The 72,089-nt window shown below is 42.7% G+C and overlaps 3 protein-coding genes across 6 annotated transcripts; all 3 read left to right on the top strand.

The window, feature by feature from the left end:
* Positions 1 to 12,616: 12,616 nt before the first annotated feature.
* Positions 12,617 to 27,955, top strand: LOC147864474 (uncharacterized). Its single transcript, XM_087320329.1, has 8 exons — positions 12,617 to 12,748; positions 14,055 to 14,287; positions 15,057 to 15,102; positions 23,357 to 23,559; positions 23,645 to 23,870; positions 23,955 to 24,095; positions 25,352 to 25,428; positions 27,013 to 27,955. The coding sequence occupies exons 1-8, from the start codon at positions 12,691 to 12,693 to the stop codon at positions 27,622 to 27,624; spliced, it is 1,596 nt and encodes a 531-aa protein (XP_087176455.1). The 5' UTR covers positions 12,617 to 12,690; the 3' UTR covers positions 27,625 to 27,955.
* Positions 27,956 to 36,464: 8,509 nt separating this feature from the next.
* Positions 36,465 to 40,276, top strand: LOC147864475 (putative protein phosphatase 2C 46). The gene is made up of 5 exons (XM_087320330.1): positions 36,465 to 36,629; positions 38,154 to 38,682; positions 38,779 to 39,140; positions 39,306 to 39,542; positions 39,634 to 40,276. Exons 2-5 carry the CDS (start codon positions 38,403 to 38,405, stop codon positions 39,928 to 39,930), a joined length of 1,176 nt encoding a protein of 391 aa, XP_087176456.1. The 5' UTR covers positions 36,465 to 36,629; positions 38,154 to 38,402; the 3' UTR covers positions 39,931 to 40,276.
* Positions 40,277 to 43,872: 3,596 nt separating this feature from the next.
* Positions 43,873 to 49,503, top strand: LOC147864476 (Haloacid dehalogenase-like hydrolase (HAD) superfamily protein). Of its 4 annotated transcripts, none has more exons than XM_087320331.1 (11): positions 43,873 to 43,999; positions 44,213 to 44,356; positions 45,858 to 45,926; positions 46,038 to 46,142; positions 46,225 to 46,279; positions 46,966 to 47,039; positions 47,958 to 48,041; positions 48,126 to 48,266; positions 48,371 to 48,436; positions 48,630 to 48,739; positions 48,823 to 49,503. In XM_087320331.1, exons 1-11 carry the CDS (start codon positions 43,949 to 43,951, stop codon positions 48,989 to 48,991), a joined length of 1,068 nt encoding a protein of 355 aa, XP_087176457.1. In that variant the 5' UTR covers positions 43,873 to 43,948; the 3' UTR covers positions 48,992 to 49,503. The 4 variants fall into 4 exon arrangements, with proteins under 4 accessions (XP_087176457.1, XP_087176458.1, XP_087176460.1 ...); XM_087320332.1 differs by having other exon boundaries at positions 45,858 to 45,917; XM_087320334.1 differs by lacking the exon at positions 44,213 to 44,356.
* Positions 49,504 to 72,089: the final 22,586 nt, after the last annotated feature.

Below are 72,089 nucleotides of genomic sequence, written 5' to 3' on the forward strand. Positions count from 1 at the left end.
TTCTCCACGGTCTTGTATTTCGTACTTACCATTGCTTCTTCTTTGCGGAGCGCATCCGGCCCCATTTTCACAATGATCTCGTACATCTCGATCGATTCCACCGGGACTACCCGGTCTCCCTGGCTTGTATCTTTCGCGAGCTCTTCAAGCCATTCTAGCGTGCTTCCATAGAACATTTCTTCAACTATTCCCACAATTTCTTCATCTTCTTTTATTATTGATGCCGACCGTAACTTATCCTCCACTTTTCGGTATTCTTTCTTCATTCCTTCAGTTACGACCGTGTATGTAGATGCCCCATCCAGACCGATTCGTACTTGTTTTGCTCCGAGAGTTTTCTTCCTGTGTGGGGTATCAGGGCTTCTCGGACTATCACTTCCCCACTCCGCAACAGTCCGCTCTAAAATTCCATCCTTGTTTGGGACAAGAGCTCTCTCTTGTTCCTTTCAGGATTTGCCGGCACCGTTAGGAATTGGACGGATTTCCCTCCGTTTTGGCTCCGAATTCGTGCAAAAGCCGCATCGCTATCGAGCACCTTCGTCTCCATTCGTGATGCCATGATAAAAGGTTGCCCGAGGATCACGGAGTGTGAGATATCGTCTTGTACGAAGAAATTTTGGTCGATCTCGACATCCCCGATCTTCACCGTCACATCCAGACAAGCCACAAATAGATCTTCCGTTGCTTTAGTGGCCGCTCGGATCTTCCATCCATGATTGGTGTTAATAGGCCACTTCCCCTTCCGGTAGAACTCTTTGGAAATCAAATTGGTCTCCGATCCGTGATCAATCAATGCTAGCATGGGCTCTTTGATGTTGCCGATTCGGACCAGAGTCTCCGTAGTTGCACGCGCCCAGTGTGGCTTTGTATAGTGGGAATTCGTAATCTCATCCTCCACTTCGGTGTCGTTCATCAGAACGATATTTGCATTCACCATCGGCGCATTTTCCTCCGTAGTTTGTCTTTTTCTTTTTACGAGATCCACAAGAAGATCATGGAACTCTTGTTTTGCTATTCTGAGTAGTTCCCGAAGCGAAAAATCTACCCGGTTGTCAAGAATTCTCTCCTCGAACACCTTTTTCAAGTCCGTTTGTTGTTCGATGTCCGAGGCGAGCTTGAATGCCGGAATCGTTTTTCCTTTCCCTCTTCTGTCGGAGTTCCAGCTCTCCGGTGTCTTCGATGGTCCAACCGCATCATCCGTGTGTCATCGCTTCTCGTCCACATACACCTCATGTAATTGACATAGGGCGTATACGCTATTCTTATTGACGGGGCACACCCATCCCGTAGCTTCCCGAATGCCTTCCGCAGTGCTTCGGATCTCGTTAGAGTCAGTTTTCTCGGTGTTTTCTAGCACTTCCGGCCAAAAAGACACCTTTGCTCCCAATGACTCCCTGACACGTATTCCCACGGTTGTCGCGTAATTGCTCTTCGCTGCTATTTCCTCCTCTAGGACCTTCTTCATGCCGCCTTTTCGGAAGTTCGGTCGGAGCGGCTTCCGAGAGTTCATCGAATGAATTAGATTTCCCTCTTAGTAGATAAGATCCTGTCGTAGCGCTTCCTTGTGCTCATCGCAATCCCTCCGATCATGTTCGGTGCTATCGCACCATATGCACCAACGGTCCATATACTTGGAACTTGTGGGATGGTCATCCAACTTCTTCACCATCACGATTTTTAGATTCTCCATCTCCTTTAGCAACTACTCCACCGTAGTTGCGTCGATTCCCTTCTCGGTCGTAGCTTCCCGAGCCCGCGGTTGATGGTCTTCCGATCCGGATCTCGGTTTCGGAATCGGTTCTGAAACCCTCTTTTCTTTGTTGGCAAACCATTGCCCCCTCTTTGTGTATCGCGCAATGATATCCCGCATGCTTTCCCATGTTTCGATGAGGCCACTCTTGGTAGTCGTGTCCTCTAGAAGCACTCCAAGATCCTTCCGGTCCTGGACATCTACGGCTCGTAAGAACATGATAACTTTGTCCGGTGCGAGGATAGCTTGATCTCTCGCAGACAACCTCCCAAACCGACTTTCGAATGCCAAAAACACATTGAGGACCTTCATCCCCTTGTTTGGCGTTTCTACCCAATCCTCGAATCCTCTCTACGTTGCCTTGGAGGAGTCCTCGATAGCGAACGTGGTCTTTAACACCTCTTCAAATGCTTCCCATGTTGGATTTTGTTGTCGTAGCCCGTGGATACTTGCTTGAAGCCTGTCGGTAGCGACCCGGTTGAAGGATGTCACTTGCAGTCCTTCCGAAATCTTGCATCGTATCATTTCCGCCTTGTAGTCCCAAAGATAGCGTGATACGTCCTTCCCGTTGAATTGCCCGATCCGTTGCACGAGCCGCTCTACTGCCGCCGTTATCTCCGACATCGCACGTTGTTCTTGAAGCATCAACTCGAACATCATCATCATGTTGTTAGCCTCCGGTTGATTTTCCATCTCCTTGCCACCCGTGTTCACGTCGGGTTCACCACTTGTGTCGTGCCTTTCGGCTCCGGATCGTTGCATGAGTCGGGTGGGAACCATTGAGGTTTTGGACTAGGAGAAAAGAAGATTCTAAGGCAATGAAGAATATGAAATATGTTGTAAGAAAGAAAGATATGAAAAACTCGTGAATCCCACGAGTATAGTGTATTAGTGAGTACTCAAATTAAGAGAGAAAAATAATTAGCAAATTCGTGAATCCTACGATTATATTATATTAATCCACCCTTGTAAAATAAGCAACAACCCCCATACATCATTCTCTCCTCCTTATATAAGGATGGAAGAGGCTAAGCATAGCTTCATGCTTTTTTCTAAAGTGTTCATGCACACTAAATGTGCATGAGTTGCCTTTTTACACTATGCTTTTATTTCCTAAATATAGTGCTCATGCTCACTAGATGTGCACAAGTCATTTTTTTATTGGTGTACATTTTTCTTATAAATAAAGTATTCACGCACTCTAAAAAATGCATGACTTTCCTTTTAATAAAGGTCTTATATGTATTAAATCTATATTTAGAACACTTAGGATAAGTTAGTACAATGGTAAGGTTGGGGTTTGTTTATGTGGAGGTATAGGGTTCAAATATTGCCCTATGCATGTAATAAATATTTTTAATATTTTATTTTATTTATTATACGTACTTTAAATCGGATATAGTATTTTACATATTTCACGTAGTGTGTGATTCACACTACGACAACGTTCATAAGCTTTCCCTTTTATTCGACATGGCTCAAAGGGACTTCTCCGACATGTAGAATTGGGTGAGGGGTGTCGTCTCTGGTTTGGACAATCCCCTGTTGTTCCGGCTTCTCCAAAAATGAGAACCACTCTTCATGGCTCGTCATGTGGTTGGACACTCTGGAATCAACGTACCATACTTCCTCTGATCCAGAAGTGGCCTTCTTCATTGAGTTCGCCTTATGCTTCATCTCAAAGGCTGGCCCTTTACCGGTTTTCCCGGTTCTGGATCCTTCCAGCCCTTCCGTGTAGTGCAAGCTTTGTCAGTTCTCCCGATCGGTTTTGCCGGATCCGGATTTGTCCGAATCGACGTGCTTCTTCCAGCACTCGCTTTCCCTGTGGCCCTTTTTGCCACAGTACCAACATTCTGTGTTGGCTTTTCCTTGCCGGCTTCCGACGCCACTTTGACTCCCCCTGCTTGTGGAGGGTCCGGAACTACTGTCGGCACCATCTCTGTGCCTTTGGTTCTGCTTTTGTCAGCCGCCTCCATTGTGTGCCAACCCAACTCGTCCACCACATCCATGGGGCCGATCTTTCTCCATTTACAACATTCGGTTGTCCGATTGAGTGGTCCTTGACCCACTTGCATGGTTTTTTTCGATCATTTGCATCGATTGCAAGTTGAAGAAAGAAAATGGTTTCTCCCGGGTGCAGTTCATTGTTCGAATTGGCCCGTACCTTTGCACTAGACCACCGAGGCATATTTGTACCATCTCATCTTCGTCCACCGTCACGTTGATGAACTCGAGTGCGTCGCAAATCTCCTTTATCTTGGTGGTGTAATCCGTAACCGACATGTCTCTTTGCCATATGTTGTTCAGCTCTTGCTGGAGCTGCAACTTACGGGTTGTGGTACTCGCGTCGAAAATGTTCCTTAGATTTCCCCAGGCTTCCTTCGACGTCTTTGCATCATTGCTGTAGTCAAGCATCTAATCGTGCACCCAGGACGCGAGGTAGTACAATACTTGACTCGCTCCCTGCTCCCATACTGGGAAGTCATTGTGTGTCGGCTCCGGCGCTACCTCGTTCGTTCGTTCCACCAAGCTCCAATATCCATGCCCCAACATTCTAGTTTTCGTCTACGAAAGCAAGTGTCGGATGCAGAGGTTCTCAACCCTTGCGCTCTAATACCATGTAGATGTTAACGTGCGGAAGTGTTAGATAGAACCGGCTCAACCGGATAGCAACGAAGAATAAGATGAAGGTTTAATGGAGAAGCTTAATACATAGAGAATACGCGTGGGAGAGATAGAGACAAAAAGAGAGTAGAACATAAACTCTATTCAAAATAACACTCTGAAACTCTGTACATACAACGTGCTAAAGATCACTATTTATACAAGTCCATAAAGAATTGACAGAAGTACTAACAAGTACTTCAATATTCCTATGTGCGACTAACACTAACTACGAGACAATGATTACCTAGTTGTAAAGAATCGGATATGATTCTTGTGAAGCGGAAGAGATGTGAGTTATGTGTGTGTATGAGAGAGAGAGAGAGAAGGACTAACACAGAGAATACGCAAGGTAGATTGTATTAACAAAGGAGAAAGACTCAACTAAATACAAGGTGGGAGGAGGGTGCTTTATATAGTCACCCTCTCTCTTCATTAACTACAAGACTCATGGAGCATGGGGAATATGAAAGCTCATAAGTTATGTGTCATAGAATATGATTCTATGACTCATACTAAATGCTAGAATACAAAGAGGTGACATAATGGTGACTCTTGACTGTTGGAGTGTCTATTCACTCTCAAGGTGAGTTCACACACTAGACCAAGTTGAGCTTGATTCTCAACACGACCCCTCAAGCTCAAGTCGGGTCGGTTTCAAACGGTATCCGAAATCCGCTTCGACTCGCTTTCCGGAGTCCGCATCGACTCGCATTTATGCGGAGTTGCGGAATCCGTGCTCCAGCTTGCGTTGTGCGTAGTTGCGAAGTTTGTGTTTCGGCTTGCGTCTTTCTTCGCGGCTTTGCATGGTAGATCGGCTCTTCGCGGCTTCGTTGCGTGGTTGCGTAATCCACACGTTCTTGCGTAGTGTGCGCGGCTTGCAGAATCCACACGTTATTGCGTAATGTCTTCAGTAATCCCCCGCAAGCTTGGCAAGTCAGGGATTGTCAATCCGAGATCGGTCATGAATTGCCACAGCTTGTCGGATCCTAAGGCTTTAGTGAAGATGTCGGCCGTTTGAAGATTTGTGCTAATGTGTTGTAGGTCGACATCGCCAACTAGAACGCGCTCTCAGATGAAGTGATAGTGCACTTTGATGTGCTTTGTCCGCGCGTGGAACACCGGGTTCCGAGCCAGATAGATATTGCTCATGTTGTCGCATTAAAGGAAGTCGGATCCTTGATGGGTACGCCCAGATCCTTCAAAATCCTCTTGAGCCATACGGCTTCACACGCAGCTACGGTTGTGCCCCTGTATTCCGCCTCCGTACTCGAAAGAGCAACGGTAGGCTGCTTCTTGGTACTCTAGGATATTGCTCCGTTGCCGAGGGAGAAAACAAATCCAGAGGTTGATCTTCTATCGGCTTTGTAGTCGGCCCAATCGGCATTTGTGTACCCCTCGAGGCGTATTGGCATCGCGGTCTTGTAGAGGATGCCGCAATCTATTGTGTCGCTCACGTACCGTAGAACTCGCTTAACGCAATCCAAGTGAGTATCACGCGGTGTTTGCATGAATTGACTAAGGAGACCGATTGGATAACTGAGATCGGGTCGAGTGATCGTGAGGTAGATGAGACTCCCGATGAGTTGCCGATACTGAGTCGACTCACACGCTTTGGTGCCGGAGTTCGCATCTAGTTTGAGATTACGATCGAGCGGGGTTGCCACGGATTTGCACTTAGCCATGCCGAACTTGTATAACAAGTTGAGGATGTAGTGCCGTTTAGAAATCATGATTCCGGCCAGAGTCCGAATTACCTCGATGCCGAGGAATTAGTGGAGTTCCTTCATGTCCATCATCTCGAACTTGTTGAAAAGGAGGGATTTGACCTTATTGATTTCGACGAGATGCTCACCTCCAATGACTAGGTCATTCACATATAAGATGATGACGATCGGACTTGCGGAATCGCTTTGTATGTAGAGGGAGTTGTCTGATTTTGACATACGGAAGCCGATTTGATGAAGATATTGCGTTATCTTTGAATGCCAAGCACGCGGTGCTTGCTTGAGGCCGTAAAGTGGCTTCTTGAGTCGGCATACAGCTTTCGGATGGGTGCTCGAGTTGAAGCCGAGTGGTTGTATCATGTACACCTCCTCTTCTAATTCGCCTTGTAGAAAGGCATTCTTGACGTCCATTTGATGGAGGTGCCACCCTTTCGCCGCAACAAACGCAATTACGGTCCGCACCGTTGTCATCTTTGCCACCGGGGCAAAGGTCTCCTCGTAGTCAACTTCGTGCGTTTGGGTGTAGCCTTTCGCTACGAGTCGCGCTTTGTAGCGGTTGACGGAACCGTCGGCGTTGTACTTCACTTTGTAAATCCATCTGCATCCGATTGCCTTTTTTTGTGGTGAGGTGGGAACGAGATCCCACATCTCGTTCTTGCGTAGTGCCTGCATCTCCTCGTTCATGGGTTCGATCCATCGCGGATCCTTGGCTGCTTCAGAAAAGGTTTTCGGCTCTCATACTATTGCTACCTTCATCATAAAGGCGTAATGGTACGCCATATAATCATTGTAGCCGAATCGGCTTACGGGGTTCTTTTCACGAATGGATCGGTGGAGCTTTTCATTTGCAAAGATGAGGGCTTTCTTAGCTCCGATTGGTACATCGAAGCCGCTGAATTCACTGTTGAGTGAGTGAGTCGATTCATCGTCGTCGAAGCGATTGTCTTCATATTCCGCCATTTTCGCCTTGCCTTTGTCCATCTTCGAGCTAGGCCGTGATGTGCTTTGATCGCTCAAAGGCTCTTGTGGTCCGCTCAGTCGGGTCGTGATCGGACTTTCTTCGATCATGCGCGTAGGGCGATCTTCATCCTCGATCTCTTGTTTGGCAGATTCCGGGTCGAGCGGAGTCAGAGGCGAAGTTGTCTCTGGTGCGTACCAAGATGCGGACTCGTCAAAAACGACGTCTCGACTTACTCGAGATTTTCGAGTTGAGGGGTTGTAGCATTTGTACCCCTTTTGTTCGAGTGAGTATCCTACGAGCATACATTTCTCCGACTTCGGGTCAAGCTTTTGACGCTTCTCGTCAGGGATGTGCACGTACGCTATCCCGCCGAATATCCGGATGTGCAATAAGTTCGACTTCTTTCCGAAGTATTTTTCGTGCGGAGTGACCTCGTGCACACCGAATGTTGTGCACTAGTTCATGAGGTAGACGACCGTATTTGCAGCTTCGGCCCAATATGACTTGGGCATATGCTTCTCGTTCATCATGGCCCGCGCTACTTCGAGGATGTGCCAATTTTTGCGCTCGGCTACTCCGTTTTGTTGCGGAGTGTGTCGGCAAGTGAATTCTCGCTGAATTCCTTCCTTTCGGAGATACACCGTGAAATCGTCCGAGAAGTACTCATTGCCACCATCCGATCGAAGACATCGTACATGTCGGCCCGTGGCTTTCTCGACTTCATTCTTGAAATTTTGGAAGTGTCCGAACACTTCGCTCTTTTGCCACATCGGGTAGATCCAAGTGTGCCTAGAAAATTCGTCGATGAAGAGCACGTAATATCGGCATCCGCCGAATGTAGCCGTCTGCGCCAGTCCCCATACGTCAGAATGGACTACATCAAGTAGACCTTTGCTCACGTTCTGCTCTTTCAGGAAGGGGTGTCGGTGTTGCTTGCCGAATTGGCACGCTTTGCGTACACCTTCAATCTCCTTCTCTTTGAATGTCGGGAGTCCGATGACGACTCCTTTTGATTTCATTGCTTTGAGTTTGTTGAGATTGATGTGGCCGATTCGCTTGTGCCACAACTCTATGTAAGAGTCGTCTTTCATGCCCTTTGCAAACATGGCCGATTTCATCTCGTATGAGTCGAGAATGAACATTCGGCCCTCGATTCGTCAGCGTGCGATGAGTTGGCCCTCTTTTTCGATGAAGCAACCGCCTTGATTAAATCGAACTTGTATTCCTTGCTCTACAATTTGGCCGACGGAGACCAAATTCTTCGTAATGGTCGGTACATGCAAGACATTTTTAATGTAATTTTGTTTACCTTCTTTTAGGAACGAAACATTGCCAATGTGCCGAATCGGGTGCGTAGTGTCATCTCCGGTTTCGACATAACCGGGTCGCTCCGGCTCTCGAAATTCGAGAAACCATTCTTTATGAGATGTCATATGGTTTGAGGCTCCGGAGTCAACAAACCATACGTCCTCCGGATTGAGGGCACTAGTTGAGGTAGAGGCCGACATAGAGTTTGCTCTATGTTTCATCATGAACATTCTGCCACGGTCGGAGTTGTATGCGTACATTCCGCCACGATCCTCGTAGTCGGAGTTGTGCCCGTACATTCCGCTATTCTCTTCGTAGTCGGAATTGTGCGCATAATTCGTGAGTTGTCGGCTTGTGGAAGCCGATTCACGCATCTTCTTTCGGCACTCTTCTTTGTGGTGGCCGAGCTTTCCGCAATATCCGCATTCGGTTGCGTTTTGATGGCTCGGGCCGGAGTGGAAGTTCCCCCTTCTTGCGAAGGTTCCTCATTGGCTTCCGTTTTGCAGCCGAAATTGGGAGTTGATATCATAGGTCGGACCTCGTCTGCCTTGTCCTTGGCCGAGCCTCTCGACCGTCTGCGTCCTCTTCCTCCGTTCGAGTGCGTGTAGAGCGTGTGGCCTTCCGACTCATTGCTCCTTGTACACACGTGGTTTTCTTCGACCAATAGCATTGATTGGAGCTCGACGAAGGAGGGAGATTTCTCTTGTGCTAGAACGGCGGTTTGCATCGCGCCGAACCATGGTGTGAGGCCACCGAGGCATATTTGAACCATCTCATCATCATCGATATTTACGCTTATTGAGCCGAGCGAATCGCAAATCTCCTTGATCTTCGAGGTGTATGTCGTGATGGACATGTCCCTTTGTTGAATGTTGTTCAACTCTTGGCGGAGTTGAAGCCTTCTTGCGGTTGTGTTCGCCGTGAAAATCTTTCGTAGATTTTCCCATGCCTCCTTCGGCGTCTTGGCTTCGTGAATGTAGCCGAGTATGTGATCGTGAACACATGTCGCCAAGCAATACATCACGCGGCTTGTGGCTTGCTCCCATGTCGCGTATCCGGGAGCCACTTCGGCGGGTCGGTCTTCATGCGCTCCTTTGATGTAGCTCCAATAGCCTTGTCCGACAAGGTATTGGTGCATCTTGTACTCCCAAGATGCGAAGTTGTTTCGATCCAACTTCTCGGTAGGGAGAGCGCTCCCCATTTGAGTATTCATTATGTCGATTTTTCTTCTTTTTCTTCTCTCTTTGTATGCGAGCTATGTAGCAAAGCTACGATAGCGATGAGCCAGTTCTTGGTCTTCGGCGTGGAGCACAACACACGATCACGATGAGGCGAATGGGCTTGATCGAGCTACCAAATCGCTCTGATACCATGTAAAGAATCAGATATGATTCCTGTGAAGCGGAAGAGATGTGAGTTATGTGTGTGTATGAGAGAGAGAGAGAAAGAGAGTGAGAGAGAGAGACAAGGAATAACACAGAGAATACGCAAGGTAGATTGTATTAACAAAGGAGAAAGACTCAACTAAATACAAGGTGGGAGGAGGGTGCTTTATATAGTCACCTTCTCTCTTCATTAACTACAAGACTCATGGAGCATGGGGAATGTGAAAGCTCATAAGTTATGTGTCATAGAATATGATTCTATGACTCATACTAAATGCTAGAATACAAAGAGGTGACATAATGGTGACTCTTGACCATTGGAGTGTCTATTCACTCTCAAGGTGAGTTCACACACTAGACCAAGTTGAGCTTGATTCTCAACACTAGTATTCTAGGCTACTACTAGGCTTCTAGTTCCCGCTCGAATCCGGCTCTCCAATCTGTCTCCCTGATCCAGCTGGTTGTTTTCGGATACCGATCCGGCTCAAGCTTCTTCAGTCGATCCAGATCCGGTTGAGCTTGCTCGCTCAACAATGTGGCCGATTCTCTTGTGCCACAACTCGATGTTTGTCTCAGTTTTGAGACCTTTGGCATACATGGCCGATTTCATCATGTTCGAATCGGGTCTTTACCATTCGGCTCTTGCCGGGTACTCGTCATCCGGTTCTCCGTAGACGAGTACTCCACATCCGGTTCTCCGTAGCCGGGTACTCCACATTCGGTTTCGGCCTCGGCTGAGTTTGCTCATTAGTACTGATCTTCTCACTTCCCATCCGGAGGGATCTGTTTCCTAACATTCTCTTCGACCAATATCATTGATTGGAGGTCGAAGAACGAAGGAGGGTTTTCTCTCTCCAAGATTGCCGTCCATAATGGATCAAATCGTTGTGCGAGGCCGCCCAAGCATATACCATCTCGTCTTTATCGACATTTATGTTCATGGAGCCAAGCGAGTCGCAAATGCTCTTGATTTTGGTGGTGTAGTTTGGCACAAACATATCTTTTTGCTGAATGTTGTTCAACTCTTGTCGGAGTTGAAGCTTTTGGGCGGTCATGTTGGCGTGAACATCTTCTTCAAGTTCCCCCATGCCTTTGTAGGCGTCTTGGCGTCTCGAATGTGGCTATGTGATCGTCAACACATGTTGCCAAGCAATACATAACTCGATTTGCCGCTTTCTCCCATGTTGCGTACTCGGCATTCTTCGAGTTAGGTCGATGTTCTTGTGTGCCGTTGATGTAGCTCCAATACCCTTGGCCGATGAGGTATTGGGTCATCTTGTACTCCCAAGATGAATAATTGCTCTGGTCTAGCTTTTCACTAGGAAGCGAGCTACCCATTTGTGTGTTCATTTTGATGTAGTGTCTTCCTTTTTCGATTTCCTTCCTTGAATCACCTACTTGTGCTACGTAGCGGCACTATGGCATCACATAACTAGAATTTGTCGTCAGCGTTTCGAACACACAAGTACGAAGAGTCGGGTGGACTTAGTGGATGTGCTAAAGCACACACTCTGATACCATGTTAAAAATTAGGTAATTAAGCAAGGGTTAATTATTACCTAATTATGTGATTAAGTTAAGCAGAAGATTAAGTGATATGTGTGTGAGAGGAAGAGCGAGAGACAAGTACACTTATGAGCAACCCAAGATGGGGGATGATTAACTCTATATTACATTAACATCATCAAAATCCAAAAATACCCACAATGAGGTGTATATATACAACTCATGTGCAACGGTGCATATGTGTGAGTAGAATATAGGTACAAGGATGTAAGTCCTATATTCAATATACTTGGTAGTGGAGGATCTTAAATGTATCCCCACTTACGTACAAGTACAAAATCCTATTTAAGGGTTTATAGTCAACAATCCTAACTAGATTCTATCTAGGTAACTACGAAGTTACATGGTTGACTAAATAACTAAACTAATTGATCTCTCAACAGTTTCTATGTCACAATTGCAAATTCTTTCCAATTTTGTTTCATAGGGTCCATTTGCATCAAGCTTGTTGTTCTATATGTGTTGGAATGTATGATCGTCTAGCTGTAGAAAAGATTATGCAAATCCTGAGAACTAAAGGATATAAATGTAAAGATGCAAAAGGGGTTTTTTTGGTAGTAGTAGAACTAGTGTTGTGCGAAAACATCATGGGCCAATGTTAGAATATGTGCATGTGTTTGTGAGGCTCATTCATGAGTCATTTACGAAGTAAAGCAAATGAAGGTACATATAGGACAATGGAGGCATGATCTCCATCTCCTCCATCATCCTTGGATGTAAAAACCCCATGTAATATGATATCCAAGAGAAGGAGAATGGTATGATCTGGCCATTTGCATAACTACTACATTGTGACGAGCAAACGATTGGTATTGCACCTAGGACAATGATCCGAACCCAGCCTCAGGTCTGGGCGTGGAGCTGCAAGGATATGGACGAGAGGCTGCCCACCCGAAGTCATCTTGTTCGTGTTTATGTGGAGAGAGAACCATATCCAGATATTCTCGGTTGGGTCGATAGGTTTGGCCGAGAGGCCGCTCGACGATATCTCTTTGTTTGTGTTTATCCGGAGAGAATCACTCACATCCACAAAGAGGCTTCCAAAAATACAAACAAACAAAAACCAAGGCTAGAATTTTGCTTTCAAATTAAGGAAACGAAAGAAGAAGAAGAAGAAGAATAAGAATGAGAAGAAGAAGGCAACAGTAAAGAACAAGGAGAGATCGATCGATCCTTCGCTTCATCCCTCCTGAGAATTTATTTGGTTCGGGTTTGCTTCCTGATGAAGGAAAAGGCTCCTCACCAAACGTAGCAAGCTACGCCATTTGATCCATTTCCAGCCAGCACAGAAGAAAGACCCTTCGTGTTTCCCCCTTTCTCCTTTCAGCTATGGCTTCTGCAGCCTCCCCTCCTCCTCCTCCCCCCGAGGAAGCTTCTCCTTTACCAGGTATTTATTTCTGTTCTCATTCTTTTTGATATATGTCTCCAGACTCCGTTCTTTCATAATGCGTTTCTCACAGAAAACCCTCGAAATGGTTCCCATAGTTTCTGTCAGATTTTTCCTGTGCGCCGCGCAAATAATCTTTATTCATTTTATTACGCGTGCTAAATGCTTAGACATGAACTTGTCACTGAACTCCGTAATGGTTTAAGAAATTGTTTGCATATGGTCGGGCTCTTCCAAAAATAGCTACTCTTCAAGGTTTTTGGAAACTTGTTAAACTGCTTGCATTTGGTTATAAGCATTGGTTTCTTGTCTTAGTACAAATAGGGGATAATATTTTCAGCAAATTGGCTATTTCTTAAAGGTTTTTGAAATTTAATAATCTCTTGTATATTTGGTTCTTCTCTCTGTAAATTAAAGAAAATATAAGGCCTCATATATGCCAAATATCTATTTTTTAAGGTTCATAAGAACTTAATAAATTGCTTAAATATGACCAGAAACATTTAATTCTCTGACTGGTAGTAAATTGATGAACAACTAATATTTGACAAGTAGCTATTTAACAATGTTTTCTAAATTTTTTGTGATTTTGTATGATAGTGGTCATTGTAAATTTTGTCAGAAGCTACAAATATTACCAGCAATATTTGAGATGTTACTGAGCTTCATGAGACGACGGATCAGATCTGTTATGGAAGTTTTTACTTCCCTCTATCCGTTGGCAGAAAAAGATAAAGAATGTGTATATGAGTACAGTAAATAAATTTTTTGCATACGGTTAGAACTATTCTTCTTTCAACTTGCTAAATGAAGGGAGAGTGTAGGAGCTGACACTTGCCAAATGGCTGTTTTCAAGTTTTTTGGAAATTTTTGTGTACTGTTTATGATCAAAGTTTCTGTGAGATTTGTGAAACACACAAAGCTTTAAGAATTTACCAGTGACATTTGCCAAAAACGAGCTAAATGCTAAGAAAGGCCAGCCCAATATTTCTATGATTTAGAATTTCATAACCTAAAAAAGTAGTTTTTTTGCAAGATTTTCTGAATTCTACAAAACATTTAGGATTTACTAGTATCATCATAGATAAGCAAAGTTACAGAAATCTGAACAATATTTCAAAATTCTATGCTGCATCAGAATTGTTTTTTTGCTCAATCATTTATATTTGCTAGAAAGTACCTGGGATTCCTTATCTTTGCCTTGCAGTAAATGTACTTCAATGATGTATGCAACTAATACTTCTGTTCTTCTACTCATTTCCTTGTGTGCTATCCATTTGTTGACAAGTAATGGCTAAACTTGCAGGTTCTCCACCAGAAGAGGTTAAAAACACACAAGAAGTAAAGGAAGATTCTTCGAAATCAGAGAAATGGGCATTTATTGAACCACAACCGATTCGAGAAGACCAAGTGAGAAATGCAGTAAGCTTTCTGTCACATCCAAAAGTGCGAGGTTCACCTATAGTTCATCGACGCTCTTTTTTGGAGAGGAAGGGACTCACTCGGGAAGAAATTGATGAAGCATTTCGACGCGTTCCAGTAAGCGTCATCACATCTATATTGTTAATTATATACACATTTGTGTAGCATACATTATGGGTGGTCACTGGATTCTGGACCTCGCATAGGTTTAGCCTGCTAGCATTTCTAGATGTCCTAATCACTAAATGACCTCTAGATTTATGGGAGTCGCATATTACAAATGTCTCTTGAGTGAAGTGTTCTCTGTTTGGAAATTTGTGTGGTGATTGTTGGTTGTAAAAGATACATTTTTTAAGTGCTATTGGGTTTGTCATATGGTTGATCTTAACATACGTCTTATCCCAAATCCTCATGCAATCTTCCATAAGTATGGTGTTTGTAATATACCTATCCTTAATATTTTGAGAAGGATTCTTACATGATATCTATTCGTGGACATTGCTGAAGATACTTATCTTTCCAAGTTGGGGATGCATATTTTACATGGTTTTAATCCTTCTTTCTCTTTTTCTGTTCTATTTTGTCAGTTTGCCAGGTGTTTTTGAAACTTTTATTTTCTTATGCAGATATATTTACTGCAAAGTTATTGTACATGTTTCTAGGTTTGTCTTTACATTGTTTATTTCCTTAATCATCTATTATTTTACACTCCCATTTGGACTTCCGCAGGTATGTGTCATGGAGACATACTTGGCCTATAAATAAGAATTTGTATAAAATGTTTCATTTATGTTGTGTGCATACTTATTTCACAAGTCACATGAATCTATTGATTTGTAGATGCAGTTTCATACCACCCACTAAATGCCCTCTTTTGTTGATTCAGGATCCTCCAACCAATGAGGGGGCAAGAAATGCAATTCTTCCTGAAGGTATATAGGTAGTGCTGAAGAAATTCACACTTTACATTTCTATGTTGTACCTATCTCGTTTTGTATTATTCTACAAACGTTTAAAAAAAAAACTTTTAAAACATGCACTATAGTCCAGTGGTTAGATTCTCTTATTGCTTAGACACATCTTCATGAACCAGTTAAGTAAAGTATCATTTACTCATCAGGTAATGGTTTCCTCGCAAAACAGAGCAGATTTCTATTGATGTTAATGTCAACCCGGGAGGAAAGTTTTTAAAAGAATACTCTTCTCAAGGAGATCTAGTATGGGGCTTATTCTCTAAACGATTTTCTTTTTATGGAGGTGCTGAGCCTGACTTGTGAGTCTAATAAAAAACCTTAAGATTACCCAACCATTTCAAGCTGTGGCAAGAATGTTGATGCCCATAAAATGGTAGGCATTGCACAATGTTTTGAGGGAAATGAAGGGAGCTGAGAGTAGGTCAGGGTAACACGTCGGCCACACACACACAGAGAAGTACAGATTGACGACTACAGAGGCAGAAGTAGAGGCAGAGAGAGAGATGCACAATCTTTTGTTTTTGGTGTCCTCCCTCTAGGTTTATATATATATATATATATATATATATATATATATAGATATATATATATATATATATATAGATATATATATATATATATATATATGATAGATAGATAGATAGATAGATAGACGAAGGTTAAAGTGTGCTAAGGGTGTGCTCACACCCGTGCACTAATAAAAGCCACGATGACCCGTTATTCCCAACAACCTCCCACCTAAAGGCAACTTGCCTTGAGAGGAGAAAGGATCAACTAAGTTTAATTATGTACAAAGCTGAAATACAGATATCGATCCAACTCCCATCATTTGTGGGATCAATGCTCTTGTTTTCAAGTACATCTCTAATGAAATGATGCTTTACCTGTATGTGCTTCTATTTGCACGAAAGACAGGATTCCGTGCTAGCATGATACCACTTTGACTGTCACAATGAAGAACAAGTAACTCTGTAATGCCGAGATCTCCCACCAGACGCAAAATCCATAAAGCATCTTTATATGCCTCAGTGGCAGCCACATGCCACTTTTTCATGAGATTTCATCTCTGACAACATGGCTTTATACCATTTCTTGCTGTCCTGTCTGTCCATTGCTTCATTGAAGGAAGGTGGTATTCCAGTTTGTCACCATGACATAATCGGCTACATTATTTGCACCAGGAACAAATCTGTCAGGCTGTCTAGTAGCCCTAGATGATCTCCTAACCCAATGATCATTGTTTGCTGGCTGTTGAGCTTGCATATTATCATTGTCAACTTGCTGTCCTAGCATATCAGCAAACAAATCAGCATTAAAAGTTTGCTGCCCTGGCTATTCCTGCACATTTGGTGGCTCATCATTATGGTCGCTGGTTGTGTGATCATTTCCAGCATCATTTTCTGCACTTGCAGGTACATTTGCAGCAGGTATTTGCTGCTGTACAGTGGGCATATTTTGTTGTCCAAAAGGTATTTCTTGTTGGAATACAACCATGAGACCTTCCTCAGTCTTTACATGTTGCTATACATGCAATTTTCCTGGAAGATAATATCATGGCTGCGTACTATTTTCCTTTCTACAGGATCCCACAATCTAGACCCCATTCACCCTTGTCACCATATCCTAGGAAAATACATTTACAAGACTTTGGCTCAAGTTTGCCGTTGTCGCGAAGATTTGCGTGTGCGTCTTTTCCGGGTGGGACCATGGGGGGTCTTGAACTAGGGGGCCCGAGAGGAAGGGGTTGGCACTCGATGAGGATTGGCTCTCGACGAGTATTGGGACTCAACGAGTATTGGCACCAAGATGTTTCCGAGGACAGGAAGAGGCCAACACCGTAGTAGACTGAATGAACCGAGAAAGTTCAAGGAGTTGGAACACCAAAGGAAACAATCTTTATAGGAGGGAAAATAAAACAATGCCACAGAGGGCTTTACAACGGCGACTGTTTAGGCCGAACACTAGCTCAAGCTAGGCGAGATATCAGTGGATATCGGGAAGAATGCATTTGAATGACTAATCATACCTGATTAAGGAATCCACTAAACTGTGATCGCTACAAAGGGGGAGAAGTAGTGATCCGTGACGACCACAACCGCCAAACACGAGCACTCCAAGCGTAACCTCAATCACCACGAGAACACAAGCACACCACTGCGCACCACACAAACTGAGAACCACATGAACCGCGAGCTCACGAACTCGCAACAATGAACACGGGCACCAAAACTACAAACGAACCACCCGAACGACGAGCACAGGGACTCGCAATGGTGAAAGGGGGAAAGCATGAACCCTAGGTTCATAAACACCGGTCTTTGTCACTTCACCACGAACCCGAACCTACGATCCCAAACACACAGATCTTGAACATAGAGAGAGAGAGAGAGAGAGAGAGAGAGAGAGAGAGAGAGAGAGAGAGAGAGAGAAAGATTTGACATTACTGAATGGAAATATTCCTCTAAAGATCCGACATTCTGTATGTGGACAACATTTGGTAAGATCGTGGCAAGATGCATTATCTCTTTTTGAATGGGGACCATCAAGTTATCAAGAATATTGTAATTCATTTTGAATTACAAAATGAATTGCTTGTTTTTTCTCGAGTGTTGTTTTGGCATGGGAAAGAGAAGTTGAGATCTCAATTCAATCGTTTATTTCGATTGGGGATTGTACATTTAGAAGATGTGGTTGATAATGAATCTCAAAGGTTGTCGGATTTTGAAGATGTCAAGCAATGGTTATGTATTCCCCCAAATTCTGGATTTATTTGGGAGAAATTACAAGATATACCATTGTTGCAAGGATCTTTGTCATTGAAAACAAATTTTGCACCTTGGGTGGATTGGCGGTTACAAGATTGTACACGTTTGTTATAGGTCACTACAAATATATTGTATTATCATGCAATGACATCATGATCTTAGCTATCTCCTTAAGCAACGAAGTTGTGGAATGTATATAAGTTAGATGCAAGGTGTGGAAAATATTACAATGTGGTTGGCATTCCCATCTACCATTTCATGCAAAGGTATTCATATGGAGAGTCATGATTGGTGGGCTCCTATTAGGTTCGGCCTTAAAGAGACGAGGACTATGGTCCAACACTTGTTTCTTTTGTATCGTTCCATTGGAGGATAGTACACATAGGTTCATTAAATGTCCTATAGTGTGTACCATTTGGAAGTACTTAACGGACATTTGGCAAGTTTTAACCCGTTGTTGTTTGAAACCACAACAATATGTTCAAAATGGTTCAAATGATGAGATGGAGATATTGTTCCAATTTTTACATTATTGGGGTCTACAACACAATTGGAATATATGTAATGCTTCATGTTTGATAATAGTCATGGGGTGAAAGCCTATGTAAAGAAGCTAAAAGGTATTCTCATGTGGAATTTTTGGATGTTAGAGCATGTGGGGATCATTTCCTCAAATGCATATTCAGGTTTTTTAATAACATTACAGAACATCCCTCTCCCTACATAGGCATATAATAGGTAGAGGAGACTAAGAAGTGTTGTAACTAAGTGGATTTTACATACAATTAATATAATTGTGTGCTTTTACCAAAAGAGAGAGAGAGAGAGAGAGCGCTCAAATGCACCAAGAAAACCCCCAAAATAACCCAAAAGAAAGAAGAGAAGAAAAAGAGAGAAGAGAACCCTTTTGATTGGCTCCCCTCTCCCTTTTATAGTGAAGCAAGGGAGAAGGGCACCACACTTACATTAAATGAAGGAAGATATTCCTCTCTTTTCAGAGAGGAATATTGGTCATAAATCAAGGCCATTGAGAGATCATTTCCTTGGATCCTTGTGCCAAACATGTGGCCCCTTTTTCTCTCAATCTCACTTTTTATACTCGTGTGAAAACTTGTGCACCCTCTCTCTCACTTATGTGCATGTACTTTCCTCTCCCCATCACATGAAAATTTGTGCACACCTTACACCCTTCCTTTTCCCCTTTTCTTTTTACCTTGTGCACCCTTCCTTTTGCCATTCTATTTGTGCATGTGCCTAACTAATTGTCCCTTTTTGTGTATGCACATTGCACATCCTCATATTGCCCCTTCACCACGAATTTCTCCCCGTTGCCGAACATCTTCACGACATTGCGTTCTTCTTTTCAAATGTGCACAAAAGCCTCGCAACCAACACTTTCAGGTTAGCATATGAAGGTGTCTTGTCAGACCACACTTCTCGAGGGATTCCTCCCCCTAAAGGTCTGTTTGGTGACCGATTAATCAAGTGAACAGCTGTCATAATAGCCTCTGCCCAAAAACCATGGGGTAATGCATCATGAGACAGCATAGTACAGACCTTGTCATGTATAGTCCAATTGATACGCCATACAACTCCATTTTGGGATGGATTATGGGATGTGTTCCTTTTTATCCCTTTGCTGTCACAAAATGCCTGAAAGGCCTTGGACACATTCCTCACCATTGTCAGAGTGACGAAACTCGGGTGCCTTATCAATCTGATTCTCTAAACTTGTTCAACACTTCATCCTTGCTATGAATAGGGTGAGCCCATACATTCCATGTAGCATCATCGACAAAAGTGACAATATTTCTTTCCCCCTAAAGATAATTTTGGCATCTGCCATACATGTAAATGTACTAACTCCAAAGCAGAAAATTTTAGCAAAACAGACCTTTTATGAGATGTCTGAGCATGTTTTCAATAAACACATTGATCACAATGCTCAAAATTAGCATAATAAAGACAAGGCAAGTAATCTAAACTAGAAAGCACTTTCATTCCAGTTTGACTCATGTGTCCCAACCAGCCATGCCACAAAGAAATGCTTGGCTGCTTGGTTACGGTAACAACATGGTCGCTCACACTAGATACATGGAGCGGACACAAAGTATCACTTCTACAACCCTGACAATATCCCTTATAGATCTTCCATTTCGCATCACAAAAAATGGTGTGATATCCATCACCAAAAGTATCACGTTTACTACCCTGACAATAACTCTACATCCCTTATAGATCCATCACCAAAAATGATGTGAAATCCATCATTATCTAGCTGCATTTTGCTAACAAAGCTCTTCTTGTGAGGTAAATGTCGTATATGCTGAAGCATGGAGATGGAACCATACTGGACTGCAACTTTACAGTTCCAATACCTGCAATGTCACATGCATAGTTGTCCTCAAGATGGGCAACACCATGTCAATCCCATGTGTAGTCAGAAAACCACTCAAGATGAAGGGTGATGTGAAAAGAAGCACTTGAATTGAGAATCCAAGTGTACATGTCACCATTCGTAACTGCAAGTAAAGCATGTGCATCATATATAGTATGAAGAGATGAAGATAACCATTGTCGCTGCCATGAGTGACTACATTTAGCTCTTCAATTTTAACACCGCTCTTTTTAGGTTGACATTCTTTCATCTCTTTTTTCGAAATCATCTGTCTTCTTGCCCTTTCCTTTCTCTTACTTCCACTTGTAGCTGTTGCATTTAAAGTGGCCCGTCCTGCCACAATGATGGCATTCTACATCTTTACCATGTAATTTACTATGGCCTTTGCTATCAGATTTGCCTCCCGGTTGTCACCTGCCCCTAGCTTGTGAAGCATTGGAGGATTTACTGGCTGCATTGTTTTGCTGATTCTTCTCTTCCATGAGTAGAGAACTCTCTACATCAGCATACAAAAGCATAGCATTTGAATTGCTCATGGCAGTCCTAAAAATATCTCAGCTTGTTGGCAAAGTGCAAAGCAAAAATGTAGGATTAAACTCATTATCAATGACAAATTTCAAGGCAAACAACTGGCTAAAAATATAAATGAACTTACTCAAGCGAGTTGACATGGGTGTGCGCTCTTTGTGCACAAATCCATCAGCTTTTTAAGCCAATAAACTTTGCTAGTTTCACTCTTCTGGGGATACAATTCTTGGAGTCCAATCCAGATCACAAAGGCAAAGTAGAAACCTTCAATATTAAACAAAGCATCAAACAGATAGAATGTGCAAGCTTGTTCAACGCCTCTCAATCATCCTGATTTATATTTGTAGGCTTTACACCTTTGACCTTGATCAGCTTTGCCTACTTCTTCTGCAATAAGATATTGTAGCATTGCTTTTGCCACACAACAAAATTTTGTGCACCCTCAAGCTTCTTGATGTGCATGAGATGGCTGCTATCACTGGTGAGCCATAATTTTTAGCTAGAGGAAATGATCAAAAAATTCAGCAAATGCAGGCGCAAACCCCGTGAACTCTTATTAGTGTGTATGGGATGTGCTTGCAAAGAACCTATGCGGGCAAAACGTAATGACCTACAGCACGTTGATGTCACTTGCTTGCGCTTACCTCTAGTGAGTTGTGCTAATTGTCACCTGCTTTGAAAATGTGACCTACTATGTTAAATGTCTCTTGCGCTGAAAACATGATATCACATGCTAACTGTCACGTGTGCTGGAAATGACACCTGCCGTGCTGACTGTCACCTGTGCTGTAGACGTGGCCTGTTCTGCCGATTGTCACCTGCTCTTAAAACGTGACCTATCACGTTAATTGTAACTTGATCTGATACCAGTTTGGAAGGGAGCTGAGAGCAGATCAGGGCACTGCTGGAGCACACATAGAGATAGACACAGAGAAAGAAAGAAAGATCCATTAACGTCTTTTAAGAGGCCAAAAAGTCCTATAAGACCTATAAGACCAAAGAAGAGATACATCTTAAGTGTTGTCTCGTCTCTGAGAACAAATCAAAATAAAATAAATGTTACTACGTAAACATAAATGGAAATAAAATAAAAAGAGACTAAAGAATCTTGTTATCAGCACATGTAAGATTTTCAAGTCAGATATAATGTAACTTTTGTCTTTGAAAGATCTGTAACATAGGTTGATCCAAAATGCAGAGGTCTTTGAAGCAAGGGAAGCACATGTGATGGGGGGACATAATGGCCTCTATTTGTCAATGACAAGGGCAATGAGATTGTGGTCTATGGGGCTTGGACCTACACGCATGACAGATTGCTATTGTCTGATTTATTGTAGTCCCTTTGTTATGTGCTGGTCGGGAGCTTATTTGTGTAGCCCTTGATTGACTTGTAGATATAGTCGGAGTAATGGGGCTAAGGAAAATTGTGATTGTTCTTTGTGGATGAGTTTGTGTGGTTGTACTGTTGTCCGTCAACAACTTTTCTGCGTCTCTTGACTTCTAGCAAGAAAAGTCCTAGACATTGTTGATCCTCATATTCCATTACCTCGCGGAGTGGGTGAAATCCTTGTTTAAAGAGGCAATGGTATCTCTCTCTTATTTCATAAAGAACACTTCAGTGACAAACATAGTGCTCTTTGGATTCCACTCTCTGATATCACAATTAGCAAATTCTTTCTTCTAGAGGTATTCCTGCATATATGCCTACCTCAAGCTCTAACTGATGTGATGAAGTTCGCAGCTGCCCTATCACACTGCGCAGTGCATAGGATAGATGTATGTCCTTATAAGATGGCCTAATGATAAATCCATCCTCTGATGTGTGTAAAAAGTGTCTTCTAGTGCGCCATCTTTGTACCAATTAATATTTTGGGGCTGATCCACTCTATTCTTTTCCACTTTGGTCATGTTTAGATGGGGACAGTCCAAGCTATATTGGAACGGGGGTAGTGCATTTATGCCTATGCCATGTGACTCGAACCATTGCTGCATTTCAACATACCAACAATGAATGTCTCCATGTTCATCCAGTTGTCTTGATAACACAAATGCCAACTTTGAGTACCTTCCTTTAAGGGAAATGTTGGATACAGGTCACTGATCTGAATAATGCCTCAGTGATTATAGGGGCTGCCCCCATCTCTGCCTGGATTATATCATGGGGCACCGATGCTTTGCGCCCTATCATGTGGGCAATCATTGACAGTAAAGGACTCTCGAAATCTTTCCAGTAATTTGCCTTGTTAAGACTCGATCGCCATGTTTCGACTCCATAGAGAGAGACAGCTACAGAGGCAGAGATAGAGAGATGCACAATCTTTCCTTTTTTTGGGTGTGTTCACACCTGTGCACTAATAAAAGGCACGATCACCCTTTATTCCCAACAGGAATTATCTTATGCTAGATTTTGTTCAAGTTAGAAACTACAAATATCTATAGAGGTAACATGGAAACTTATAGCTCCATTGAATCTGTTTTCTTTATAACTCACATTCTTCTCACTTGTTTGTATAAATATTAGGTAAGGTTTCATCATCAGCTCAACCCCAGGTTGAGGTTTCACATCAGATTGTTTCTCCTCAACAGTCATCAAAAGTACAGCTAAGTGCTGGAGGACCCCCCCAGGCTGTTGTACAAACTCGCTCGTATCCACACTGGTCACAATTGATTTTAGGAGCAGGTTTTATTGCTGCTGTTGGTGCTGGAACCGGATACCTATTTCAGGTCAATGAAAAGTTTTTTCTTTTGTCGTTCACCTTGGCAATTAGTTGTAAGAAGATGTTGGGACTGAACACTTTCACCTGGGCAGAGAATCTTGGTTCCCAGGATGAAAACATGGCTACAAGAGATAGTTCATGAAGATGGAGGTGAATTGAAAACAAAGGAAGCAAGAGGTGAACTGCAAGGCAAGCTGGACAAATTGACACCATTAGAGGAAGCTGTTGCGGCAGCTGCAGCTGCAGCTAATGCTGCATCTGTTGTTGCTACAGAAATGGCTAGCACAAGCCGTGAGTTGCTGAAATCCAGAACTGAAGGTATTATTAAAAGACATTAATGGAAGTTTTAAAACATTACTTTGTGATGCTATTTGTATTTCTAATAGAAAAAATGCATTACAGAATGGAAACAACTTAAAAGCATGCTTAAGTCGATCGAAATGCAGACTGAGGAGCTGAAAAATGCATACATAGATCTACAGAATCTACACTCTCGTCCTAATGGTCAGACTGATGAACATCCAAGTGCAAATTCTGATAGAGGTTTTTCCTCTGTTCTATGTTTCTTTAAATAGTTGCATGCGATATTATCATCATTTGTTCAAAGTTTTACCTCTCACTGTATCGGCAAATGAGTTGATATTTAATTATTTAAGTTGATAATTTGATTAGTTTTTTGTGGATTCTTAAATTGATCAGATTGTGATCCAGTCCTGACAGATATTCCGGTTCATTATTAGTTCTCCCAGTTTAGAAATGGTGCTTTGAACTTGAGACTTTGGAAGCTCACTTTGTTTGCTTCAAATTAGACGCTGCTGCACTGCTTGTGGCTGCATATATCAAACTTTGTCCATATTGTATGAGCTCTGATTGGATATCTGTAGGAACCTTGTCACCCCCAGAAGACCATATACCTCTGGCGCATGTATTCTAATATCATCAGTCTTTTCACGAATGATGTGTCTCTGCAGACAACACAATTCATGCTATAGATCCCCTGGGTATACCAAACGAGCACTTTGATGCATGGTAAACAACCATGACAATGGGAAACAAAGAACTTTTTAACTCTCATCTATCTTAAGTATATCTATTCAAGCATCTCCTCTAATGGGGCATGCTGAATTTTTTATTGGAGGAAATTAGCACATAGAATGTAGAATACTCTCACTTCATTGTCTCTCTATTTAATCTATATGTACTGGACATTCTCATCTGTGTAAACTATTTCAACACCATTCTCATCCAACACCTGTCTGAAAAGCAGTGCCAGTCCTCAGGATCCATGTCCTTGTGCTAAGTATATGCTTCATGCTGGCATGTGCTTATCCATCTATATGCCATCACCCTTGAAAGTAGTTTCTGAGATATGCATTATGTCTCCACCTTCATCCCATTTCAAAAATAGGGTTTCAAGACCAAGTCGAGAATTATTATGCACTCTTGTTGATTCATGTGCAAAGTTCATCTGGTTCTTGTTGAAGAAGCATTTCTTAGTTATGCATTACGTCTCCACCTGCATCCCATACCTTTGTACCCAGCAGCAATAATTCAAATTCAAATTCAAATGCATGACCAGGCTTTTTTTAATGTTTATTGCCACTTTTGTGGTTCCATCTTGATTTTACTAAAAGTGAGGGAAAATGCATTTAGAATTTGCAACTATCAAAAGGAATAATCAATATAAGAACTTTGTCAAGCCCTTTGTGAATTAGTCATCTAATTAGGTACACTTTTGCTCAAGCATTTATGCATATTTTCTAGATCCTAATATCACTAACATTCACTTAATTATTCAGGATATGCTAATAGACTTCAACATAATGCACCACGAGTTGAGCAAGTGCAAGTAAGGCCTCTCCAGAACGCTCTCAAGGTACTTCAAAGTAATTAAAGATTTTCTGCTGGTCTTGAGATTTTATTTTCCCCTCTTATTGTTTCGTTTTTTTCTAATAAAATATATCTCTCTGTATAAATACAAAAACAGAACTACGAAGATGAACTGGTGTGGTTCTAGAAAATAATTATTTCAGCTCAATGTAATGTTACAATCAGTAAACTTGCTTTTGCTTGTATGTATGTATGTGCACACACTGTATATGTATGCTGTTGTTGTATGCAAAACTTAGGTCTCGTACAGGTAATTCCATAATTGTATGCAGGTACTATACCGCACTTAATGGGTAGCTTCTAATTCTGAGCTATAATGTCTTTCTTCTTTCTTTTTTACGTTCTAGTCTCTAGCTGATATTGTTTTCAGGTTCCGCCCATCTAAAATTTTGATCTGTTTCTCTGCCCCTAAACTGTTCGTCTCCTTTCTATGTATATATGGCTGTTGGCTTGGTGGTTTACATGGAACAAAATGTAATAAAATGGAGAGAACTCAGGTTCAATTATTGCCATAGGCATAACCCATTCTGTAGATCATATTCAGTCTCCTGTGTGTCTATAATACCTAACATTGTCTTTCTCAGCTCTCTGCACTCTGTCTTGTAATTAAACTTTCAGTATTTTAGACCTAGGCACTTAATATTGTACCTCTCAGATTCTATGTGAATATATCCATTGAAATCATATTATATTCCATTTTTTGTCTCACAATATACCTGGTTATTAAGTGCATTGATTATATCCATCCAGGGTCCCCCACATGTTTATAAAAATTTCCGGCAAGTATCACACTCATTTACTAAAAAAATTAATAACAAGAGCTGAACACAATGCACCCAATCTATGGAGACATGATTGCTTACCAGTTTTCTATGGCTTTACTTTTTCAACTCTCATATGAAGATTCTTCATGTTCACAGCCAATGCTAGCTAGTATCCTTCATCACTTCCACTAAGGTGTGTTAGCCATATTAATAGGGGTTTGGACATTCAATAAACCATCTTCTAATCCCTCTCTGTTAATAGTGAGATACTACCCTTTAGTAGTGAAATTTTGGTGGCTTGTGTTTATGGCTCTTTATGGCTCCTCTTCATAACGTGTTTCTTTCAAGCTTCCGTTCACAGTTAGTAGTGTGAATTTTTTGGCACTTAGCTAAAGAAAAGTACAAAAGCTAAAATAAGAATTTTTTGGGCTCTATAAAGGTTTAGCCTCTTGATCACTCGAGAATTGCACAAACAATTAGTTCAGCTGAAAATAAAAAATTGAGCTGGAAGTGTTTTTCTTATTGCTAAATGGTCTTAAATAAAGGGGATCAGCACAAGCTATTGCTTAGTTCAAAATTCCTTTTATGGGTTTGCACAAGTTGGTAAAAGATAGCTCAGCTGAAAATGAGAAACTGGGTTGGAAGTGATTTGGTATCACCAAGTGCTAGAGGAGAAGAGACTATAGCTTAAACAAAGAGGATTCGGACAATCTATACCATAATTTAAAATCCTTTTTATTGTTTTTTACATGCTAGTAATAAATCCCAAAGCATAAGTTCTCATCCAGCAGTTTATGCTGTAATAGGGGACTGGTTTCAGTGATGGACCACAAATATCTAATGGGCACCCAAGCTCATTGAAGAATTATGCCACAGATTCAGATGAAGACTATTACTGGTGGCGTCAGAAGAAGACCGAAGCTGAAAGCTTTATTTCACCGACACATAAGCAAAGTACTATTAAGATTAGTGAAGTTGAGGATATATCAGATGAAGGAAAAGACGTAGGCAACGTTTATGTTTCACAATCAGCTGAAGAAGCTTCGGGGCACACAAAGAAAGTTGAGATAGCATCAGTTAATGGATCAGGAGAGACAAATGCTTTTTTAAGTGGCAGAAGTAGTATGGGCAGTGTTGGTCGGCAGGGTTGGGTACCACCTCCAGTGCCACAAACGGTGTTACCAGGTGCTCTCTCAGCTATCAGATACAAGAAACCTAGCATAGTTGAGGATGTTAGACCTGAGATCACCTCTAAAGAGAAGGAAATGGATTCTTATACATCTCCTTCAGAACTGTCCGAGATTGCTGAACATAGTGTTGGTAAAGAGATTCCATCTTCAACAAAGGAGCTCATAGGAGAAGCTGAAATAGAAATGCTTCATACTAATATAGATGGTAATGTTGAGGCAGTTCAGTAATGGTAACTTCTTCTCTGCTCATGTAAATGTATATTCATCTCTGGATGGTTCATTTCAGTGTGGTATGTATAATGTTTATAGTCAATGTAGATTTATTAAGATGGGTGGTTGGAGTAGTGTTTCCAGAAGGAAAAAGAGGAAGTTATTACCAAAAGACAGCAAACATTGATCGAAATTTAGTTTTTATCTTATCTATGTTTATGCTATGCTTGGCATAGGGTGGAATCTATCCATAATATTAGCTTGCTTGCTTGAGAAATCTTTGTTTGCTATCACACTTATTGTAATGATCCTTTTTATTTTTTACTTATTAATATTGATTTATGGATAAGTAATAGCTAATTTAGCTTTAATAATTTAGAATTTTTAATCAATTTTGTATGCTCACACTTTTCAGTTTTCTTCCTTGAAGCTGGAATCTGGATACCCATTCTAACGAATGACTTTTTTGAAGGTTGCATGAAAGTTTAGTTCTTGTGAAAACAAATTGTCTCATATGTCAACTCTCATCTCTCTCTAATTAGTCTCTCTTATTAGTTTCTTAAGGTTAATTTGCCCTTGTATTTCTAAATGGCCCAAAAAGTATCACACTGCTCTGTTTGTAACGTCATCATGTCCTTGAAGATTTGTGGGTGTGTGGATGACATGTAAAGAATTACTAGTCACTAATTATTAGTCTAATTTTGTAACAATAAGAAACATCATTGGATTGGGTTAAATATTGGAACTCATAGTCTTTGAAGAAGGTGATATGTGAAAAACTAATATTTTATTTTATGACTTAATAATTGGAGAAAATACCTGGATTAGAAGGCTCTCATGTGCAAGCCAAACAAGCGTCTCAGCTTATGTTGGAACACTTTTTCTGTGTGTGCCATCAATAAGTCAAATTGTAATAATCACTCTTAAGGCGATAACTGTTTTTATTCAATACTAACTCAGGACATTTATCATTTTCATATCTTGGTTCTAAATTCTAATAATCATACTACAATTTTGAGGATTAGGGAGTTTACTAAGGCTAACCCTTAACAGTATCCTCCGTTAATTTTTGCTATAGTGTATTTTCATTTCCAATATGTTCGAAGTGTGTATTGTTTTTAATGCTAGTTCAATCTGTTCTCAATTAGTTTTAGAAGGCTCGTTCAGAAGACTATTGTAACACCTACATTTGAGTATGTTGGGATAGTTATGTTTTAAAATATAAAAATAATTTAGCATTGCCTCTGTAAAGAGTACGCCTAAAGATTTATTGAAGTTCATGCTCTACATGACCTTTTTTATGTTGGTTTTATGAGCATCCCTTAAATTTTGAATACAAAGAGAGAGATACTTCTACAAATGTGTTCTTACTTTTTGACGTTGATATCCTTTATATGCACTTGTGCAAGTGATTTGATACCAAAATTTAGAATAGTTTCCTTATGATATAATCTATTTCTAGTATGATGTTTACTTAATGAACCCCATATTTTTTAAATTCTCATACGTCTTTTCATGTTCCATTTATCCTTGGCTCATAAACATGACAACCACTAGGTAATTTAGCTAGCCTTTTTTAATCAAACTCGATCATCATCCACAAATATAACACATGGCACGATATTGTGGTTTGTAGTAGGACCTAGGTGCACAATGTTGCAGGGTAGGTTAGATTAGGCGATTAGGGAGATAGTTGTACTTTATTAGGTTGATATTTTGTCTTCGAGGAAACTTGATTAAAATGACTAGAATATTGTTCGGGGCCATCATTTGATTTGATGCCATCTTGTTGTGTTGCAAGTAAACAATCAAAGGAGAGATGGTGTTGAGCTATTTTTATATGACATTCGTAAAATAATATTCTTACAATTTGTTTCACTTTTCAGGGGCATTAGACATAAAGTAATGGTTCATCTCTCATCAACAAGTCTGAATTGTGTAGTTTTTTTCACATTGTTAGGAAATAAACATAGCCCCCTTGGATCTATATGGCATTCTTGTGTGAAGATTTCCAATTATGAGTCCATCTCCACTATTATCATATTCTACATTATTTAAAAGCCTCTTGGTAAGGCTTCCACGTATCTCTCCAATGTGCGTGCATGCTTGGAGACAAGGTATACACACCTTTTTCACTATTCCCACTAAAGTACATGATGGAATGATAAGGTGTTCATCCTCCATCACTTCCACTAAATTGAAGTCACGAAATGAATAGGACATGCCCTTTGGTGATGTTTGTTGTTGATAATCCAATGTTTGTGGGACGACTCCATACAAAATTGTTTTTATTGTTTGGGATATTTGTGGGGTTTTTCATTGTAGTATTGATTTATTAATGGATTCAAAGAAAGAATGCATAGATCTCCCATTGTAAGCTTCGTATTACATGGTGTAGAATATACATATATTGAAGAGAAATTATTGTGAATTTAAAGGGAAAGTGCACATCTAGAAAAAGTAGGGTCAGTTGGTGGATTGAGTGAAAATCTCGCAGGATAGGTATTAGAATATGCTTCATTGGGAATCAATGAATACCTTTTCTATTGTATGCATGAATTGACTTTTGGATTTATGCAAGTCGAATTGATGCCAAAATATGGATTGGGGCTACATTGAAGTTGTCAATGGATGATTTAATATACGTTTCTAATTTTTTGCATCAAATGAGCCACCTTGTGCGAACAATGTAATAATGAGGAGGGGCCTTTGGTGTATGTGGTGGTTTAGAGATATCTTCAATATTAAGATAGTCTAACTCTTCAATATTAAGATATTCTAACTCTTCAATATTAAGTATATAAGCTTTACAAATATTGGATAAGGGCACACTTTGCATGTCTAATGCATGGGGTTCAAACTTGTTTTACCTCTAGTACTTTTTTGCTTTGTTCTCATTCTACTTGATGATTTAACAAAAATCAATATTTTGTGAGACATTCATAGGAAATATGTGGCAATCTAGAATGACATTTTATTGCTAAAAGCTAACTTCCGATTGTTGTAGGACAAGAACATTGATGTCGCTCATGTAATGATGAACTTTGCACTTGGAAAAGCATCTATTTCTTCAATGTAGTTGATGGATCCCATTTTTGTTAAGGCCATAAGAAGAGTTTTGTTTTCTTTTTAGTAGTCCACCACATTGAAATTGGATCACCTTCATATAGGGTCAAGTAGTTGGTAAAGCACCAATGTCCCATGGCATGATGTGCTTGTAATGGTTCACAAAATTTGGGAGGACTGAATATGAATCACCCTAAACAACCTTTGGCCGACAAAACGACATAACTTGGGGAAAGAATTGACTTGAAAAGTTGGGTCTAGATGTTTGTGATGTGAACCCAACCAAATTGCTCACTATGTCGTAAGCACCACAAAAGGGTTATCCTTAGATTACATACTTCACTCATTACACCATGTTTCATTTCATTGATATACAGGTACAAGCTTTTGGACTAGCACCACTTGGTTATTCTTGGCCTCAACAACAAGATTTTAGATCTTTTTTGCATCCTCGTTTTAAAAAATATCAATAGTTCTTATTTTGGGACAAAAGTGTGTCCAACTATTTCGAGAATTTTAATAATACAAACTTAATGGTTGAAATATTTTAACATTGCATCACACTTATTTTATGTTTTAAATAATTTTATCGCGGCCAACCAAATGATTAACCGGTTAGGAGTCATGTTCAATAGGTAAACAATTATAGCTTTGACCTTTTAGTTGAAATTAACCATTAAATTTCTAAATGCTTGGATTTATGCGTATTAAGGATTCATCAATCAAAATCATATGCCATTTTTAGGTAGAATGAGGAACTTTCTTTGTAACACTAGATTCGGAGGACATTATTCTTAGGGTAGGTTCCTACATTGGTAGAAAGCAAATAAAAGTTTTCACGTTTTCATATTCCAACATGGAAAACTATCTTTCACCACCACAACATTCAACATGTAAAGAAACCTCTCTATTTAAAATTATTTGTGCTCCCTTCAAATGAAGTATAGTGGCACATTGTCTTTGCAAATTAACGCACAATGGTATCATCTCCATTCAAATGACATGCTCTCTCACCTCCCTCCCTCCCTCCCTCTCTTTGTATATTTGACCTCGGACAATGATAATAAAATCTATGTCTTTCTTTTTGTCATTTCTTGCTTCAAATGACATCCTCTCTCCTAAATTGTAAAACTATCTCTTGATCAAAATGATGCATAGTCTATTAAAATGATATGGTCTCTCTTAATGATACCCATTGCTAAAATCACATGCGCTCTTTGCAAAAGAGCATCCTTAATAGAAAAGGAAACATTGTCTCTTCAAAATGACATCTCTCCTTAAACTTACATGCTCTCTATTTAAAAAGACAACCCTCTCTTCAAAATGAAATGCTCGTTAATACAAAATGTCTTTGCTATCAATATTGTTGATATTCTAGCTAGGTAAACTCTCAAAGACGTTGTACGGCTACATAACTTACAAGCAATTCCTCTAAGGTCAAGGTACTCACACAATTTAGTTGTAGAATTCACTATTCCTTTCACAATAAGTGCATCTCATAATACTAGATCAAACAAGAAACCCATTTTTCTCCAATCAAACCACGCAGCAAATGACATTATTGTAGGAAATATGGAGTCAAGTTGTAGCCACACTAAAGAGACAATACGATGGCATCACGGGCGGATCCGCCAGAGCCGAAAGACAAACGATTAGCCTTCATCCAACAACGGTCGTCCTCTCCTTTTCTTTAGTCAGTGGGCGTCCACATAAGATGGAACTATCGAGTCCCTTCTAGGATTTGTATATAACATTTTCAATTGTAAATTTTTATAGCTAATGGAAAGAATTATGTTTTTGGAAAATAAGAAAAATAAAAACTCATTTTTCATACCCACGGCACGAACTCCAATATCCACGGTAGTCAAGCACAACTGTAGGTTTCCTAACTGAGAACTTGTTGAAACGGTGACAACATTTCCCAATTAATGAGGCCCAAAGTTGTAATATAACCACCCAAATGGCTTTACCAAATAGACATATAATGAATGTGTGTTCGGCATATCTTCTTCAATCATTGTACAAAAAAAATCCTTCCTTAATTGTGTTGGCCTTTTGAAGTCACCACCAAAGGCAACCCAAGCACTGCCGCTTTCCTCATAAACACTTTTGCACATAATAGAACATAAGATTTCCATTTCGTGTCCAACATTTGATTCCATAGTATGAACCATACGCACCATATGTGCATTTGCATTCGCAAATGTTTCAATCATTCGTGTAAGAAAAACGCCCTCAAAGAATGATAAATACCATACTTTTGGATTAACTATTTATTATGAGGTGAATAAGCCTAAAAAATAGGAAAAAAACATTAAAAAATGGGGAAAACGAATGTTATGCTAGACGAACACGAATTTTACGTACTATGCTTGATTCACTATCATATACATCAAGTAATGTTCCATATGATAGATGTCATTGGTAAGAACCATGAGGATTGTTCTCTCGCAATTGAATAGATGATCTTTCCAATGTTTTTTGACAAGCAATTCCACGATTAGGAATACAAGAATAGGCAATGCAAATCTTCATTAACGAAACACTAGATCATGTCCATGAGGTATATGAAATTTGATTCTCACTATCTTGATGACAATGATATGTGTGAGTGTCTAAAATAATATTTTGTATAGTTATCAATCCAAAATGTCACCATTAAATTGAATTTAAACGTGGACTTTCTTTCCATTCCAAGCAAGAATTGTGAGGACGTGACTAGCTCTAATGGAAGATAATGATAATGATGTTTGTAATATGGTTTTTGCCCGCTGACCAGTCTCAAACTTTGTTCCTAAGATAGCACAAAATGTATTGTTGAACTATAATAGATTATAAGTTTAAATAATGGAACACTATTGATAATAATCATCATGAAACTATAAATAATTAAAGACCTAGGTGGTAGTTCTTGTGCAATTGAATATAAAGGTATGTATATGTGTGAAAGGTAAGGTGAGAGAGAGAAGAGAGAGATGAATTTTATTATTGTCCTTGGAGTCAAATGTGACATATGGAACCAAAACCAAAATTGTTTGTAAATTGTAGATGCGGAATTGAGTAAAGACTCTTTGATCAGGAGCTTTGAGAGTTCTCACAATGTCGTGATGTGGGGAGCCATGATATGATGAATGGTTAAAGAATAAGGTAAAGGTATGACAAGAACCAATGAAATAGGATGAATCTTGAGGCATTGGTCAGAGCATACTTTTTTAACGATAAGGTCAAGTGTTTGAATCTTGTCCGGACCACAAAAAGGAATATGTGGACTTCAACATGTCAAATGAAGGCAATAGGAAGGGATAATCGACATTTTGCTCACATCAACCTTGAGAAGATGAGTAAATGTGCATGCCAATAGAAGACTTACTATTTCTATTTGCATAAGGAGCTCTATAAGCCTATAAAGCTGCTAAAAGTCAACTTGAGCTTAGGATTACGAATCAAGAGGCCATTCAAGATCGATAACGATAAAATGTGACTAAGTCATCGCTCATAGGTCTTATGAGCCAAAAGTCGAGGTTTTCCTCCTGAAACAACTTTTTATTCACATATTCTTCTATCTTATCTACTTTCATATAAGCCACTCCATGTAACTGAGTCGAGTTTTATCTCATTGTATCTAAATTAGTTTGTGAACTTTGATATAAAATAATATTTTGTTGCATCCATATAATTTTATTTATGGTAATTCTATTGTCTTCTACAAATTGTGATCAAACAAAGATCACAATGAATTTTTCGACTCGAAAATCTGAGTGTGGACCACAAAGTTATGTAAACGTTAGAGCAAATTTGACGAAATGAATTCCAAAGAGCCACATTGAATGGCTTACCAACAAATGCAAAGGAGTTGGTGCAAGGGTTGAGACGTATGTTTTGGAACACAAATCTAGTCACCAAGCAACCATTTATGAGCAACTCTATAATTGTCGCACAAAGGGAGTTGAAGCCGGCATCCCATCCACCAAGTTGACATCTCACTCTCAAGATAAATTTGTGATTTTAGAGGAAATTTTGATTCCTAAAGTGCCACGTCTACATCAAGGAAATTTCCTCAAGTGCTACATAGCATTTGAGCGAATTGCTCATTCGAGGAAACCCCTTGATCAAGAAATGTTCCTTGAATGCCATGTGTAAAGTGCTTTCCTCGATTTGACTAAAGCACCCTAGCATCAAGGAAGTTTGCTCGATTCGAGAAGACCTCCTCGATACCACGCAAACTGGAAAGGAAGCTTAAGATTCCATATCTTGCATCCAATTAGAACGCAAAAAATTGTTTTGATGTGTCTTTTGGATCGTTTTGCTTGCTTCCCATGAGATTCTAGAAAGTCATTGCGAGGGACTTTTTTGAACCTTAAGCATGTCTTCAACAACCCTTTCCTTGTCCATTAGAGCATTTCAACCTTTATACATTGAAGATCTCTTGCCTTTCGAGGCACCAATTTCTTAACCCCTATGTGTACATCTTCTATAGTAAAGAAGGGAGGCACATGTGAAAGAGAACCATAACACATGATATTTTCAACAATTGATAGCTCATACATTCTCACTAATTGCAATTGCTCATTCACCATCATCATGATTTTGTTATGATATAGATATCCTTTACATTAATTGTATGACAATGTATATCATAGAAAGTTACAAGGTTATGACAAGGGAATGAGTGGATTTTAACAAATACTTGTGCCCCCACACTTGTATGATCATACAAATGTTGGACAATTGAGCTTGTTATCTCAAAATAAATTGCAATCCTTGCTAAGAATAAGTATTCAAGTGTTATGTATTTGCTTTACATCTTAGATTCCATGCTAAAGGTTCTAAGATACACAGACTACCCCATGGAGACTCAATTACCGTTCAAAAAAAGACATACTTGTAATTGCACCAAATATAAGAGAACTATAAGGGTGATAGTATAAGTTTCGACCTTGAGTGTTTAAGTCCCTCCTCCCTCTCCCTGTCTCTCTATTGAATCACCTTCTTTAATCTTAGACCTTGGAAGCCTAATTAATGTATTACGCCTAATATTGCATTTCATAAAGTGGATTGTGGACTAATTAAAGCTCAAAGGTGTTGATGATTGCATTTCTCTTTGCTCTTTTATCAAGTGCTTTAGAGTGTTGTACAATTTCTTCTTGGTTTAAGTAATTGTTTAATCGTGCTATTGTGATTAAGATGCAAGGTAAGATTAGTGCGTGCAAAGCATTTAGCAGATACATCAGAAGCTCAAGAGTGGCCAACATCCACTCTCACTTGTTTTGCCAACAAAACAGTGGATAATGCTACATCTGTTACCACACACCGACCTTGAGTTTGGTCTCACGAAGAATGGTCAGGTAAGACATAACATTCGGCAAAAATACCGAAAGAGGGCTACATCTTCTGTGAGAATATACCGAGAGAGACCACATTGTTATTGGCGAAGACAAGAATGTGGGAAGAAAGCCGATCTCGTTATTCTTCCCCTAATACAAGGATTTTAACTTGAAAAAGCAAGCCTTGGGGGCCGTATGCATGCATCTTCAGGAGGGCTATTTTTGCGCATAGGGTACTCGGGTCCCGCCTCCACGGCCCTCGGGTTTGGCCTCACGGGCTCTTGGGTTTGGTCTCACGAGCTCTCGGTGTTTGGCCTGCCTCCGGGCCTTCGGGTGGCGGCTTGGCTTCACTTCACGAACCCTCGAGGTAAGCTGCCTAAGCCGCCTAAGCCGTCTAAGCTACCACCACCACCACAATGGATGGTCCTTCAAAGCTTCTGCTTTTCTCTCTCTCTCTCTCTCTCTCTCTCTCTCTCTCTGAGTCACTCTGTTCTGAAGCTGCCATTGTTGATGGCGATGGCGATGGCGATGATGATCCGTTTCTTCTTCTTCTTCTCCTCCTCTCCATCGTCTTAATCGTTTCTTTCCCTGCGAAGGACGAACCTCTTACCTTCTCCAATCTCTGCGCATCAGGTCAGTTTAATGAACTCGCGGCCTTCTTGAGCTGTTCTCTTCTATTGTTCCATCTCTGTCTGATTAAGTTCCTCAAGCTAGACACACACACACACACACGCACATAATCTTTCTGTTCGATCTCTGTGACGTATAGAGGTACCGGAAAACACACGGTTTCGTGATCATTCTTTTCTGTTTGAATCTTCCTTCTCGGGAAAGACAAAACTTTTCTGTTCGATCTTCTTGCACCATTTAGGTCGGCGAAACACAGAAGTTTGAAGGAGATGGCCTGATTTTCCTTCTCCGCGTCAATTCAGGAAACATGGCGTTCTGTTTCATCTCTATAGAAACACAAAGCTGCATCAGATTTTTCATTTCCTGTTTGATATTCCTTGTCCTCAAAAGGTCAAGGGAATACAAAGTTTAGTCAGATTTTGTTCTTTGATCTTCTCACATAGTTGGGTCAAGGAGACACAGAATGTCAGGATCTTTTTTGCTGTTCGATCTTCTTTCATTGTTAGGTCAAGGAAATGCAAAGTTTTAAGGAACTTTTTTCCTCTTCTGTTTGAGATTTCTCGCCATAAGGTCATCAGAAGAGCCGATGTTTAGGAACCTCTATTCCTTCTTCTTTTCCATCTCGACGCATAAGATCAGCAAATATGCAAAGCGTTAAAAAGATCTTGCTGTTTCATCTTTGCGCTGAAGGTCAAGGAATTATACCAAATTGATCACTCAGAAAACGCAGTTGAAAGGAGCTTCGGATGTTTGGTCTCTGAGTATAGGCTTAAGGAAACAGAAAGCTTCAAAGAGCTTTTGCTGATGGCCCTCTGCACAGAAGATCTGTTTTTCTTCCATTCATGTGCTTGCGATCAAGGCAGCACACAAATTTAAGTAGCTTTTGCTGCCAGGTCTCTGGCCATAAGGTCAAGGAAACTCAAAGCTTTGAGAAAATACAAAGCTTTATGGAGCTTTCGATGATTGATCTCGTATAATGTCAACAAGACACAAAGCTTTATTGAGTTTTTGATGTTGACCCTCTGCAGATAAGGTCAAGGAAACCCAAAGGTTTAAGATGAACATAGTTCAATGAATTGAACACAAATTGTCAGGAAAACACACATTTAAGGAGATTTTGATGTTGGATCTCTGTGCATAGGTCGATGAAATAAAAAACTTTATGGACATACCAAAGTTATAATAAGCTTTTGCTGTTTGATTTCTTTACAAAATGGTTAGGGAAACAAAGGTTTAAGGAAAACACTTAATTCTGTCCTACTTGTGCATGTAAGGTCAAAGAAAAACATATTTAAGGATCGTCTTCCAGTTATCTGATTGTACGCCTTAGGGGTTAGGAGTGCCTTTAAAGAAATCTTGAAGACATATGTAGAACCTTCCAAGTTTTTCTGTGTGATTTTATAGTAAGGCTTTTTATACAATCTTCTTCTTCCTAATTGAGAATTCTCTAGCAAGTTGCAATATTTGAGGTCGTTTGTTGTTTTTTGACATTTCTAACTCACTACACTGGTTTACTCTTCATCTTAGCTTCATCAAGAAAGCAGACATTCTTTGTGAGGATCTTTATCTCAAAAGAACAAAAAGGAGAACAAACGTTTGGCATCCATATCCTCTTGGATGACATGATGATCCAATCTAAGATATCGTAAATGTCGGCCACCAGGTTTCAGATTGAACTGCAGTTTGATTGCTCCGTTGGGGTATAAACTACAAGTTTACGAGTGAATTAGACTAGATTTAGGTCCAACCTGAATCACAACTCATTTTGTCTCAATAATGAGTATCTTTTCTGCTTGCTGTAATCCATTGACAAGATGTCTACGGCCGGGTGATAGCATACATGAAGAAGAACAAGGTTCTCTACTATGGCACAAAGGTCTTACCCAATGCACGACCGGGGACTTCTCCATAGCTGTTGTGCAAGCAAATGAAGTTTTGGAGGATCAAAGTCAAGTTAAAGTAGGGCATTATGGTACTCTTATTGGCATCTATGATGGTCATGGAGGTACAGAAGCATCTCGATTTGTTGCAAATTGCTTGTTTCCGAAGATTGAAGGTAGAGCTTAGTGGGCTGTTATAATGCTGTACTTATTTCTGTAATAATTTCTTACTTATGTCCATATTTTCTTATGCTTTAGTAGATCTTGTGCAGGTTTTGCTCAAGATGTAGGGGGAATGTCATTGAAAGTTTTGAAGCAAGCCATTAGTGCAGTAGAGGAAGAATTTGGCAGCATTGTTGAGAAGAATTGGCCATCTGAACCTAAAATAGCTTCTGTTGGAACATGTTGCATTGTGGGAGCTATAAGTGGAAACAATTTGTATGTGGCTAACCTTGGGGATTCAAGGGTTGTTTTGGGGACACAAAAGCAAGGAAAAATAGTAGCATTGAGGATTTCAGACGAGCATAATGCAGGAAATGAGGAGGTGCGGAAGGAGTTGAAAGAACAACATCCTGATGATTCACAGATCGTTGTGCTCAAGCATGGTGTTTGGCGTGTAAAAGGGGTTATCCAGGTGAATCATTAATATTACCAACATAATCATTGCTTCAGTATGCTTATTTGAGGTTTTATCAGCACTTAATGGAGGCAGTGGCATGCTGGAGTGAGAAAGTCAATCCTTTGGAGTGTCAGGTTATCTTGACATTTTCTGAATTTAAACATTTGGAGAAATTTGCAGGTGTCAAGGTCGATTGGTGATGTGTATTTGAAGAAGCCGCAACTGAATAAAGATCTGTGTTTTAGCCATGGGGGAGTAGCTATCTCCTTCAAGAAGCCTGTTTTATCAGCTGAGCCATCTCTTCATGAGAAAGTGCTTACGGTGGAAGACCGTTTTTTGATATTTGCATCTGATGGACTATGGGAGCAGGTAACAGACCAGGAAGCTGTTGAGATAGTGCATAAAGGATCAAGAGATGTACGTATCTTTTCGTTGACATACTTTGTTATTGATATTATTGATTTACTTGCACACTGTTTTTGATCTGACTGATTCGTTCACACACCAGGGAATTGCCAAAAGACTAGTACGAGCTGCTCTTCAGCAAGTTGCAAAGAAGCGTGAGATGCGTTATTCTGATCTCAAGAAGGTTGAGCCTGGTATAAGACGCCATTTTCACGATGATATCAGTGTGGTGGTTGTGTTTCTTGATCATAACATGATGGGCATTCAAACTTCAACGAAAGGTAGAGCTTGCAAAATTTCGATGGACAGTGTGAATGCACCTATAAATATTTTCTCTTCTGAAAGACTGCAGAATATTCATCTTAAATCACAGAGAACAAATCCGGTTGCTCTTTTTTGAACATTGGGATGGGATAAAAATGGATAGGTTTTCCCTTTATGCTTTACTTTTTAAACTTATCCTCTCAAACTTCTTAAATTGAAGTATGTGAATCATCACATTTATATATACCTTTGAAACTCGATGTAATTACCAATGACTATGATTGCAGGCTACAATTGCATGATTGTTTCTAAACAGTAGAAACGATAATTTTGTAAATTATAAATTGTAATGCTCCATAGAGCAATGTAATAAAACACGTTGTCATATATTGACAACGTGTTATAACCATATCCAATGCCAGTATAAGCATGGTGTACAATATTTCTTAAAGAAACATAGCTAATCATTCTTCTTTGTTTTCTTTGTTTTCTTTGTTTTCGTTGTTTTCTTTGTTGAGGAAGCAGATTATTGATTGTAAATATCTCATCATCATAACTAGTATCAGAACAAACTTTGATGATTCCTTCCCTTGTACCTTGTATTAGTATGGCAATGGCATTTGTCTATGAAGCTTGATTTTTCAATATATTGAGAAAGATTATTTAATTCTATTTGTTAAGGCGAGGAGAAATTAGACATACATTTCTTTACCTCTATTTTTGTTTATTATTGGCGATATACAATTTGTATAAAAGAGCCAATGATCATCACCAATCAATAGTGTAGTGCTTCTCTAAAGGGGTCCAATTCGGTACAATCTAAAGAGGCTTAGCGAGGTAGATTTGATGGTTATTGATAGTGCAACCATTTTGGTTTTTAATTGAGCGATTTTACCAAAGCACCCTTAAACATATTCACAAAATTCTCAAATTACCCCTCAAATTTTGAGAAGTGCTATTGCATACATACATGTACAAATTCAATTCTTACTAAGAGGGACAAAGCTTATAAGTTATATTGTTGTAGTTTAGTTGGTGATGGTTATTGATAGTGCAATCATTTTGCTTTTTAATTGATGATTTTAACTTCACAAAATTCTCAAGTTACCCTCTCAAATTTCGAGAAGTGCTACTACATACATGTATAAATTCAATTCGTATGAAGAGAAAAAAGCCTAACTTGTTGTAGTTTAGTTGGTGAGGTTGTGAAGTGAAGGCCAAAATTGCATTTGACCCTACATTCCACAATGGCATCTAGTAGCTTAAGCCATATCTATGGTGTTAAAGAGTCATGTCGTAACTAAAGCCATCTATATGGTGTAATAAAGAGGCAAACATGTAGTAACTCAAGACATGAATGGTGTAGTAAAGACGTTTGAAAGTCGAGCCTTGAACTCAAGTGTTTGCGAAGCTATTTTGGAAGCTATCTTCTATTTTGTGAGAAAGTGTTTCTTTGAAAAGCAATGGTGGGCAAATCACTTTGGTGATGGCTTTACACAAGACATGTTTATTTCCTTGTACAAAAAATTAAGAGGATGCCAAACATATTCCTTGGGGGAACATATCATAAAGGTTCCCTTTTTTCAGTATACAGTAAAGCTAGGAAGGTCATTACTAAGGTCTATGAATGTAATGACGCCAGCAACACAAAAACATTGGACTGACTGGGGTGTTTCAACGTTGCAGTTGAAAACATATTGGAGATGGATATGGTCTTTCAAGGGGTCTTCTAAATTTATTCTTTTTAGATGGCTATTAGTGCATGCTGCATTACCAGTTGGCCAAACGTTAAAAGGGAATGTCGCACAAAATCTCAGGCAATGTGAATTATGCTATGCAACGCCGGAGACTAAGCATGCCCTTTGGTATTGTCCCTTGGCTCAACAAGTATGGAATAAAGTTCTTTCTTTATTCCTAACAATCATTGTTGGTTGCTTGTTCTCATGGGGAGCAACGGTGTGGGGAGTATTACACTCTAGCCTGATGTTGTATGAGGCAGATGATATGCAAGAGGCCATGACGGCGTATAACAGAAGATTGATATCAGTTAGTCTGTTTCAGCAACCTCGAAAGCAAATGCGATCTATCGAGATTTGGAAAACTGTGACTACAATAACATTATGGGTATTATGGAAATGTAGATGCAGTCGACTTTACGATGCCGCAAAACTTGGCATTCCAGAGGTATTGCTTTAGATATGGGAAACATTGTTGACAGTAGTTTGTGGCCAGTATGATAACATGGCTGGTTCTCCAGAAAATATTCATAAAAGAAGGATGAAGCTTCTTCACTTATGGAGGAAGGTGCCTCTCTTTGAAATGACAAACCAAAGACCTCAATGGAATTATCATCTTCCATGGACCTTTTCTTGATATAAAACCAACATGTTAATGTATCGTTTAAGGCTCAACAACCCTATATAAGTTGTTTTTGTATGTACAAGTTTAGGTGTACATACATTACGTTGTAAACCTACGGGCAGATAACTTTCACTTGTACTTTCTCGATGTTTTAATACTATTGAAGAAAATCTTTCAGGGAAAAAGAGAGGATGCCAAACATAGGATTCGTTACATGCCCAATTGATAAAGCCATTCGGGTTATTCTATTGCAACTTTGGCCAATGTCAATGAGGGAAAATTTCAAGCTAGAGCTTTGTGCTCTTGGGCATATAAGGCTATGTTGGACTACTTTAGGTACTGGGGTACATGGCACAAGTTACAACAAGAGAGCATGAAGAAATGGGTTGATGGTCTCTGTGGGAGTACCACAAATGGCTACATAGGCCAAAAGGAGAATTGTGGTTTGACAAATTATGGAATTGAATTTGTATAGGCTCCTTGTCCTTGGAGGTTTACAACAAAAATGGGGTATTTACCCATTCATCGAAAGTAAAAATAAAATAAAATAAAACTTAAGCTAAAGAGTTCTAGTAAAAAACATGCTCTATAAAGGAAAATGACTTTATACTATGTCATTTCCATCCAAGTCTCTCGAAAAGAAGAGAGAGAGAGAGAGAGAGAGAGAGAGAGAAAGAAAGAAAGAAATATTAATGTCTTCCAAGGCCAAAATTGTCCCATGAGAGAGAGAGAGAGAGAGGGGGGGGGGGGGGGGGGTTTCATAAGCCCATTACTTGGTGGCTTCATGTGATCAAGGCAGGTTGGTGTTCTCGATTAATGCTACGAGCCAAGGTATTTGTTTGGAGAGTTATGATTGGAGCTTTACCATTGGGGGATGCATTAAAAAAAAGAAACATTACTAAAGGATTGTGTTTCTTTTGTTCGGTAGAATTGGAACATAGTAGGCATCGATTTATTTCTTGCCCGATGGCAAGGATGGTTTGGAGGTGTATCAGTTTAGTGTGGATGTCTCTAACCGGAGTACGTCTATCTTCCTTCAATTGGGTTTTTGCACATATGGAGAACAACGAACCAATGCCTCATTCTCAAATTATTTTTGAGTTCTTGAGGTATTGGGGGCTATGGTTCAATTGGAATATGCGGAATGCCTTCATTTTTTATTCACAAGTGGGAGTGAGAAAATATGTTCTAAAGTTAAAATGACTTCTTTTGTGGCAATTGACAGTGCTAGAGAAGTCACGAAATCTCAGCCAGGAAGAGAGAGAACTCTGCAAGGTCACATATCATCATATTCGCCATTTGAATTGGTGTGTAGGGTGGCATTGAGTTTGGTGTCGTAGTTTTCTTTAGATCCCTAGATAGATGGGGTTCTATAGTTTGTTGTAAGTTAGTCATGGTGGTGTTTTTTCTTTCGTAATGAAAGCCATTATTTACAAAAAGAGAGAGAGAGAGAGAGAGAGAGAGAGAGAGAGAGAGAGAGAGAGCACTATATCCATGCCCATTTGACACTGGAGGAGCCAAGAGAAACAGAGAGATAGATGATGCATACGAGGGGTATTTTGGGAGATATTGTAAATACGAGGGGTATTTCGGGAGATGTCGAAAATACGAGGGGCATGACGTTGTAAATACGCGAAAATACGAGGGGTATTTGGGGAAATACGCCTAACAATACGTACATTTGGCTCTGTGGGGATGTATATATACATACCAGACAGAGAGACTGTGAGGGAGAGGGTGTACAGAGCATCCATGCCCATCTGACGCGTGGAGGAGCCAAGAGAAACAGAGAGATGATTCCTACTGCCCTTCTATATCCAACTCCTCTCCCAAACACCTCCTGTGTAAGCTCTCCATCGTTTCTGCTTTGCTCTGTTCTAGAAGTAATTCCTTTCATAACCTACTTCTGACAGCACCTCCCAAATTTGATTATGGTTTCCCTGTCCTAGAACTAAATTCGTGTATATGTCAAAAGAACATAGTTGTTATGTACTCTAAATCATTTTTTGTTTCCTCTTCTTTTCTTTTTCTCTTTGTTGTTTGTTTTGTTTATTTAGGCTTCCAATCTGATGAAACCATGGTCTGCATCGGGGATATCATTGAGGTTATTGAAGAGGAAGGCAGGATTATACAGTAGAAACCATCATAAAGGGTTGAGCGTGGATGTGATCAAGATGACTAGATCATTGTTCATTGACGAGGTATGTTGCTTACTAATTTTGTGTTATATATCTATCTATCTATCTATCTATCTATCTATCTATCTATCTATCTATCTATCTATCTATCTATCTATCTATATATATATATGCGTGTGTCACAGTGTTTGCTTCATGGAAAAATAAAAAACAAAAGCATATGATATAGAAGAAAAAAGATTAAGGACATAAAATTGCATGTCAACATGGAAACTTAGAAATGACTAGATCATTCCTCATGGGTGAAGTTTGTTTGCATCGTCATGGGGGAGGGTTTTTGGCCATGTTAATCTGTCATTGCAAAAATTCAGAGGAGGTAATTATTCATGGGTGTAGTTTGTTTTTATTGATTATACAAAAAATCAAAGCAAATGATATAGGGATAATCAAAAGGTACGAAGTAATGGCTTGTAGGTGGTAAGTGGGATAATTTTTCATGACAGAAACTTAAGATTGGCAAGTGGTAGGTAGAAACTGAGATAAATGTTTTACCATAGAAAGTTAAGTTGGAACCATGATAGAGCTAATCCCTTTCTTTGGATGAACTTTTCACATCCTTCTTGCTCATTGCATCTCTAATATTTCGCAAGTTTATTGCTTGATTGCATCTTTAAGGGTGAAGATATGGAACTTAATGATTTAACTTATCCTTGAGCCTTTAAATTCCCTTGAATAAGAAGATCCATATTTATTGGAAAAACTTTGTGATTGACATGATTTATCACCATAGAGTAGGCAATTCTGAGACGGGTCATCCATCCTCCATTTGGCATATTTATTCAGACTGTGGAGAATACTATGTATCATAATATGAATATTAATAGCTTCAGAAAACATTCACTGCAGTTGATGGATTATCACAGAAGGATATATGGAATATTGTAAGTGAAAATCATCTGGGAATTCATAACTGCACTCCAATTCATGAAAAAAGTTTGAAGTTGATTTATTCAAGTTCGAGCTTGTTTTTCATGCTTCACATCAAATTATATCATATTAATCATTGACCAGAAATATCTAGAAAAGGATCAGGCAAATTTGCTTAAAATATGGCTTATGTGGGCACTGCCATATTTCATATCCCCTGAGGTTTTGCTTAAATATGAATTATGTGCAAATGCCATTTATATAATCAACATTCTCTTTTCTACCAGACGCAAACAAAATCCTTCAGTCTGATAATGCCATAAATGAACATTCTCTTTTTTATCAGACATAAACACAATTATTCAGTTCATAAAGATGTGGTACATACCTAAACTCATCCCAAGATGATGTTGCATCAGTTATATAAATGCCATAAATGAACATTCTCTTTTCTACGTGACAGCAAACAAATTTCTTCAGTCTCATAATGATATGGTACATACCTAAACTCATCCCAAGATGATGCAAGCTTGTCCTTCATGTACAATTTATGTGTGTTAGATGTTAGCTTACATCTGCGGAATGATAAAGATAGTTATTTCTGCGCTAACCTCTAACAAATGCAATTGATGAACAGGACATTGGTGCAGAACATGGTGAGGGATTTGAGACTTTTAGATCTTGTGGGCCATTGCAGGTAGATGTGGTAAGGCCTGTATATATTGCTTCCAATTAGTTCAAGAACATGGAGAGGAGTTGATGTCTGTTAAGAATCTTAAAATTGATTGCTAGACCACTTTTCTTCTCGTCTTGTTAGGACTATTTGAATGACCGAATGCGAGAGAGAGGGCTTCAGAGGATTCGATATGCAATGAAACCTGATGAGGCCTTTGGGTTGATCTACTCATGGGATAATGTTTTGGTAATCTTGAACTTGTGTGGAGGAATTATAACGTTGCAAGACTGTATTTTATAATTAGTTAACCTTTTTTTCACTGATGTAGGCAGACACAAGGGCATTAAGATTGGATGCATGGAAACAACTTGCTTCAGAAGAAGGTAATCAATTATTGTAACTAAATATTATGTGAAGCAAGGAGTGAGGAAATTGTTAGAGTAATCTAGGATTTTTTGTATTAAAAAAGATGTCTCTAATAGTGCTGATAATTTCAATTAGAAGACACACGATTACATAATCTTGCTAGGTTTATCTTACATTGAATTCCATGGAATAGATTCTCCCCTTACTCCAAACGACTTAACGTTATGGTATTCCAAAGTTCTAAACTTCTATCAGAAATGTTTATATTTCTTCAGCAGTTTCATTTCAGTTCGTAGGAAAATTAAATGTTGCTTTTGGAGTCCGGAGGACATCTTAATTCATTGAAATCCTTTCTCTTGATAAGAAAAGCACTGATAAATATGGAGAAGTAGTCTTCTTGAACATCAAATATGGAGAGAACTGATGTTCATGACTTTTAAAGTGCTCTTCGTATGAATTATGGATTGTCAAGAACCCTTCAGAAATATGTAGAATATTGACAACAGGGCATTGTTTAAATAAATATGTTTTGTTTTCTGGTCATCTGAACATGAGTCACAATTCCTTTTAACAATTTTTTAATTGCAATGATTTGTTGCATCAATATTTAATCACAATAATTTGTAACATCAATATTAAGTCATAATTTTGAAAAACCTTGAAACTTCATCGTCTACTCGTGCTTTTGTGCTTTGGAATACAGGCAAAATTTGGAAAGATGATCAAGAATTTCATAGATACATCCTAAGTATGGGAACTGAGAATGCCGTGAAAAAGGTCATAATCTGCTCTTTCTTTACTTTTTCCTGGGCTTTATGACATCCTCCATATGTGCAATAGGTATTCCAAGATATAAAAAGGCCATAATCTGCTCCGTCAGGATTCATTATATGGCATGTATATGCAAGTTGAAGTGTATCAATGCATTTTGTCACTTGCATCAAATAGCAATCTCATGTTATCAAGAATAATTATTGGGTTCTTTGTATGCTAATCTAATGGTAAAGCTCATAAATGATAAACCTTTGGGTTGTGGGTTTGAGGTACAATGGGTGTCCTATGGTATGCAACATGTGTTCAAACTAGTTGTTCACATGGCTAATGGCAGATTCACCAATATCACTCTCAGGTGGATCCGTCTTTGATGGTGGATCATTGAGGAGGATCTTAATGAGATCAAGCTCTGCTGATCATTTTTCTCATGAATTATCCTTGCCGATCATAGATTGATGCCCAGGTTGTTAGTTTTTATAGCTAGTTGCTGGAAGGGACACACTTCCTTTGTGAGCATTCAGGTGTATGTGTTTCTTTGAAGAAAAACGATTTAACAAAGGTATAGCTCTTAACTACATGAAGCTGTGTAGATGTCCTAGTTTAGAGCCTGCTTATTGTACGATTTTGTACACCTTTATATACTAGCTGTAATGTTTTTGAGAATCAGGGTAAAGAACCTAACTGTGCTTTTCTTTCCATCCAAGCTCTAATTTAAGAGTGAACAGATGAATGAGACACAACAGTATGTCACACTGGCATGAGGGTTATATTCATTTCTGAATGTATCTTGGTTTCTCATATTTACTGAATGTCTACGTGCAATCTTATGTGCGTCATGTGTGAGTGCATATGTTCTATGATTTACTGTCATGCCAAATGCACGTTGGCCTTGCACAGAACTCTCTATCTTGATGTTGGCAGGTACTCTTGTGGGTGAGCTCAAATGATTCAGCTGAGCGTTTGAAAGCACGTCTTTCCAAGATCTATTATGAGAAGCTAACCAAGGTGCAGTTCCCTAATATGTAATGAGCTGATAATTCATAATGATAACTTGTCAAAGTGGTCTTTATTTTCTCTTCATTGTATTAGATACGATCACCGAGGGAGGGATTGAAGGAATGGCTAGATGCATTACAGACAGCAGGTGTTCCCTGTGCTGTTGCATCATCATTAGATCGATTTAATCTACTTGCCGCACTTCAAAGAATGGGCCTTTACAAGTACTTCCAGGTTGCTTATGGTGTTGGAAACTTTTATTTGTGAGACTCTGGATCCAGCTCAATAGTCTTTCTCAAGTTTTCATCTATAGGTCTCATATTTCTTTGTTTATGCAGGCTGTTATTACACATGAAGATGGGATGAATTCTATGGCTCACAGGTTCTTATCTGCTGCAGTCAAGGTAAACTTTTCTTTGCATTTAGTAATTTCCTAAAGATTTAAGATATAGCGGAATTTTAACTTTCAGTATCTTGTGTTTGGGCTGGCTATCTATGTATCCAATCAGAACAATGGAGAAAAAAGATCCAAAATTTTACACATATACACAATTCCCCTGACTATCCTATTGGATATATGCTCTGATGTTTTGACAGTTGGATCGCCCTCCATCAAAATGTGTGGTATTTGAAGACGATCCTCGTGGTATTACTGCAGCACACAATTGTTCCATGAAAGCTGTGGCCTTAATCGGATCACATCCAGCGTAAGGAAACATCTAATTAGTATGCCTTAATTTTATTGACTTGCACAGCATGGAGTAACAAATTATTCTTACCTTCCTTTTAGTTACGAGTTAACGCAAGCAGACCTTGCGGTGAGCAGCTTCAATCAGCTGTCCGTGATCAACCTTCGAAGGCTATTTGCAAACAAAGGGGCAGAGTTCATGGACTTACAGAAACAACCAGAAGAGAAAAAGGCTCCAAAGAGAAGGACAATTACTGATACAATGTCATGAGGAAATTGTGTCTTGATAAGTGCTTATTAATTCTGCTACAGTTATGCAAACAAACTGTATATTCAACTCTGTACCAGATTGATATTACTGTAGCAATGCATGATCTATAATACTCGAATCTGCTGCAACAGAGTTCAGCCTCCTTCCATGAATCATGACCAACAATATTGTTGGATGAGATTATGATCCATTTAAGAAAATGATAGGTTCCAAAGCCATCATATACCAGTTGTAAGGTTCAATTGATAGTTGTCGGGAGTGTGTATATTAATAGGCCACATATTGGATGGTACCCGTCATATATATATATATATATATATATATCCATTTAACAGCCCATGCCAATTCCTTTGGATACAAGCTTAGTGTTGAATTCTGATTAGTATGAGAAAAAGCTTTGTATAAGAAAACTTGGACAAGTTGAAATTCATGTAGCCATATGATTTAACAATGCTTTGTATGACATGACAATTTAGTCTTTTGTTATTGTAATTAGCGATATGCTTAAGTTAGTGGTGTCAATAATGCCTTTACATAATGAATATCAAGGAATCAGAATTGTACGTTGGAAAAAATCATGGCATCTTTATAAAATGAGCATGTTTGAGTCCTTATTGTGTTCTCCTAACTCGTGGAAAGTACTAGCTTTGTAGCAATTTCTTAGCCATTGTCTGAAATAATAGAGTATTATTGTATTACTTGTGAATAAATAACATTTAATCTCTTTATCCAAGTATTACTTCTTAGGATTATAGTTGATATTAATGTGGTTAATGGGTTTAAGACCCAATTATCTCACCTCTCTATTACTCCATATATATCCTTTTAATTCCATTGGGGAACCTTACCAATTGAGTTGCATCTCTCTCTCTCTCTCTCTCTCTCTCTCTCTCTCTCTCTCGCTTAGCACATATATGGATATGCGATATGTTTAATGATGCATTGCAACATGGTATGCCATATGATTGGACTACAAATTGGATCAAACCTTTACATAAAGGCGGAGATGTAAATAATGTAAACAACTATCGAACCATCATGGTTGGCTCGTTAATGGCAAAACTATTTGGATGTATAATGGAATCAAAGATAAGTGTATGGGCAGAAAAAAATGGTAAGAGACCTTATGGACAAGCTGGTTTACCTGCCTCTTAGCGGCGTGTAACACATTCATTCCATTTATGATTTGAAGGAACTTCAAGGCCAAGATATTTGAAGCTTTCCACACGTTCAAGTGGCTCATTGTTGTACATAATGCATGGTTTATCTCTTTTTTGACTATTCACAAGCATATTCTTTGTTTTAGAGCTATTGACACTTAATCTAGTATGCATGCAAATTTTTTCCAATGCCTTCATAAGCTTTTGTGCATCTCCTGAAGTATTTGCAAAAAACACTACATCATCCGCATATAACAAAAGCATAATCACAACATTCCCAATGGCAACTTCTTCAACACATTCTTCCTTTACAAACTTGGTAACCATTTCTTCTAATTCATCAATGCATAGACCAAATAATGTTGGTGAGAGTGGACATCCTTGCTTAACACCAATAGTGCTATTGAAAAAATTTGAAAGTCCATCTCTCATACGCACACAACATATAACCTTCTCATATATTCGGGAAATTGCAAGCATATATTCACTTGGCACCTCAAGTTCTTCCATCCGCCTCCAAAGATGCTCACAAGTTACCATATCAAAAGCTTTCTTGAAGTCTACAAAGCAACAATATATACCTTTACCTCTAAGTTGACTTTCCTCCATTGATACTCGAAGAGTGACAAGATGATCAATGGTGCTATGGTGTTTTCGAAAACCAGCTTGTCCATAAGGTCTCTTACCATTTTTTTCTGCCCATACACTTATCTTTGATTCCATTATACATCCAAATAGTTTTGCCATTAATGAGCCAACCATGATGGTTCGATAGTTGTTTACATTATTTACATCTCCGCCTTTATGTAAAGGTTTGATCCAATTGGTAGTCCAATCATATGGCATACCATGTTGCAATGCATCATTAAACATACCGCATATCCATATATGTGCTAAGAGAGAGAGAGAGAGAGAGAGAGAGAGAGAGAGAGAGAGAGAGAGAGAGAGAGAGAGAGCTAAGTCACATGCAATCTTGGAGATATTAAGTGTTGGGTCCTCAAGAAATATCTTTTTGACACTTTGGTGACCCCGATTCTTCTCTATGGGGTGGAAGTATGGGGCGGTAGCATCCCTAAATCTACGTGGAAAGAGTTTGAAAATGTCCAAAAACATTTTCTTACAAAGTTTCTACAAGTTAAGAAACAAATGCTCTACACCCTCCTCCTCCTTGAGACAGGATCGCTTCCCATTGAGATCATGGCCATGGAAAGGGTTGTTGAATACATGCTTAAGGTTCAAAAAAGCCCCTCACATCAACTTCCTAGAATTGCATGGGAAGCAAGCAAAAAGATCTAAAAGACGCATAAAAGCAAAATTGTGTTCTGGTTGGATGCAAGATTTAGAAAAATGATTTGGTAGATGGGATGCAAGACACTTGCTTCATGATGCGTCACTAGATTCCTCTATAAATGAGGCCTTTTTGCAACGCTAATGTATCATGACATGGGACAAATGTGGTGGCTCACGCTTCACACATTACACTACAAATGTTGCACCTAACTACAAAACCATATTCTTCGCGGAACGGGGAAGCCATAGACATCGATACATGTTAGAGCCCATCCTGATATCTGCCATTCGAACCATTGCTTCCATGCGACTTAGCTCGCACGCATTGAGATGTGAGACGGGGCGTTGGGGCACAAGTGATGAGAGTGGCTGACTATGCATACTTTGCCCTAAACAAGTTCGAGAGTCTGAGTATCACACTTTGATACAATGCTCTACCTTTGATCATATTCGACCATGCTTTCCACATCTCTTCGATTGAGCCCAATCCTTGCACGAATTTCTCTCACAACCACGATATGCACTCTCGATTGCAACATTCATTGGTAAAGTTGTTGAACATCGAGAGTTGCTACTCACCTTCACACGTATCACGTGAAATGTAATACTTTTGGTCTCATAGGTCATATTTGACCTCCGAAGACGATAATATAATCTATCTATCTCTCTCTCTCTCTCTCTCAAAATGCACAATTATATTATAGCACATCATCTTTCTCTCTCTCTCTCTCTCTCTTAGAAGTTAATTTTCTTTCTTTCTTTGGTAAAAACACACAGTTATATTAAATGTATGTAAAATCCACTTGTTATAACACTCCTTAGTCTCCTCTACCTACCTATCCTATGTAGGGAGAGAGACACCTTATAATTGTAATGCCACTAGGAAACCTGAATATGCATTTGAGGATCATTTCCCACATGCTCTAAAATCTAGAAATTCCACATAAGATTAACTTTCAACTCTGTATATAGACTTTCATCCCATGCCAAGATCAAGACTAAGATCAAGTTGTGGCATAACAGAATAGGCCATATCAATCTCCAACAACTTTGAGCTATGCAATTGAAGGGAGTCATCATCGGACTTTTGGCCTTTGAGATGAAACAAGTCAACCGAGTGTGTGAAGCATGCCAAATTGGAAAACAACAATTCTCGAAGGAAAGAAATGTAAGTAAAGGCCTCTTGGACATGATTCACTCGGATGTATGGGGACCGACTCAAACGCCAATGATCGGAGGATGCCGGTACTATGTCACCTTTATCGACGACTACTCCCATTTCACATAGATCTTCCCGATGAAGAAGAAGAGTGAAGTGTTCTCACACTTCCAAAAGTTCAAGAGCCAAGCGGAAAAAGAGACAAAAGTTCAAGAGCCATCTAACATATGGACTTCTTCGGCGTATATTGGGTTGTTGTCAGGAGTCGGGGTCCGTGCTTCCGTAAGAATGCGGACTTTGGTTTTCCTGCGTTGAAATGAGATCATGTTATGCTGCCAGTGCTGCTTGATGTTGGCGGTAGGCAGCCATGGACGTCCAAGCAGGAGGGGGTAAGTGTCGGGGGCCTCTAAGCGTAAGATTACAGTTGACACGATAAAAGCGTGTCCTCCCAAGGTAAATTCCATGTTTCGGATGAGGCCTATCAGGCGTATCGACCGTGTATCAACCATTCATAACCAAAATGGACACGGCTCCCATTGAGTGATGCCGATCTTGTTGCATGTCGTTTTGCTAAATGACATTGACGCCTGACCCACCATTGATAATGCATCTGGGAACTTCGTGACCTCGTAAGATGAGTTGTACGACTGGATTTTGTGAATCCATCAAAGGAGGTCCTCGTGTCGGGGCTGTGAGGTTTATGGATGGATGCAACAGATCCCGATTTGTGAGGGAATGGACCGTCTCCTTGAAGCGAGGTAACAAGTGGAGCAATTTATGCAATGCTGGCACCCGGAATTGGTATCAGTGTGATCAGTAGAGCTAGGTCGATCCGAGTGTGAGGTCTGTAGTTGGCCGTGTTTCCGTTCATTGGATTCCGCTATGTCGGCTTTCATACGGTCTATGTTGGCGTTATTCACTGCATCTACCTAGTCCTTAATCGGTATTAGTGTGATCGGTAGAGCTAGGTCAATCTGAGTGTGCGGTCTGTAGTTGGCCGTGTTTCCGTTCATTGGATTCCACTATGTCGGCTTTCATACGGTTTATGTTGGCGTTATTCGCTGCATCTACCGAGTCCTTAATCGGTATTAGTGTGATCGGTAGAGCTAGGTCGATCCAAGTGTGAGGTCTGTAGTTGGCCATGTTTCCGTTCATTGGATTCCGCTATGTTGGCTTTCATACGGTCTATGTTGGCGTTATTCGCCTGTTGCCGAACGGAGTCTTGGATGTCCCACTGCGATTGCTGCGTGGTCTTACTGCATGTGGTCACCTGCTGCATGTTGACCGTGATCATGTTTACTGTCGGTGCTTTGCCCCTATTGTTGGTGGGGTACTTGTTGGCGTAGTGGCCTGGTTGATTTCAATTAAAGCAGGTGATAGGTGTCGAGGTACTGGGGTCGCTGTGCTCGAAGTGGGTTTGTGGTAGATTTTGTGGTTGATCTTCCCGCCCTTGTAGGGAATATCCCTGTGGAGGGTTGGCCCGAGCCTCCATTGAGGGATTGCGCCAGTTATTGTCGCATTGATTATCGCGATGACGATTGTCAAATTGTCGGCGGTTGCCAAAATTTCGGAAACCGTGATTATTTCGGAAGCCACGATAATTCTGTGGTGCATTGTGGCTGTAATCCCTACAGTAGTGGTGGTGATCTTGATGATAGTGCTAGTGCTCATTCGTGTGGTGTGATTGATTGGGGTAGCGAAAGGGCCCGACACGATATTAGTTTTCCTGATTGTAACACGCCGTGTCAAAGGTACCCCCCGTGTTGTAATGGGGCCGTTTTTCTTCCCACGGCCGTGTCACCTCTCTGTTCGGTGGGGGTGGTTGCCCCTGATTGGGACGAGGCTTATTTTGGTGAATTGTGGTCGTGTTCGTTCGGTTCAGCATGTTATATTTGCACTGCTCTACCGTATGGACCTGTGAATGGCAAATGGGGCAGTGTGGTCATGAAGGACAGTCAAGGGTGGAGTGCCCAGATCTGGCGCATACCGTGCATTGTAGCGCTTGCTTGAATTGCGTTTCCTCAGTCGTTGGTAAGGCAGTTTGAAGCGTGCCCATTGCGAATGAATTGCTACGATGTGCCCTATCGAGCGCAAGAACGCGGGCAACCACTTGCTCGATGGTTTGTTGTGAAAAATCTATGAGAGCCAACGTTGTGCGTAAAGGCTCACGAAGGCCGGCCAAGAACGTATCCATTAGATGGTTTGCTGAGACATTCTGTGCCAGTTGGTGGTGGAGATCTTGAAATCGGAGGACAAAATGGGATACGGTTTCGTTGGGTGCCTGTGCGATTGTGTAAAGTTGCCGAAGCAATTTCCATTTGGGAATCTCTTGGTGGAATAATTCCAGAAATTGCGTGCAGACATCTTGGAATGTGGTGAACTCCCCAGGATCATGTCGGGAATACCAGCGTGTAGCGGGGCCATCGAAGGAGAGAGTGAATTCGGCGATTTTGGAGGCGTCGATCTCTGTGTCAGTGAGCCATTGTGTCGAATGGTTGGCTTGCCATGTGTTGAGAACGGAGCGGATGTGGGCTTCGGCATCCAGGCCATCCGTGTAACATACATAGGGTGATACTACATTCTATCAAGATCTGGGTCATTCGGAAGGGCCAGGAAACAGTTGCGCTCCGGTGGAGGTGAGACTTCCGGAGGACTTGGAGGGGTAGCAATTTCAAGACCAATATGTGACTGTGAGTTTGGGATTACTGGTGGCGAAGATCGGGTTTCCGGATTGACTGATGGCGAGGCTCCCGATTCCATGGACGAATGTTGTGTGAGCACAGAATCGGCCGTGTCCTCGACAGGCTCTATGCGACGAGACGGTGGACAAGAGCGAGTACTTCTGTTGGGCGCCGTACTGACGACTGGGATTACCACCACGTGAGTTTGCTGTGCTACACAACATGAACCGGGCGTGCCATATTGTGTTGCCTTCCTCTCCGGAGGCGACACCTTCGATTCCTAACCGAAATCAGACCAAAGGACTGTGGTACGTGGTGGTCAGATCGCTTTTACGAAACGGGATGACACCCTACAGATTATGTTGTCGTGCCTTTCAACTCCGGATTGTTGTGTGAGTCGGGTGGGAACCATTGAGGTTTTGGACTAGGAGAAAGAAGGGTACAATATAAGGCTAGTTATGAATAGGTAGAAAGAGAAGTAAGAAATAAAAACTTATGAATCCCACATGTTAAGTGTATTTAATCAATATTTAGATTATAAGAAAGAGAATTTTTATGATAAACTCGTGAATACCACGAATATATTAGATTGATCAATCCTTGTAAAATAATCAACATCATACATCTTTCTCTCCTCCTTATATAAGGATGGAAGAGGCTAAGCATAACTTCATGCTTTTTCTAAACTTTTCATGCAAACTAAATGTCCATGAGTTGCTTTTTACACTATGTTTTTATTTCCTAAATATAGTGCTCATGCTCGCTAGATGTGCATGAGTAATTTTTTATTGGTGTACATTTTTCTTATAAATAAAGTATTCATACATTCTAAAAATGCATGACTTACCTTTTAATAAAGGTAGGCGTAAATAAAGGTGTTATATGTATTAAATCTATATTTAAAACGCTTAGGATAAGTTAGTACAATGGTAAGGTTGGGGTTTGTTTACATTGAGGTACACTTACCTTCTTTATCCGGCTCTTGCCGGTTCTGCTTGATCTGGTTCTTACCGGGTCTCCTTATCGGTTCCTCCTTCATCCGGTTCTCACCGGTTCTCCTTATCGGGTCCTCCTTACCGGTTCCTCCTTCATCCGGTGTCGTGAAGATTTCCGGCTACGGTGTGAAACCGAGGTGGAAAGGGCAAGTCGGTGGTGTGCAACATGTGCACACATATAGTAGGAAAATGGTGTATAGAATAAAGGGGGAGTATTTGTCCCACATTGTAACGTCTCTCCCCCCTTGGGCTATAAAAGGAAGGGAGGGGTCCCTTTTGAAGGGGTTGCCCATTTTAGAGTTAGGAGGGTATACCACTTAGGTCTAGGGTTTGGTAGTGTTCTTCCTCTACATCTTATTCTTGTTCTCTTAGGGTTTCCACTTTGGTCTTTTCACTCTATTTCGTTTAGGGTTTCATTTGAGTCTTCTTCTTCATTGTCTGATGGGTTTGGTTCACTCTTTAGAGTGGAAGTTAGTATTCCGTTTAGGTTCTTCTTCTTGAGAGAGTTCGTGTGAGTTAGGGTTTATGTACTTGGGGACTTCAGGTGTTACTCTCTCTTCTTTGTGTGAGAGTTTGGTTTGGTTTGGGGGTTCCTACAACGACGGCTTTAGGCACTCTGGTGGTGGCACTTGGTGATTCGACTTCCTCTCCTCAATGGAGAGTGTTTCGTGTGGCGGCCGGTTTGAGAAGGGAGGACGAAGTGGCACGGGAACACTCCATCGTATTCGGGGCGTGACCAATGGTGGACGTTGCGGTCCCGACGGCCCACTTGATTTGCCTTCGCCGGTTCCCATTCTTGTCTTGATGTATTAGCCGATTGTTTTGTAATAGCCACCGGATTCGGGGCATGTAACCGTCTTGTTGTAAAGCTATTGTAATATATATTCATGTTGGTGTATATGTATCTTCCATTGTAACATATTTGAGTCGGGTCCATATTCACGGTGAACCGTCTTTTTGTGAAACCCTACATTCGTTGGAGTCGGAAGCTAATTCCGGACCGAAGCCTACAAAGCTTAAGGACTACCATCCGTCTCCCTAGTCCACGGCCCCCGCGGTCCCGCCTAAGATCCTACACGTACCCGCTGAAAACCGCGACATTTTTGGTGAACCCGACGTGAATGACGGCAAGGGAGAATGCAAGTGGAGGAAGAAGGCTTCGTGGTGAAGGCAATGTTGAAGGCGATGATGAACATACATGGAAGAAGGGTGGACAAGAAACGGTTGAGAGTGCGGTAGAAGAAGTCGACCATTGGAGTGGGGATGGGGTCCCAAAATTTTTAAAGCCCACCATGCTCGGATTGAGAGGCAATGAGGAGATGTATGAGAGGCAACGAGGCTAAAGTCTTTGCCTGGCGGTGGTAACTGTATGACATGAAGAGGACAAAGAGCTTCAAGAAGGTCATGGTTTGGGCTCTTTCGAGGGAGTTATCGAAGATGCACGGGCATGGGTGGTTGAAGAGGCAAATAGAGGTTGAGAAGGAAGACACCTTCTCGATGGATGCAGAATAATGAGGAGGCCGTGTAGGGGTCCGGGTTCGGTACGATGGTGCCATTACGGGGAAGGTGTGGAACAAATCACCTTTTCAACTTGTGGAGGAATACGCCTCCCTACATGCGGAGGTCGGAAGAGCATGCGACGGCGACGTGGGAGAGGGTGCGGAGCTAGCGACCCTCTCGTCTAGCGGAAAGGGGATGGCCATGGATGAGGCCGGTGACTACGGAATGGGAAGAGCCACTTCGAGAATGGGCGGAGGATTTGGGGCACGGTTGCCCAAAACATCAAGCAAGGAGGAGTCGGTTACCGGAATGGGTATTCGGCACGGAATGACGGACGAGTGGGGCCAAGACGGTAAGCCGGAGTTGGAAGGGGCTACGACAACGAAGGGAGAAGAGGCCGACATGGAGGTTGGGACTACGAAGGGGAGAAATGAAAGAGGCGGTTGACTGAAGTATGGGTCCTCCACACTCGTTCCGAAGACTTAGGCGGTTGCATCCGAGAACCAACGGAAGACCTAAGAGACGGAAAGTGGCGGCGAGGACACGGAGGTCACGGCTAATACAACTGATCCAGGAAGAGGAGGAACGAAGACCGGTCCTATGGGTCACCTCACACCGGGCTAGAGACTTCGGTGGTCGGCATTGGATCCGACGTAAGACCAAGATACTGACGATGGCAGTAGGAGAACGGGACGGTCGGCATCGGATCTGACGTAAGACCAAGATACTGACGATGGCGACAGGAGAACCAGCAATACTGAGTGACAGTCGGACGAGAACCGGGCGAAGCAAACTTCCGGATAACCGATCCGGAAGGGAGGAAGAAGCAGGCCTACAAAGAGGCTGGGAACACGGTACGATGGTACCACGAGGGAGGGTGTGGAGCAAGCCACCCTCTCGACATGCGGAGAAGGATGACCCGAGAAAGGGTCGGGAAGACAAATTGGGACCCAAGGAAGATCCTAACACCGATCCGGAGACACCGATCCGGGCATGGCAACGTGAGACCGAGTGAGAAGGATGGTGGCGGCAGGAAACGGGAATCGGCGATGTGGGAAGTGCGGATGGGCGATCCTACGACGATCCTCACACCAATCCGGAGACACCGACAGTTCAAGCTGACGTGGCAACGTGAGACCGAGTGAGAAGGATGGTGGCGGCAGGAGAACGGGATCAAGCAGAGGGCCGACAAGGTGGCCACAAACCAAAACCGGACCTTCCGGCAAGGTCGATGGGACCTTCCGGCAAGGAAGACGTTCCTATGGGATCCTCACACCGATCCGGAGACACTGGCAATTCGAGCCGACATGGCAACGTGAGAACGAGTGAGAAGGATGGTGGCGGTAGGAAACGGGAACCGGCGATGCGGGAAGTGCGGATGGGTGTTCCTATGGGCGATCATCACACCGATCCGGAGACACCGACAGTTCAAGCCGATGTGGCAACGTGAGACTGAGTGAGAAGGAAGGTGGCGGCAGGAAATGGGAACCGACGATGCAGGAAGAGCGGATTGGGAGCCGGCAAGGCTAGAGTTGATGAGGGCCGAACCCTGACCGGCCGGTTACGGTTTCAGAAGGGAGCCGGTAAAAGGTGAGCGAGGAGTGGTGTGCCAAGCCGGATAGGCACACCCGGGAGCAGATCGAGAGACGTGCATGTGGTCATTAAGGGCCTGTTTGAAGCACGAGTAAGGGACGGTGTTCGGCACGGGCGGTACCGAACAAGGACGACGGAAGATGGCACATGGCGGTGCCGGGAATGAGGTAACGAGCGCGCAACAGACTGCACGGGTCAGAGACCAGAAATGATATCACAGGCCGGAAAAGGATCCTCCACACCCACTTCGGAGATCTCAGTGGCTCAATCAGAGTGGCAACGACTGGCGTGGCAAGCCAAGCCCGAGATGACAAGCTGGTGGGGGCAAGGGGACGATGGCAAGCAGAAGGCTCCGGACCGGTCACAACAGTGCGAGACGAAAGGGAGCCAAGTGGGCTACTACAGGGTGTTCCTCGGACACGGAGGACACCGGTATGCGGAGAGGAAGGCGATGCACGATCTAGCCGGGCAAGGGCCGACAACGCGTGCGAAAAGGGTAAACGGAGTTGGCACGGCGGTGCCAAACAACAAGGAGGGAATGCCGGCACACGGAGGTGCCGAAAGGGAGTATCGGCGCGAAGGATGGTTGCCGGTTTAGGTGATCTCGAATGGAAGGCCGGAGAGGGATCCTCCACACTGGTTCCGGAGACCTTGGCAGTCCGAGCCGATGTGGCAACATAAGACCAAGGAGGGAAGGTGGCGGTGAGGGGACGAATGCGATGGGCAACAACACGGGACAACAACCGGGATGACGCGAAGGGCACCGACATGGAGGCCGGGGTGACGGCACGCTCTACCGTGAAAGAGCGCGGCAAGCAAGGGAAAAACATGGAGCGCGTAATCAGGTCACCTAAGGGCCAAAGAACGAGCGCGTTGTCGTGAAGAATTTCGGCCAGAGGCGGAAACCGGGAAACATTGGCTACATCGGCGGGGTGCATCATGTGTGCTCACCCTTGTACATTTAGTGTGAATAACGAGGGCGCCTTTATGCCCCCGAAGAGTAGTCCAGTAGGGACAGACGATCCCATGTAAGTCGGGATTTATCCCACATTGTAAGGCATCCCTCTCCTTGTTCTATAAAAGGGAGGGAGCGCCCTTTGTGAAGGGGGTTGCCCATTTTGCGTTAGAGGGTATACCGTTAGATTTAGGGTTAGTTACATTCCTTCTTCTTCTTCTTCTTTCTCTCCCCCCCTTTTTGTGTTCGCTTAGGGTTTGCTTCAGCTCGTCTCTTGCGCAAGACCCCGCTCGGCGCGACAAGCCCGTGAGCTCCCCGACCGGTGGCTTGGCAGCCAACGACTACTGTAACCTACCTTGGTCCGGCTCGAAGCCGGGAATGTATTCTTCCCTTTATATATATACATTTGTGTCTGTCTGCATATATTCGCATCTCTGTTGGTGTCGGGTGCTTCCCCTTTCCTGCGTTTCCTGTACATAAGGGCGTGAGTCGGGTCGGCCTGTGTGTGTGTGTGTGTGCGTGAGTCGGTGTCAAGCGTGCGCTCCCTCTCTTTCTCTCTCTCCCTTCGGTTGCTTCCGGTGTGCTTCTGGGATGCCCCAGAAACGGCGAAGTACGACTTCCTACTCTCCGTCACTCCCTAGTCCAAGACCCCCGTGGTCCCGCCTTTCTCCACGCACGCGCGTAACAACGCGACAACGTTGTCACGGTATTCCGAGGGTACGTGTAGGATCTTAGGTGCAACCGCGGGGGTCTTGGACTAGGGAGACGGATGGTGGAGTCCTTAAGCTTTGTAGGCTTCGGTGTAGAACCGGCTTCCGGCTCCAACGAATGTAGGGTTTCACAAAAAGACGGTTCACCGCGAATAAGGACCTGACTCAAATACGTTACAAGGAAGATAGATATACGCTAACATGAATATATATTACATGAGCTTTACAACAAGACGGTTACATGCCCCGAATCCGGTGGCTATTACAAAACAATCGGCTAATACATCATGACAAGAATGGGAACCGACGAAGGCGAGTCAAGTGGGCCGCCGGGACCGCGACGTCCACCGTTGGTCACGCCCCGAAGACAATGGAGTTTTCCCGTGCCACTTCGTCCTCCCTTCTTGAACCGGCCGCCATGCAAAACGCTCTCCATCGAGGAAAGGAAACTGAACCTCCAAGTGCCGCCACTGGAATGCCGAAGAGCCGCCGTTGTAGAAACCCCAAACAAAAACACTAACTCGACCAAGAAGAAGGTAAACCCCAAAACCCCAAGCTCATGAAACCTAGATCACATAAAGAAACCCGAAACCCTAAATCCCCCATGATCTCTCACAAGATGAAGTGATAAATCTCCACTCAAGAAGAAGGAATCAAACTCATAAGACAAAGAAGAAGGAAACCCAAAATGAAACCCTAAACGAAATAGGGTGAAAAGACCAAAGTACAAACCATAAGGGAATAAGATAAAGATGAAGACCAAGAACTACCAAACCCTAAATCCAATGATATACCCTCCTAACTCAAAATGGGCAACCCATTTACAAGGGACCCTTCCCTCCTTTTATAGTCCAAGGAGGGGAGGGCGTTACAATGTGGAACAAATACCCCCCCTTATTCTATACACCATTTTCCTACTATAGATGTGCACATGTTGCACACCGCCAACTTGCCCATTTCGCCCCGGTTTCACACTATAGCCGGAAATCTTCACAAAATCCACCCCCACCAAACCGCACGTCCACCGGTATGTGCCAAGAAAGGAAAAGGGGTGAGAGATTTCGGTGACGGGGATCAACTGGGTCCTCCGCCTTACTGACACTTGACTATCTCACCGACTCCTTACCGGCCCCGATCTGTCGGCTCCATCCGATCCACGCTTGCCTCCTGTAGGTGCTACCCATGTGTTATTGTCGTTCTCCGAATGCGTGCTCATTCTTCGGTCCTTAGGTGACCCCATTACGCGCTCCTTGTTTCTACCTCGTTCGCGGCACTCTCTCTCGGTAGAGCGTGCCGTCACCCCGACCTCCGTGTCGGTGCCCTTCGCGTCGTCCCAGTTACCATCCCGTGTTGTTGCCCATCGCCTTTGTCCCCTCGCCACCACCTTCCTTCTCCTTGGTCTTACGTTGCCTTGGCGGCTTGAACTACCAAAGTCTTCGGAATCGGTGTGGAGGATCCCTCTCCGGCCTTCCGTTTGTGATCACCTGAATCGGCAACCATCCTTTCGGCACGTGTTGTCGGCCCTTGCCCGGCCAGATCGTGCATCGCCTTCCTCTCCGCATACCGGTGTCCTCTGTGTTCGGGGAACACCCCGTAGTAGCCCCCTTTCGTCTCACGCCGATACGACCGGTCTAGAGCCTTCTGCTTGTCGTCGTCCGCTCGCCCCCACCGGTGTTGTTGGTGTGATGGGTGAAGCCTAGAATGACTACACCCCCCTCCCAAGGGGGTTACATTAGGGAGAGAGCGAGAGAGAAAGACAAATAGAAAATGACACCAAATGAGAGGGGAAAAAACTATATCTCATTACATGCCCCATAAGGGGTTTATATAATACATAATGTAACGGTAAATAATATGTGCATTACAAAAAGAGACCGTTACATTCTTGTCACATGCACATAATTGTGCATGTGCTCACACATACTCATCCTCACACTCATATACATTACACATACCGAACAACCCCTTTAACATGTTTTACCCTTATACCACCTCGTACAACTCCTACAGGTAACACATGGCACGCCTGTGGATAGTGCATCGCACGGTGAACCCACTCGCCATGACAACTATTAATGACTGAAACTCCATCGGTTGTCTCAACGGTCGGAAATCCATCGACCGAATCATATCTCTACGATCGATAACTTCGATCAGAGCATTTCTTGACTCGAACCTTCTCGTTCGGTCAGCATGTCGCTGAATTGGATCACACACCAATTGTCCTCCATTATGGCATGGGCCTTTCATGATTTTGTTACATGTATGTGTATTTTTCGGTTTCGTCATGTGAATTGAGCTTTATATTTTATACCCTTGGTCTCTAAAATTTTTACCCTCAAGTTTTTGTTTGTTTTTTTTCAAATTTCTTTTTTTTGTTTGACCCTTGAGAATTTGAAATTCTGCATTCTGCCCTCCACTTTTTGAAATCTCACGTCATGCCCTTGAGCTTTTGAAATTTCATCTTCTCTGCCCTTATGTTTCTGAAATTTTCTCTGCATACCCCTCTTCTCTTTCTTCGTTTCCTTCTCTCTCCGCTTTTGTCACTTGGAGTGCTTGTGGAAGAGGGCAGTAGTTATGTAGAAGATTTCTATTATTTGTTAAATGATGTGTCGCCCCGGTGTCGAAGAACCAAAGATTGTCATTACCTTTCTTTTAATTCACTTGACTTTCATTAGCATCACTTGTAAAAGCTTGTATAAAATTATTGTCTTCATCTTCTTCACAATAGTTCACATTATCATTTTGAATTGATGCACTATGGATTTGTGGATAAAACTTCTTTCCTTTTCTTTTAAGATCAAATTGCTTCTTTCTACAATCTTTTTCAATATGACCTTGTTTATTACAATACCTACATGTGATCGTAGATATCGTCAAGCCTCCCATTCCATTTGATTTGTTCTTCTGTTGAAACTTCTGGTTATTTGGAAACCGTTGAAATTTCTGCTTCACAAAGTTGCCTCGATTATTTCTCATGGAGGTTGCCATGGCCATGTGGCTAGCCTCATGTTGTGAACTTGTTCTTTTCCTTCGTAGTTCATCTTGCTTCAACTTTGCTACTAAATTTTGTAAATTTAGATTTTTATCTTCACTATGAATACTTACAAAAGTCATCCATGATTCTGGTAGCGCTCCCATTAAAATCTCACATTTGGACATTTCATCGATATTATTGCCTGAAGAGATGGCTGTGTCTAATTGCTTTTGCCACTTCATTATAAATGTGTCGATTTGTTCACCTTCTTTCATCTGTAAATTCATTAATGATCTGAATGAAAAATTTTTAGTTGTTCCATCAGATGGTTGATGAATCTTTTGCAAATACTCCCACATTTCATTTGCTGTGTGCAAGTTTCGAACATAATCGACTTGCTCGTCACTTAAGTGCATTATTATCTCCATTCTAGCGTCGAGGTCTCTACTTTTCCACATGCTTGTCCCTGGTTCTTGTTCAGGCATTTTCATGGAACCATCTATTATATCTTTTAGATTATTACGCTCCATTATCAACTCCATCTGTGTCTTCCACATCCTGTAATTGTGAGTAGTTAGTTTCTCAACTACATATTTTCTTACCATACTTGATGGATTTGCAGGATGATGATTGTTTGATGTGGATGTGGATAGGTTTTCTGATTCTCCTTCGAACTCCATCTTGCTTAGATCGTCCGGATCAATCCAAGAACAAAATGTTTTGTGTTTTGATTAATGTCTTTAATTTAGCTCTGATACCATGTAAGAAATCAAGCAATAACACAAGAGATAGGAAGAAGATAACAAGGAGAGAGAGAGATCAAGAACCAACAGTTGTATTTCTCACATCATATGACTTTTGGTTACAATGTGTATATAAAAGAGAAAGGGTAGTTACAAAACGTTTTTATAAATGAGGGTATTTTAGGAATATTTATTTATTACTTTATTTATCATAATATGTTTTATTTTTTACTCCTAATATAATACTTTATTTTATATTCTAACAGTAGGAACAATGAATCTTTTTCTGCATTGTTCATTGTTTCCACAAAGAAACTGTGAAGAAGAAGAGGATGAATGGAGATTGTTTCTGCATCGATGTAACATAGGGCCATTGTCTTCTTCTCTCTTTGATGCTTCTTCTTTAATCTGTGTACTTTGTTCTTCTTCTTCTGTCTTCTTCTTCATCGTTTCTCATGGATGGATGCCTCTCATGGATGGATGTGTGGGGTGCGTGTGAGCCTCTTTGATGAGAGAGAGAGAGAGAGAGAGAGACTCTCAAGGGGATAGTGTGGAAATCTCCATCACAGGCTAGCTCTCAGACTCAAATACCATGCACAAAGCACACTCTCTAACACAGAAACAAGCAGAGACGGAGAGAGGGATAGAGAGAGATTAGTGATGGAGAAGGAGAGTGAGGCATAAACTTCCTCTCAAGGGGGTCGGCCGTTCAGGCGTGCCAAAAGTGTTGTTGGTGTGGGGGGTGAAGCCTAGAATGACTTCAGCCCCCTCCCAAGGGGATTACGTTAGGGAGAGAGCGAGAGAGAAAGACAAATAGAAAATGACACCAAATGAGAGGGGAAAAAACTATATCTCATTACATGCCCCATAAGGGGTTTATATAATACATAATGTAACGGTAAATAATATGTGCGTTACAAAAAGAGACCATTACATTCTTGTCACATGCACATAATTGTGCATGTGCTCACACATACTCATCCTCACACTCATATACATTACACATACCGAACAACCCCTTTAACGTGTTTTACCCTTATACCACCCCGTACAACTCCTACGGGTAACAACCGGCTTGTCATCTCGGGCTTGGCTTGTCACGCTAGTCGTTGCCACTCCAGATGAGCAGCCGACATCTCTGAAGCGGGTGTGGAGGATCCTTCTCCGGCCCGTGATATCATTTCTGGTTTCTAACTTGTGCAGTACGTTGCGCGCTCGTTACCTTGTTCCCGGCACTACCGTGGGCCGTTTTTCGCCATCCTTGTTCGGCACCGCCTGTGCCGAACACCGTCCCGTACCCGTGCTTGCTTTGGCCCTCGATGGCCACTCACATGCCTCTTATTCCGCTCCGAGCTTACCCCTCACCAGCTTCCTTCCGAAACCATAACTTGTCGGTAAGGGTTCGGCCCTTGTCAACTTTGGCCTTGCCGGCCCCCGGCCCACTCTTCTTGCATCGTCGGTTCCCGTTTCCTGCCGCCACCTTCCTTCTCACTCGGTCTCACGTTGCCATGTCGGCTTGAACTGCTGGTGTCTCCGGATCGGTGTGAGGATCCCATAGGAACGTCCATTCGCATTGCCGGTTCCCGTTTCCCGCCGCCACCATCCTTCACACTCGGGCTCACGTTGCAATGTCGGCTTGAACCGCCGGTGTCTCTGGATCGGTGTGAGGATCCCATAGGACCGGTCTTTGTTCCTCCTCTTTCCATCAACCTTATCCACTTGAAATGGACCGCAGGCGGGTAAGTCGGGTGTAGCTCATCCCGATGTCGGACTACGGAGTGCATCTGACAGCTTTCACAAGTCGTTACGAACCGATGCACGTCCCGGTACAACCCCGGCCACCAGTACTTCTCCTTCAGCTTCTCGAATGTGGCCCACGTTCCGCGGTGTCCGGCCCAGGGACTCTCGTGAAATGACGCCAGTAGTTTCCCTTGTTCTTCTTTCTTTGCCACTACTCGGAGTGGGATGCCGTTTCTCTTCTTTGGGTGCCTCCATATGCACCCCTCCCGCAGGAAGAATTGGTACGCCTTCTTCCGTACCCGGCTCACCTCCTCTCTCGTCCATGCTGTGTCCGGCATCATCATCCATAGGAACCTCCCGATTTGGAGCTACTCCCTGTCGTACCTGCTTTCGTCAAATTCGTTAAGCGCCGGAGTGTCCCTTTTCCTCGTCGTTACATTAGCCGACCTGAAGAAATCCTCGCCGACTTCTTCGTCATCTGAAACCATGCCGTCTTCGTCGTTGAACCTTGCTCTCGAAAGCATGTCGACCATGGTGTTGTCCTTTCCGGAGATGTGCCATCCTTGTCATCCTTGACTGCCGAAACGATACCCCAAAGCTCGCTCTTAACTTGGGTGTATCCTCGCTGCCGCTCGCTCAATACCTTCGCCCCGAACCGGATCGGGAATCGTACACTGTCCTTGTCCTCCTAACTGATTACCCACCCGATCCCGGTCGGGCTCGTGTCCACCGTCACGCAGATGGGAACACCCTTGCCGTAAACCGCTTTACGGAGGGCCGACGCTACCGTAAGCACCTCCTTTAGTCTCCGGATCGACTCCGTTTGCTCCGTCCTCCGCTCGAACCCATGCCCTTTCTTCAATAGCCCGTAGAGAGGCTCCACAACATGCGCGTAGTGCAGAATCCAGATGTGGTAGAACGCGCATGCTCCCAAGAATCTGCGGACGTCCGTGACCGACCCGCAATCGTCCCTCATCGCTGAGATGGCCTCCACCTTTGCCGGAGACGGTTTCCTACCATAGGGCCCGCATAGGTGTCCGACCACTAAGATCTTCGACTGCCCGAATGCCGATTTTTCTCCGGAGAAGGTGAGTCGTGCATTTTTGAGCTTCTGCAGCACCTTCTCGCAGTCGTTGATGTGGTTCACGACGAACCTCCGGCATCCGTCTGGCCCGATAGTCTCGTCCGCGTCATCCACCGGACACCCCTTTATCGAGATGTCGTCCAAGAATGGCATGGTGATGTCCGGGATGCAGTCCCTGAGCACCTTGTTCATTGCGTTCACCATATGCGCCACCGAATTTGTCCCTCCTTGTGGTAGGGTACACATTCGTACCAGGCCGAGAGGAGTTCGCATCGTCGTGATATACCTGCTCTCCACGACTACCTAGAACTGGTCGTACCCCGAGTATAAGTCACCAACCGAATAGATCGACCTTCCAGCGAAGGCCTCCGCGAACTCGTCTATGGTCGGTCCGATTCCTGCATTACGGATGGTCACCCTGTTGACCGGTTGCAGGTCCTGAATGAAGCGCAACATGCCGTTCTTCTTCGGCACCGTAAACCACCGATTCAAATACGGGGCACTCGACGGTTCAAGGATGCCCATCTCCACCTTCTGCTTCAGAAGCTCCATCAACTTCGGGATGTGAGCCCTCGGCACCGGAATCGGTTTGAGATTCCACGGTACATGCGGTACCGTGAAGATCACCATCAGTTCGACGATCATCGAGTCCACGCACTCGATCTCCTCCGGCGAGAACGCGAAGGCTTTCCCATGCCTTCCGAGCATTCTCCGAAACCTGTCCTCCTTCGCCGGCAGTAGAAAGCCACCCCCACTGACCTTGAGCTCCCGTAGCGTTATGTCGGTGAACCGGTGCCCTAAACTGGGGTCCGACGCGACCCCTTTTATCCGCTCCCCGCTGGCCTCCGGCAAGGGTGCCGCGACCGGCCTCACCTTTTGGTCCACAGTCTTGTACTTTGTATCTACGCGGGCCGTCTGATCCGACCCGATCCTTTCCTCGAAGTCCGCGATGACTTCGTACATTCCCATCAAACCTACTGGAACGGTCCGGTCTTCTCTAAGGTCTTCACCGATCACCTTTCGCAACTCACCCAAGGTGTCGTCAAAAGAGACCGCCTCCACGGCGTCGCTGATGTCTTCGTCGGGGAAGAGGACTCCGCATCCCCTGAGCCACTCCTCCGCTCGCTTCCTTTCCCAGCCGTTGACGCCGGCCATAGTACAACCTCCGTTGTTGGAGAACCAAAATTTCCTACCTATGGTATAGGTCTTCTTCCGTACTGTACATTTGTGAGGTTTTTCCCGGGTGTCCGGACTATCGTGGCCCCATGCCTTGATAGCCCTCTTTAAAAATCCCCTCGGGTTTCGCCGCCGAGGGCCTCGCAGTTACGCTCATGGTTTGGTCGCACCGTCAGAAACTGGACTGAGTGACGCCCGTCCTGGCTCTTGACTCTTGCATAGGCCGAACCGTTGTCCAGCACCTTGATCTCCATCCGTGCCGCCGTGATGTACAGCTCTCCTAGTATAACCGGATGCGAGGATGTGTCCTGCACGAAGAAGGGCTGGTCGATCTCGACATCGCCAATTTTCACCCGTATGTTAGGACAGGCTCCATGTAGTTCTTCCGTGGCACGCGTCGCTGACCGTATTTTCCAGCCATGCTTGGTGTTGATCGACCATTTACCCTTCTTGTAGAAATCCATGGACATCAGGTTGATTTCGGATCCATGGTCTACCAACGCCACCACCGGTTCCGGAACGTTGCCGATCCGTACAGGGGTTTCCGTAGTTTCCCTGGCCCAATGCGGCTTCGTGTAGTGGCTTTCCGCCAACTCATCTTCTAGGGCCGCGTCTTCCAAGTGCGTGGTCCGCACCTCCACCGGCTTCTCCGGTTCCGGCTCCGTCGAGAGCCTCTTCCGCTTCACCAAGTCTACGATGGAGTCGTGGAACTCCCTCTTGGCGATTCCCAGCACCTCCCGCAACGACAACTCCACTTTACTGTCGAGGATACGTTCCTCCAGGACCTTTCGTAGGTCTGTGGTCCTTTCGATTTCGGTGCTCAACCGAAACCCCGTCCGCTTCTTTCCGTCCGGCGCGCCTGGGTTGCCGGCACCGGTCGGTTTCGGTCCAAACCGGGTCTCATACCTCTGCGGGGGATCGACCCCTTCCGGCCTTTCACCAGAACATTGTAGTTCTGGCAAGTGGCTTCTACGAAGCCCGTTTTCTCTTCGACCGGATCGTCCCAACCGGTGACCTCCTGGACCCTCTGCTCTGCGCGGTCCGCCTCTTCCTTCTTCAGCCAAACTCCAGAGAGGCCTTCCAGCACTAGCGGCCAGAATCCGGAGTCCTTCGCCTTCCGGGTCTCATCACCCCCGACCCGAATTCCCGCCGACACTGAGTAGTTAACGACTTAAACGTGCCGTGCGGTGGCCTCTTCCATCAACCTCTTCATTCCGTTGTGCCATATTTAGTTCTAGGGCTCTCCGGGTCTCGCTCGCGTGCACCCGCCTGTTCTAGAGGTACACCACGTTGGTCCTGAGCGCGTTGGCGAAATCCGCGCAATCCTTCCGAATGTGACCGATCGCGTCACACCACATGCATCGCTGCCCAGCCGGCGGCCCCCGGTCGCGAGGTTGTTCGCCACTGTCTCTCTGGGCGTGTGATATTTGCAGGTCACGCACCATCTGTGTCAGCTCCTCCAGAGCCGCATCTTCGGATGGGCCTTTGACCAGTCCTTCGATGCCGACCCCGACTCTGGCCAGATTGGGGTCTCTTCCTTCCTACCGGCCGGCACCGATACTGGCTACTCGAGCCTCCTCCCCGGGACCGGCCCTCACCCCGACGAGTTTCCATCGCTCCAATCGCGTTGTTTGTCGAAACGGCTGGAGACCCGTTTTACCACAGCCCAGTCTGTCGTGAGCCCTTCGTCCGTTTCCAATAGGGGACCCATCTTTTCCCTGTCGAGCGCGTTTCGAGCACCGTCCGGTCCAGCGTCGACAACCGCGCGAACCGTTTTTCGAACTCCTGGAGGAGCATTGATGTGTTCCTCCCTTTTCCGGGGCTTTCCACCCACGCCATGAAGTCCCGCCTCGACAGCCGAAGCGAGTCGTCAAACCCGTACTTCTCGAGGAGCTACAACTTGAACTCCTCCCAAGTCTGGCATCGGGCCAGCACCTCGAGCACCTCCGCATGGATGCTCGGCTGTTGGGAGATAGGTCCCTCCGGATGGGAAGGGTGAAGAACAGTGCCGACGAACAATCTTGGTAGAGGCCGATAGGCCGAGGCCGAAACCGGATGAGGAGTACCCGGCTACGGAGAGCCGGATGGTGCAGGCCCGGTGTGAACCAGATGAGGAGTACACGGCTACGGAGAGCCGGATGGTACAGAACCGGTGTGAACCGGATGAGGAATACCCGACTACGGAGAGCCGGATGGTGTAGAACCGGATGAGGTGCACCCGGCTACGGAGAGCCGGATGACGCAGACCTGGTGCGAACCGGAGGAAGAGACATATTCGTAAATATGTCTCTGAGAGCCCATCGAGGCTATATTTGTAAATAGCCGAAAAGTCATATTAGTATAAATATGACTTAGGGCAAACCTTTTGTAGTGGTTGTCATTTTCTGTTTTGCACGAGATTAGTGTGCGTAACTGTACAGAGTGAGAGAGAGAGAAAGAGGTCGTTACCTCTGTTGTAACCGCCGCCTGTGGCGAAGATTGTGAGCTCGAGGTTGGTGCCTCAGTGAACTCACTGTTGTATATTCCTACATAGTGACAGTTTGCAGCCTGTGGGCTGCCGTGGTTTTTCCCCTAGTTTGGGGTTTTCCACGTAAACCTCCTGTGTATTCTCTCCTTCTTCTTGTCGTGTTTTATTTCCCGTTTTCTGTGTATCATTCTAAGCTCGGTTGTGGCCGAGCGTTGTGCATAAGGAGCGTTGTGTTCCCGTCACCGGCGTCACCACCCGAGGGAATCCGGACAGCCGCTTGTCCACCGGGATATCCCTCATGATCATTTCGGCCCGATAAGCCTCCAAATAACTTGTGGCGTCTTTCCCTCCGAACCAGCCTATAGAGCTGACAATCGATTCAATGGCTCTGTCGAGGGTTCCCGTCCCCTCATGAGCGCTTACCAGCCGGTCGACGGCTACCGCCATTGCCTCTGCTAGCTCCAATCCCCTCATCTTTCGACTCCTTTGCCACTGGTTCACGTCGGGTTCACCAAATATGTCGCGTTGTTACGCGTGTGCGCGCAGAAGGGGGCGGGACCACGGGGGTCTTGGACCGAGGAGCGAGAGAGAGAGAGGGAGAGAGCGAGCGAGAGATTCGCAGACACACGCAGAAGCGAGAAGGAGAGATATAGAACGGAACACTTGATTACAATAACAAGAGATTACAAACTCCGACGGTTATAGCCGGCAAGGCGGCGATGGGCCCGACACGGGGACCCTACTCACGCACACAGACGGAACACACTGGACCCAGAGAAACGCAAAAGGAAAAGCCTCTGCTGGCAGCGCATGGGCTACCCACGAAGCAGAGGCGTCGAACTCCCCGCACCCACAGAGAATGATGGTC

Source organism: Azolla caroliniana, unplaced genomic scaffold (assembly GCF_043228905.1).
Source record: "Azolla caroliniana isolate FFs.n. ecotype wild unplaced genomic scaffold, voAzoCaro1.0.p SCAF_5, whole genome shotgun sequence".
NCBI lineage: Eukaryota > Viridiplantae > Streptophyta > Polypodiopsida > Salviniales > Salviniaceae > Azolla > Azolla caroliniana.

Coding starts and splice junctions, on each gene's coding strand:
- LOC147864475 (XM_087320330.1), top strand. CDS start 38,403: ATGAGTATCTTTTCTGCTTGCTGTAATCCATTGACAAGATGTCTACGG. Junction 39,141..39,305: donor GTGTAAAAGGGGTTATCCAG/GTGAATCATTAA, acceptor AGAAATTTGCAG/GTGTCAAGGTCGATTGGTGA. Junction 39,543..39,633: donor TGCATAAAGGATCAAGAGAT/GTACGTATCTTT, acceptor TTCACACACCAG/GGAATTGCCAAAAGACTAGT.
- LOC147864474 (XM_087320329.1), top strand. CDS start 12,691: ATGGCTTCTGCAGCCTCCCCTCCTCCTCCTCCCCCCGAGGAAGCTTCT. Junction 12,749..14,054: donor GGAAGCTTCTCCTTTACCAG/GTATTTATTTCT, acceptor CTAAACTTGCAG/GTTCTCCACCAGAAGAGGTT. Junction 24,096..25,351: donor AAGTGCAAATTCTGATAGAG/GTTTTTCCTCTG, acceptor TTAATTATTCAG/GATATGCTAATAGACTTCAA.
- LOC147864476 (XM_087320331.1), top strand. CDS start 43,949: ATGATTCCTACTGCCCTTCTATATCCAACTCCTCTCCCAAACACCTCC. Junction 46,280..46,965: donor ACAACTTGCTTCAGAAGAAG/GTAATCAATTAT, acceptor TTTGGAATACAG/GCAAAATTTGGAAAGATGAT. Junction 48,042..48,125: donor ATTATGAGAAGCTAACCAAG/GTGCAGTTCCCT, acceptor TCATTGTATTAG/ATACGATCACCGAGGGAGGG.